At 37.7% G+C, this 72,089-nt stretch overlaps 4 protein-coding genes and 2 pseudogenes across 4 annotated transcripts; 5 read left to right on the forward strand and 1 right to left on the reverse strand.

The window, feature by feature from the left end:
- Positions 1-1,351: 1,351 nt before the first annotated feature.
- LOC138834126 (olfactory receptor 5B2-like) lies at positions 1,352-8,727 on the forward strand (annotated as a pseudogene).
- A 6,600-nt stretch (positions 8,728-15,327) lies between these two features.
- Positions 15,328-16,275, forward strand: LOC138833550 (olfactory receptor 5B17-like). The gene has a single exon (XM_070031828.1). It carries the CDS (start codon positions 15,331-15,333, stop codon positions 16,273-16,275), a length of 945 nt encoding a protein of 314 aa, XP_069887929.1. The 5' UTR covers positions 15,328-15,330.
- Positions 16,276-28,014: 11,739 nt separating this feature from the next.
- LOC138833551 (olfactory receptor 5B3-like) lies at positions 28,015-29,831 on the forward strand (annotated as a pseudogene).
- A 10,414-nt stretch (positions 29,832-40,245) lies between these two features.
- Positions 40,246-41,169, reverse strand: LOC138833552 (olfactory receptor 5B2-like). Its single transcript, XM_070031829.1, has one exon. The coding sequence runs from the start codon at positions 41,167-41,169 to the stop codon at positions 40,246-40,248; it is 924 nt and encodes a 307-aa protein (XP_069887930.1).
- A 7,852-nt stretch (positions 41,170-49,021) lies between these two features.
- LOC138834127 (olfactory receptor 5B12-like) lies at positions 49,022-49,960 on the forward strand. The gene has a single exon (XM_070032890.1). It carries the CDS (start codon positions 49,022-49,024, stop codon positions 49,958-49,960), a length of 939 nt encoding a protein of 312 aa, XP_069888991.1.
- Positions 49,961-62,392: 12,432 nt separating this feature from the next.
- Or10w1 (olfactory receptor family 10 subfamily W member 1) lies at positions 62,393-63,337 on the forward strand. Its single transcript, XM_070031831.1, has one exon. The coding sequence runs from the start codon at positions 62,393-62,395 to the stop codon at positions 63,335-63,337; it is 945 nt and encodes a 314-aa protein (XP_069887932.1).
- The last annotated feature ends 8,752 nt before the right edge of the window (positions 63,338-72,089 follow it).

The following is a 72,089-nucleotide window of genomic DNA, read 5'->3' on the forward strand; positions in this document are numbered from 1 at the left end:
TCTCTCTCTCTCTCTCTCTCTCTCTCTCTCTCTCTCTCTCTCTCTCTCTGTCTCCCACCTTCTTTCTCTCCCTCACTTCATCTTTATTTTCTCCTCTCCTTTAACTGGAAAAGCTGGAACATCTATCTCTTGGACATTAGGACTTCTAATCTATGCCTGATATCTTGGGCTTTGGTTCTTCAAAACAACACCAGACACATCTCATCTCCTCTTTCTCGGGATTTGAACTCAAACTAAATTTACACATCTTTACTGCTCTGCAGCAGCACAAGAAACATTCAAGGACTTCCCGACTGCCATAGCCCCATCAACCATCTTCCTACTAGATGTGACTCCACTTACTCTCTTGATTCCATTTGACTGAAGAACACTAACCAATTAAACTAGTAAAAGAAGTAAAAATAAATTAACAAAATAATCAGTAATGAAATGAAAGCAAATAATGAGTCAGTAAATTCAAAAAATAATAAAATGAATAAAACACCAACAAAAACCAATAAGAACTGATGGTTCTCCCTGTTTGTTATTACAAGAAATTACTGCCTGCATTTAGAATATGGATAATAATTTAGATTATCTCAGTGTCCATAATTTAATTACAATTGCAGTGTCATTGTCACATAGGGCAATATCTCAGGCACCAGATTTTATAATCTGATACTGTAGGACCATTATTTAACTGCCAATAGATTTGTGGAATAGACATAGAATTTTAATGAATGAGAGGTACAACGTTCCAGACAAAACCACTACAGTAGCTTTAACAATATGACAATATCTAACCTCAGAATAAGTCATAAGAAAAAATGCAATATACAATCCTGTGGTTAAGTGACAACATAGTCAAATAAAAGATTTCACACAAAAATGGAATGGACTAACAAATCTTTGAGCTAGTGACAGCTCAAAAGCTGGGCATTTTCCAGACTTGTTTCTGTGATTTGTCAACAGGAAACAGTATTTTATTGTAACAATGAGTCGTATAAGACACTATGTTGAAAATGAACTTTACAACTTTGGGGGGTGGGAGGGATGAATTGGGGAGGGAGGGAGGGAAGGGATGGTAGGGGGAAAACAAAGGAGGAGGTAACAATACTCAATAGGAAATGTACTCATTACCTTACTCATATAACTCTAATCCCTCTGTACAGTATCTTTGCAATAAAAAAGAATGAATTTAAGAAACAAGTGAACAAGTGAAAAGATGGGTTCCAAGGAAGAAATCTTGAGGAAGATGGCTCCCATGGAATAATGACTGCATCTTGAACTCACATTGTCCAATCCCAGCTCAAAATTTGTATCACTGTCCTTCTTTTCTTATGGCTACAGCAGTTAGAGACTCTCAAGGAACATGGATATGGAGGTAGGACAGGATAGAATTGGTTCAGTTCATGCTGCTGGAACTGACCAGTAATCCAGCCTGCAGGTCCCCCTCTTTAGAACCTTCTTGTTCTTCTACATCATCACCCTGTTTGGAAGCCTGTGGATGGTCTTACTAACTTGGACTTGTGTCTCCACATTCCCACGTGTATTTTCCTTCTTCACCTGTCTCTAGTGGATGTGTGTCACTCTTCAGCTGTCACTGCTGATCTCCTCACAGCAGTCAAGGACACTTTCTACAATGCTTGTACTGCTCAAATGTCCTTTCTGGCCTTCACTACTGTGGAAAGGTATCTGTTGGTTTCAGTGGGCTGTGAACACTATATTCCAGTGCGTAAGCCCCTTCCTTGGCATGACAGCCCACATGACAACTAGTGTGTGAGATAGTCTGACCATACGCTCCTATGCTTGTGCATTCTTAAATCCTCTGTTCATGTGAGGGACACATCGAGTCTCTCCTTCTATGAGTCCAAGGTGGCCTGTCACTGGTCTGTAATGCTCCAATAGCCATGTTGGTATGCTAGTTCTCATTTACATAATGAGCTTTAAAGTGGAGGGGGGTTGCCCTCTTAGTTATCTGGATAGCTTACATGTTTATTTTATAGCTTACATATTTATTTTATCATCATCTGCAAGATACCCTCAAGTGCTGGATTTTGGACAGCTGTGCCCACCTGGGCCTTCCACTTCACTGCAGTCTCTATTTTCTACAAGACTTGTTCTCCTGTACAGCATGGATAGTGATTAAATCTCCTCTGTGTTTTACCCAGCGGTTAAACCCATAAAGAGCCCTGTGGTCTACAGCCTGAGGGATAAGGAAGTCAAGAATACATTCACTAAGATTTTACTGGAGATAAGCAGACTTAACCATTTTAATTTTAATGAAGCAGGATTCACAAAACTTGGATTTATCCCTCTAATATCCCTTTTATGAACTATTCCCTTTTTAAAGGAAATTTACCTGTAATCCCATTAAAGTTGATCTATATAGTATTTCTCTTGCTTCTGCAAGTGTACTGCATACAATGAAAACACATTATATAGAGAATCATAAAACTGAAAGAGAAATAAGAATGACTAAGACATTTTGAGGTTAGCTTCACACTTAGGAAGGATATTGGCATGATGGTTTTAAAGGACATGATACTGGCCACTCTTGTTGTATCAGCAGTTTGTATAACTTAACTATTTTCAAAAATAGCTGTAATTGCACACATATATCTAAGTGTTTGGCCTCACTAGACATCTGACAAGAAGAAACTTCATAATCACTTGGATGTTATAACAAATTCTGAATGTTCTCAGGGTCACTTAATAACACTCTATTTATTTTGACGACAGCACTACTTCAGTACTGAATTGTACAGCTTGCTGTCTCTAGAAGGCAGTGGCTGAGGGAGCGTGTGTATGCTCTGTACTAAGAGTAACTTAATACATATCCTAAGGAGTTAGATTCAAATATGTTTTGTTAAATGGATAAATAAGATCCGGAGCTCAAACCCTGCTTTGTGTGTCTAGAATAGAGAAGTTTTTTTTTGTTTTTTTTTTTTTACAATGGAGTGACCATTGCTTCTACAGCTTGAGGGGAGCCAATAGTGAGGACTTTTCTTATTTAAGTACTGTGTTACTAGGGTTCTCTATGTGTTTATATTTAATTATCATAGCTCTGTGAAATAATACATATATAGAGAAATATATGTGGAAGATATATATATAGAGAGAGAGAGATGAAGTGTCTTAATGGAGCCCCTTACTTTGTGTTTTCTCTTTATGAAGTGAGAAAAAGGGAGTATATGTATATGTGTGTATATACATACATACATACATACATACATACATACATACATACGTACATACATACATATAGTATACTATACTATATGGAAATATGCTCTATAAGTTTACATAAGAAAATAGAGAAAATACAAGATATTCTGAATAAATGAATTAGGAGAGTTCAAATTCAAAAATTTTGTGAAAAAAATTTTGACAAGTTGTTTTGCAGCTTGGTATGATTCACCCAAACAAATATATAACATTAGAAAATAAATCTGGTTGCTAGAAATCTACTCTTATGAAATGAAATTTTATATCTACATGAAGCTCTTTATCCAATAGTTAGATCAGTCATATTCATAATCACTAAACACTAAAACTAACGTAAATATTTCAACCAAAGAAGAGCAAAAGAACCTAAAATGTGGATATAATAAAACACACGTAATTTTTGTTACCAATGTCACACAAGTGAGTATATATGTAGAACTCAAGTAAATGGTAAATGCCAGACCCGTCGACCATGTATCCTATAATATAGTTGAGGATACTGTAGCAACGTTCTTGGATTAAAAAAACCTATTTAAGCCTAGCACCGGGGGCTCATGCCTATAATCCTAGCTACTCAGGAGGCTGAATTCTGAGGATTGAGATTCAAAGCCAGCCCATGCAGGAAAGTCTGTGAGATTCTTATCTCCAATAAACCAACAGAAAACCAGAAGTGGTATTGTGGCTCAAGTGGTAGAGCACTAGCTTTGAGCTGAAGAGCTGAGGGACAGTGCCCAAACCCAGAGTTGTAGCCCCACGACTAACAAAAAAAATAAATCTATATGATGCCATGGTACTTTTTAGGAGAAAAAGTTATCAATGATAGGTTCAGATAAATTTGTTTAGTTAATTGTGCTCTTAGATGCATGACAACCTACTCAACAAAATTCTTAAAACTCTATGGTCAGCATTACAGTAAGACATATATGTATTAATTAGGAAAGTTTTAAAAACAAAAAATAACTAGAAATGCAATATGCTTGAATAGTAAAAATAACCAGTGTGACTTGCCCTCCCCCCACCATGGACCAGATAATTGTTGCTGCCCTAGGAATGTAAGATGAGTGCTGTGGATAGTCTCATGGGTTTTATCTCCAGAGATATTTGAGACTAATTATCTACAGATCTCAAAATGATTCGCTTAAATCACAGTATTATTCAATATCAATTGTTTTAAAAGGTGTCCATTACATTCATTGCTTTGCTGGATCTCATTTATTCATGGAATGATTGTAACTGTTGTTATATATAAGCCATCTTCTGACCTGAGGATTTGTTATGAACTTTCAATGGTCAGGAAAACACTTAAAGACAATAACTACATCGATTGACTTTTAATTAACAATCACTTGTGTTTTATCTAAAAAATAATGATTACAGACCTCACTCATTTGTTATTCACATATACAACCTGTGCTTGATAAGAAATATGGAACCTTACATTTATTTCACAAATGAAAAGTAGCAAAGTGAACCCATATGAAAAGAATTCATGGCAGATTTAAAAATGGATCAAATGCTAATGTTCTTTTCCTTTCCCTGCTTAAAGATTTTTTACCCTGGCCCAAGAGATCTCAGCCAAAACTTTTGAGCAACCCATGACTTTATGATCTCAGACTTACTGTTGTAAATTGACAACTTGTCAGTCTCATCTGAGAAACAGGTAAATTCCTATATTCCATAAACACTGTTTGTAAGAAACATATTGCATACTAAAACATGGGGGCAGCTCTACTTAACTGTGGGTTATTTCAAAAGAAAAACATGGTTTCAAAATTTGTATAAAGAACTGAAGTGAGACTGTTGTATGAATGCCAAAGCTTATAGAATATAGTGTTCAAGTATTCTAATGACACACTATGTACTTTTCAAAAAATAGAAACAAAAACAAGCCACTCAGGTTAGCTGGAGATTTTCTCATTTCTCTTTATTAGAAGCAAAGAAATAAGCAAGCAAATGACCCTTCTTAAAATATACATAGATGCTACCTAAATGAACCCACCATTCATTTAAACCTTTTCCACACAATCTCATATGGACTGTTAAGAATATAGCTGTTGTTGTTATTATTATCATTTTTGCATCTATACACATGGACAATGAGAGAACTAGAGGCATACTATTACTGAAGATAGCTCTAATTTTTTGGTTTTTTATTATAGCTATAAAGATTTAGAGGATTGGATGAGTTCTTAATCTTCAATTATCTTGAGATAAAGTAATGATGGTAATTAGTAATAATAAAAGACCTTACACACAACATGCTCATATACACATAAATTCATATTCATATGTAGATACCTTTCTGAAGGACAAAAATATTAAATAGGTCCTATCAGGGACTGGGTTATTACTGAGAAGGGTAGACAAATGAGGAGGGGGAAGGAGAGTGAATATGGCCAAAATAATTCATGTCTATACTTCATGTATTTTGTGTGAGAAAAAAATAGAACAATGAGGATTGTTGAGTAGTTTGAGAAGTGGGTTAAAGGGGATGAGGGAAAGTGAGGGAGAAGGTGAGCTGATCAAGGTACATTGTGTGCAAAAATGGATGTGCACAGTGACAATAAAATCTCCTTATATACATGATATATAAATATATATGTTAGGAAATGTTTTAAAGACCATATAATTAGTTGTGGAACACAGTGCTTATTAAAAGTAGTCATGTGTGCTAATAGTTGACAAACACAATGTCCTTTTGGAAGGCTCATGAACAAAATTACCAAAGATCCAGTAGAAAGACTGACAGGAAATAGAAATTCATTTCATGTGAATATCTTTCCATATGCAACCTATCATCTTTTTCAGATTCAAACCAATAAACTGAGCAAAGTGTGATGGTACATTCATGTAGTTCTGTCTACTGGAGGTTAAGGCAAGAGTATTGTTTTAGACTAGAAACTCTGTCATAACCAAAACAAAGCTAGGAAATTCCTGTTGCTGCATGACAACATACTCAAAATATTCCACAAAATGGAATGTGCCAACCAAACAAATCTGTGAGCCAGCAACATCCCATAAGCTGGGGGCTTGCAGCTTTGTTTTCTGTCATTTGGCAACAGAGAGACAATAATGCAAGAATTAGTTTAAGCAAAACAAACTCTTTCACCCAAATGAAAATATGAATTTTTAAGGAAGAAATTTGGAGAAAGAACGGCACAAAAGAAATTCCAGGAACAGCCACAAAGCTTGGAGCAAGAATATAGAGAAAGACTTCAGGGCACAAAGACTCTTTGTGATCCCAGAGTTAAGTGAAATGCAAATAGATGAGGGAAGCTTCTAAAAATCAAATGTAGCTGAAATGGCTACCATACAGGTCAGCATTCACCTGAACAAAACATGATAGACAGTGCTCCTGAGATTGTGTTTAACACCCAGGATTTTATCTCTATTATTTCATTTAAACCTCCCAATAAGGGCTGGGAAGGTGGCTCAGTGGTAGAGTGTTTGCCTCTCACGCATGAGGCTCAGGGTTCAATTCCTCAGTACCACATAAACAGAAAAAGCCAGAAGTGGTGCTATGGCTCAAGTGAAGAGCCCTAGCCTTGAGCTGAAGAGCTGAGGGACAGTGACCAGGCCCAGAGTTCAAGACCCACAACCGACAAAAACAAAAACAAAAAACTTCACAATAATATTTCATTCCAGGTCTCATTACTTGTTTATATTGCAGATAGAAATATAATGGGAAGGGAGAACTCCTAGATGGTAATTGATGAGCACAAGCTACGCTATGCATCTCTTCCGTTCATGAGGTGCTTGCTCTCAGAACTACGTCTGCAGGTTAAATTTGCTTCCACCACAATACTTGTCTAGCCTACTTCAAGGCATCATAAAAATGTTTCATTCTGATTTCTCAGTTGAAGTTATCTTTATCCAAATGAAAATTTCATGACTTTCTCCATACTATTGTCAAGTTTAAATGTGCTCATCTGTGGAGAGACCTTAAAATGTAGCTCAGAGCTTATTAATTCATTCGGGAACTTTTTCTACTAGAAAGGGTCATGCACTCTTCTACTTTTTGTTTTCTGGATGTTATCTCTAATGGAAGATAAATACACAGTAAAAAGGGTGATATTACCATACAATGAATCACTTACATACTTCCCAAAGAGATCATCCTCAGTTTAAACTTAAGGAAGACAAGAAGTAGTTCCAGCATGTAATGAATTTTAGATTAGACTCTCAGATTAAATGTTTTATGGATCCATTACCAACTAGTAAGTAATATGGATAAATTGCTCTACTCTTTGTGCTTCATAATTTACGTGAGTATAACAACAATTATTAAAGGAGACAATAAATGTGCATGTAAATTTTCTACACCCACTCCTGGCTGGTAAGCAATATTTAACTAATTTAATTTTAATGAGTTCAGGAGAAGTCAATTGATAGACTTGTTCACATAAGTTATTTTCATGGTATCACCTTCTTCATCGTCTATATCATCACATAAGTTATTTTCATGGTATCACCTTCTTCATCATCTATATCATCACGCTGGTTGGGAACCTGGGGATGGTCCTCCTGATTCTCTTGGACTCTCGTCTCCACACCCCCATGTACTTCTTCCTTGGTAATCTCTCTCTGGTGGACTTTTGCTACTCTTCCGCTGTCACTCCTAAGGTCATGGCTGGGCTCCTCATGGGAGACAAGTTGATCTCCAATGCTTGTGCTGCTCAGATGTTTTGCTTTGCTGCCTTTCCTGGTGTGCAGAATTACCTGTTGGCCATAATGGCTTATGATTGCTACGCAGCAGTGTGTAAGCCCCTCTATTATACCACCACTATGACAACCAGTGTGTGTGCGTATCTGGTCATAGGATCTTATGTGACTGGTTTCTTGAATGCCTCCATCTACGTGGCGGACACATTCAGTCTGTCCTTCTGTAAGTCCAATGTGGTCCATCACTTTTTCTGTGATATCCTGGCAGTCATGGTTCTCTCTTGCTCTCATAGGAATGTTAATGAGCTGGTTCTTATGTATCTAGGGACCTTCTATATCTCTTTTTCCCTCCTGGTTAACTGGATATCCTATATATTCATTTTTATCACCATCTTAAAGATGCACTCGGGCATCAGAAAGCTGTATCTACTTGCACTTCTCACTTCACGGTGGTCTTCATTTTCTATGGGACTGCTATCTTCATGTACTTACAGCCCAGTGCCAGTCATTCCATGGACACTGACAAAATCACATCTGTGTTTTTTGTTTTTTGTTTTGGTCCGGTCATGGGGCCTGAACTCTGGGCCTGGGCACTGTCCCTCAGCTCTTCAGCTCAAGGCTTGTGCTCTACCACTTGAGCCACAGAGCCACTTCCGGCTTTTACTTTTTGCTTATGTGGTGCTGAGGAATTGAACCCAGGGCCTCAGATATGCAAGGCAAACGCTCTACCACTGAGCCACCTTCCCAGCCCCCACATCTGTGTTTTACAGTGTGGTCATCCCCATGCTGAACCCTGTGGTCTACAACCTGAGAAACAAGGAGGTCAAGAATGTACTCAAAAAGATCTATTTAGCCTAAGAATGACCTTAAAGGCTTTTCTTTCAATGATGTAGGAATCTTATCTCATTTCTCTCAGACTTTTTTATGACCAGAGTCACAGTTTTAGACTGAGATTTAAATAATTGTTCATAAGGGGTTCTCCAAATTTTGTGAATATGAAGCGATATGTTTGGAATCATAAGACCTGAAGAGGATATGTGGAGTATTCTTGTCATAGCATTGATGAATGATACTGATGTGATGGTTTTAATAGTTATGTCATTAACCATTCTAGTAAAAGCAGTTTGTATAAATTATTTTGAAAAATAGCTACAATCTGTGTGTGCGTGAAGAACTTCATAATCACCTGAATCATCTATATTCTGAATACTTCCTATTGCTGGCAGCATTAGTAAATGGGTAGGAACTCTAGGTAGAACTTTCTGTCACTATCTGCATACAAATAAAGAAAGGTGTTTGATTTCCAGAAATGAAAAGAGCTGGAATTTAGTACGCTTTGATGAAAAGAATGAACTAGGTTGTGATATTTAACGCTGTCCTTGTTAATCATTTCTTCATTCTGAATACTTAGATAGAGCCGATTTACTATCAAAATACCATTTAGGTCTAAAGCTCAAGGGAAGCAAATGCCATGGACACTTCTTGTTTCAGGCATTGCAGTAGTAGATTCCATATATGTTCAAATTTACTTTTCACAGCGCTGTGAAATAAGTACTCTGGGTATTGGATGGTTACAAAGCATGACACTGGATTCAAAAAATGGCAATCATGTTTTTTATTGGATATTCAGTCTGTTAATCAGTTCCTAATCTATACAATCTAGGTAAATTACTGAATAACTTCTACTTGTAATGCAGCATAAATGATCTTCAGTAATATACTTCTAAATGCTAACATTGTTTCTATCCATAATTAATCTGTCTTCTGATTCTTCTTAACTTTCATTTAACCCTCCCACTCTCTCTCACACACAATCCTATATCCCACATCCTTGTATATAACTTTGTGATTGCAATTTATACTGATTTGTATCATATGAATACAAATGTCAGTACGCAGGTTTTTTCCATTTTCATACTTTTACCTGTATAAAGCTCCTATATTAATAGCAGGTAGTATAATGATAATGGCAATAGTAGCGATGGTAGTAGAATTTGATATTAATCAGTACTTGCTATGAAATTGAGATTGCCCTAGGCATTCAAAATGATTGTATGTATTATCTGTTCCACTTAAATAGATAAAATGTTATTAACAAAATCATACAGATAAAGTGACACACAGAAAAATTATTTTGAGCTATAGTGTCTGGAATGGTGCAGTAAGATTATGTATCTTATGCTATTCTTCATTCAGGACTAGAAACAGTGCTGAAATAAAGTATCTTTTGGTATGGTTATTTCATTTGTTTGACTGTATCTATCTGATCATGGGATAATTTGATCATATTATAGCTCTGTCTTTAATTTTTAAGAGATCACCGCATTGTCCATAATGGCTGTGCTAACATATCTTTACCAATAGTGTGCAAACTTTTCTCCAAAGTCTCACCAGCATTTGTTAACTTTAGTCTTTTTCATAATAATCATTCTTACTGGGATGAGATGATATCTCACTGTGGATTCAATGAGCATCTCCTCGACAATTAATGATGTTGAACAAAGTTCAGATGTCTCTTGGTCATTTATATTTCTTCCTTTAAAGAGGTGTCTATTCAGGTCTTTCCCATGTTTTAACTGGATTATTTTATTTTTGCCATTGGGTTGTTTAAATTTCTTGTGCATTCTAGAGAATAACCACATTGTCAGGTGCATAGTAGGTGAATAATTTTCCCATTTTGTAAGTTGTCTCTTTTTGGCATCAAATTAAAATTTTACTAACATAAAGTAAATTAAAGATGTCTTATATAGTCAAATATAGCCTAATGCATTATAAGAATATGTCACAAGGTGATTTCATCATTGAGTAGTCATGGTGTGTGTGTAAATGTGTGTGTATGTGTGTATGTATGTATATATATATATATATATATATAGGATAACAATTCAAGCTATAATCAATATAATTAATAATTATAATAATTATAATTATTCATAATATAATTCATATAATTAATATGAAGGCTATAATTAATATTTTACTTGGGATTTTGGCTGACAGTAAATTTTAGGTGAACATATATACAAGAGACTATGTATATGTCCATTTGCTTGACTGTACCATCTCTCATGCACACACATGCACACACACACATGCACACACACACACATACACACACACATATGGTCATGATTATCTTGATATCAGAAGCAGAATATTTCTGCTTGAAATTAGAAATTTGTAAGTCAATATCTATGAAGAAGAAGTTGCAAAAAATCCTTTGTAAAATACTAATAAATTAAATTCAACATCCATTACAAGGATCATTCACCAAATGAGATTCATCTCAGGAAGAATCCAAGGATGGTTTAATGAACTCAAATTAATAATATAATAACGCATTAACAAAGTGAAGGGTGAAATCTCTAGATTAGTCATTTCAACAGATGCAGAAGAATCATTTGACAAAATATTCCTTAAGAACAACTCAACATATTTGCATTGAAGATTCTATAAGTATATATAAAGCCCATATATAAAAAGACATCATAGAAAATATCAAACTAAGTGGTCAGGAATTAAAAGCTTTCCTTTTAAGAGTAGACATAAGACTAGAGAGAAGATAATACCTAATTTTTAAAGAGATAATTTAGACATTAACATAAAAGAAGGGATTCCAAATATTAAAGGATAAGCATTCAATCTTGATTGCTGGAGGGTAATTTATAAGAGAAAGAAAACCCACTTGCCTACAGATATCAGAAAATTTCTAAGTTGCAGGCACAGACACAATTCTATGATGTACATCACTCCATTTTATCATTTCTCAATCAAAGGTAAGGAAACTGAGCTCAGCAAGTGGATTTAAAATTCCCATGTCCCTGAATCATATATGCCCATCTGTTGTAAACTGAGGAAATGAAAACAGAGAGATTATCATACTTCTAAACTTCATATTGGCCTTATATTTAATTGTAACACCTTAAAGAATAAATACAATAAAGTGAAAATTTAATAGTGATGGTAGATAGAAAGCAAAGTAAGTTTAGAATCTATTTTAATATCAACAGTCAAAATAAATGTAAATAATTATATGCCCAGCTTATGCAAATTGCATAAAGCTAAAGCTGAGAGGAATAAAACAATGGCAATGATTACTGCAAATGCACAGGTATTCTTGAGCCATCAGTCCACTGTTCCTGCACACAGTTTAGCATCCTTTCCCCGAGGTAAGTAGGAGGTGAATAGAGTAGGTGGAAGGAGCAGATAAATGGACCTCAGAGGGAGACTCCCCTGAGAGCTTTGTAGTTGTGTAATGTTCACCTACTTTCCCAATCATTAAATTCTGAAATCCCACAGTGACTCCACATGACAGCATTTTAAAGGGGCCAGTGTGTGAACACAGTATACAGTCATCATTTACTGAAATGGATGGTTTTATTGTAGAGCAATTCTTTCTCCAAACATGATTTGCAGTGTGGCTGCAACCCCTGGGAGAGAAAAATGCTATAAGATCAAAATTGTATTGGATCACACCAGAAGAATAATCTTTACTAAAACCTTGTGCACTACTCTTACTTGCTAGCACAAACACAATTCTATGATAGATGTGGGGCAATCCGTTTTATGATTTCTCAACCACAAATAAGGATACTAAGCTCAGCAGATGCTCAATAACTTTTCTATGAACATGGTTCCATGCATGATAGGCATGATATGTTATGTGTTAGAGATTCAGGGTCCTTTTGACTTATTCTTCAATGATGAATCTGACTTCATATAGAAGTACAACTCAAGATTTCCTTTCCCTTCTTTTCAAGATGCAAGGTAAGGTTCTATATTTAATAAACTTATTAGTGAAAGGTAAATTAGTGATCAATGATGAAAAATGGACCACCTATATCTTCTGTTCATATTGGGCTGAATTCTTTTTCTCAAACTTTGACGAAGTTCTGGGATCCAAATTCTTTGAAGTATTTTATTTTACTCAGTAGACAGCACAATGATGTGAAATTACATGCAGGAGTAGCAAAAGCTAGGATATCTGATGCTGTCATTAAGCAGATGGTAATTATCTCATTTAAGTATGTTGTGCCATCATTGAAAAGACAGCTCAGCCAGAGTCAAATGACACTTTATTAGCGTCTACAAATTCATTCTGAAACCACCAAAGTACCCACTTTTTTCCACCTTAACTTCCAAAAGTCTCACCCTTTTGTTACATTTTCATACAGAAAATATGTCACACAGTGATTAAAAGCACATTCACAAGAACCAATTAAATGTTAATTTGCATCTTGAATATCTTATACGAGGCATAGAGTTTTAGGAAGGCATCTAAACTCTCCTGCTTCCATTTTGTTTAATGGTCAGTGAGATTGTATTCATACATGTAGGAGTATGTGTGCATACACACTCCACCTCTTCCCCCAGGGCTATCTACATTAACTTTTAGATGGCATTCATCTAAAACATTCTTTGCACACAAACCGGTCTTATTTTCAATGTCGCTATTTCTAGCTAGAAATAGAAATTTCATGTGCAGCCAGTTTATTGTTACTAAACTGGTGAGTTTTGTTTTGGAAGAATTTATTTTATGTACACGAACTGGGCCATGCTTATGACTCTTTCTTCATCTCTTTTGCAAATAAGCCATTTGCAAATTAGAAATGTGATCTCTAAAGATGCTTTCATTTCAACAACCCCTTATGCTAAGATAACTTACTCTGAGATTTTATGTTCACTGCAGTAGCTCATCTAATGGCTAATGATTAAAAATAATGCTGCACTTGCTAGAACTTATAATATGTCACCTCACATTGTAAAAGAGAATGTGTATATGTGATTGAGTTAAAGGTATTGAGATGTTAAGCTTCTTTAGATTATACAAATGGAGTGAAAGCAGAAGTCCCTCAGTTTAAGACTCAGTACTGTAATACCAGCATCAACAAAAGAAAAAGATATCTTACAAATGGTAAGCACTAAATACTACCTATTGCTATTGCTATCACATAGGCCTGAGAATGATAAACTTTTCTCTACACAGTCTGGGCTGGAAGGTGGCTCAGTGGTAGAGTGCTTACCTTGCATTCATGAAGCTCTGGCTTTGATTCTTCAGCACCACATAAGCAGTAAAAGCCAGAAGTGACGCTGTGGCTCAAATGGTAGAGCACTAGTCTTGAGTTGAAGAGCTGAAGGACAGCACCCAGGCCCAGAGATCAGGCCCCACGACCAAAAATAAATAAATAAATAACAATAGTAAAATCAGTTTACTATAAAGAAATGATGATGCTTCCTGTGCCCTGTCTTTTACTTGACCCTTCTTTGGGTTGTTGTGAGTTTTCCTAGATACTTTCTACATTTAATTCTTGTTGTATATATGATTGGCATTTACATATTTGAGTTGCTATGCTATACATTTCCATGACACTTTGTTTTCTCTATTTTTTGTATATATTTGACTGTTTGAAGAACAGACATGCTTATTTTAATTTGAATGTTTTATACTGTATACATGCATGGAAATGGCATACTTACTCATTAATATTTAAAACCTTTCTATGGCTTTATGTGTCAGCTGAAAGAAAATTAAATGTAAAAAGTTCAAATTTATTAAGAGTATTTGATTTAGAAATCACCTTGTTTGGGTCTAAGTTTTGGATTTGTCGTATAATATCTATAAATAATCATTTAATCTTAAATAATTACAGAACCTATCTGTTCCCAAGTCACTTTATATAAAAGGGGCATAATAACAAACATAGAAAGTCACTTCATATAAAAGAGACATAATAACAAATTAACCCATCAGGCTTGTAAAGAATATTAAGTGAAGACACAGAAATGTAAGCAATTAGTCACAAAAAGTCTTAGAAAATAGAAATACTCTTATGTATGGGATCTTGGGAAACATACTAGCATTCCTGCAAGTTAGTTGATGTCTATAAAAAATTAAGAAGTTGGGCTGGGATGTAGCTCAGTGGCAAAGCACTTGCCTAAGCAAGTGCAACATCCTGGGTTCGATCCCCAGTACCAAAAAAGAAAAGACAAAAAAATACAGTTAAAAAATTAAGAAGTCGAGGGCTGGGAAGGTGGCTCAGTGGTAGAGCACTTGCCTTGCATGCCTGAGGCCCTGGGTTCAATTCCTCAGCACCACATAAGCAAAAAGAAAAAAGCCAGAAGTGGCGCTGTGGCTCAAGTGGTAGAGCGCTAGCCTTGAGCTGAAGAGCCGAGGGACAGCGCCCAGGCCCAGAGTTCAGGCCCCACGACCGGACCCAAAAAAAAAAAAAAAAAAATTAAGAAGTCGAAAATGATGTATGTAAACACTGTTTCTTCAAAAGTCTAACATTGCATAGGTAAGTTGTTCACTAAATTTATACTATCATCAGACACTTTAGATAAAAAAACTTTAAAAATGAATTATTATTATAATGGAATAGTGCTTTCACAGTTCAATAGGTACACAATTGTGTTCTCTACTTATCTTTGCTACAGAAGACCTTTGATTCTGAAATTCTGCCTATGGAGAATGGGACGGAGGTGCGTGAATTCATCCTCTTAGGACTAACCAGTGACCCAACACTACAGGTTCCTCTCTTCATCATCTTTACACTCATCTACCTCATCACCATGATTGGAAATCTAGGAATGATCACGGTCATCCTGCTGGACTCCCGTCTCCATACCCCCATGTACTTTTTCCTCACTAACCTATCTCTGGTTGACTTTTGCTACTCTTCAACAGTCACTCCCAAGGTCATGGCTGGGCTCTTGCTAGGAGACAAGGTCATGTCCTACAATGCCTGTGCTGCTCAGATGTTCTTCTTTGCAGCCTTTGCCACAATGGAATGCTACTTCTTGACCTCCATGGCCTATGACCGCTACACAGCAGTGTGTAAACCCCTCCATTATACCACCATCATGACCAAACATGCCTGCACTCGTCTGGCCATAGGCTGCTATGTCATTGGTGTTCTGAATGCTTCTATACAAACTGGGGACATCTTCTGCCTCTCTTTCTGTATGTCCAACGTGGTCCATCACTTCTTCTGTGACCTTCCAGCGGTCATGACTCTGACGTGTTCTGAGAAATACACCAGTGATCTGGTTCTTATACTTGTGACAAGCTTTAATGTCATTTTTGCCCTTATGGTTATCTTGATTTCCTATGTGTTCATCTTTATAACAATTTTAAAGATGCGCTCAAGTGACGGATACCAGAAGGCTTTATCTACCTGTGCTTCACACCTTGTTGCAGTCTCCATCTTCTATGGAACTGTTATCATCATGTACATACAGCCCAGCTCCAGTCATTCTATGGACACTGACAAAATTGTATCTGTGTTCTACACCATGGTGATTCCCATGTTGAACCCCCTGGTCTATAGCCTGAGGAACAAGGAAGTGAAGGGTGCATTCAAGAAGATTGTTGAGAAGGCAAAACACTCTTTAGGCTTAATCTTTTAGCTATGTAGAATTCATAATAAGCTATATCAGCCTGCTTAGATTCTTCTCAATGGAAGACATCTAGTGCCTCACTTTAGTATTAATAGTCTAGTTAAGAAATTATTCTAAATATGCAAAAATAAAGAAAAGTATGACAATAATTATACATGTCAGATTTTTATTGACTTGTGTTGTTCAAATAATTATAGTAATTTAATAAATCAATGTCTAAATTGTCATGGAGGAATTTGGCTCTGAGAGTGTGGTTCTATTTACAATACAAGGTAATATTAGAATAAGCATGGAACAAATTTCTATTTTTGTGTATGTGTATTCTAGTTCTAGAGCTTGAACTCAGGTCCTGGGCTCAGTCACTGAGCATTTTTTTGCTAAAGGCTAACACTTTACCCCTTGAGCCACAGCTCCACTTTGGACTTTTTGGTGATTTATTGGAGAGAAGTGTCTCCAAAGTTTCCTGATTAGGTTGCCTTTGAACTGCAATCATCAGATCGTGGTCTCCTGAGTAGCTAGAGTTACAGGTTTGAGCCACTGGGACCAGTTTACATTTTGGTTTTTAATCTACTATTGCTTTGCTTTCTTGCTCACACCTGATTCTTTATGATTTCAGACATGCTTGTGTTCCAGTATTTTGATAGTTCATTGAAGATCTAGTCTCCTAGACTTCTCTGTCCTAAACGATCCTTCAGATCTCAACTTCTTGAGTAGCTAGGTTTACATGAGTCATCAGTGCTCAGTGAAGTTGTCAGTCTGAAATTTTTTTTCCACTCAACATGGCACAAGCTTTCCACTTTGAAAGTCTGCAGACTTTCATTCCACCCTGATAGCTAAAAACTGTTGCAAGTAACTGTAGCTGATACATGTAACCAATCAATCTCTCCCAATCCCAAAAGACCAATTTTAATTTACTAAGTAACTGCAGTCTTCTGTGCTGACTTAATATATTCATTTTGCTCAATAAATTTTCTCTATTGTCTCATATCCAAAAACTCTTCATTTAGTGAAAGAAATAGAGTATGATTTCTTTTGCTTTACGTTTATGAATGCATCACCTTTCTTAATTTTGCATTTGGTAGTTTTGCATCGCATATATTTCAAGAGTGGTAGTGGAGAAAATGGATAAGAAAAAAAGTTTTTTCAAAACATTGGACAAGAGTCCTAGGAAAACAATTTGAAATGGAATTTTCTCCAGAGACCAAACAAACAAACAAACCCACAATTAGTGTCTTAAGAAGAGCTGTTTCCTACTCTCCAGAATTAATTGGCTTCATAATGCAGCTAGCAATATTTCAACATGACTAGTGTTGGATAATGTTTATTATTGTCTTCTATAAATAGGAAGGGTTTTTAAAAAAAATTCTCTTTAGTCTGGCTGGTCTAACGTTATATATTGGGTATGTGTGAATGTAACAATATAAGAATAAGTTTTGCTTAACTGTAGAGGAGATAAGCCGCCATACCTAGACAAGTATATCATCTAACCTCTTTGACAGTATGGACATTGAGCTTCTGTAGTCATTATTTGTAGATAGGCTACATAAACAAGAACCTTCTCATTAACACATGTATCAGAGTAGGAAAGAGCGGTTCTCTATGTGGAAAGAAGTTACTATGTGTGGGAATTGTTATTTTTATTCTAGACATAGGTCGTTCTTGCTAAGGTGAGGCAAAAATCTCAATATTGTTTTGATTTGGATCTCCTTTATGGCCAAAGTTGTTGAGCATTTCTTCGTGTGTCTTTTGGACAATTTAATTCTTCTGAGAATTTTCTGTTTAGCTTTCTTGCTCATGTATTAATTGATATGTCAATCCTTTGGGTGGTTAATTTTTGAGATCCTTGTATATTCTGGATAGTAGGTCTTTGTTCGATGTGTAGCAAAAATCTTCTCACATTTTGTAGGCTGTCTGTTTAACCTAGTGACTCTGTCATTTGCTATGCAGAAACTTTTTAGCTTGATGATGAAATCTCATTTGTCAATAATCTTTCCTATTTGCTGGGTCTCTGGAATTCTACTCTGAAATTTGCCTCCTCTGCCAATAAGTTCTAGTATTTTACCTACTCTTGCCTGCAGTAGTTTCAAGGTTTCAGGTATTAAATTGGAATCTTTGATCCATTTTGAAGTGATTTTAGTACATGGTGACAGATTAGGATCCAATTTTAGTGTTCTCCATATGGACATCCGGTTTTCCCAACATCATTTGTTGAAGAGACTATCTTTATTCCGAGATATATTTTTGAGTCCCTTGTCCAATATCAGATGGCTGTGGCTGTAGATATATGGGTTTATTTCTGAGTTTTAGAGTCTGTTCCATTGGTCTCCAGCCCTATTTTTGTGCCAGCACCAAGCTGGTTTTGTCACTATAGCTCTGTAGGAAAGTTTAAAGTCTAGAATTCTGATACCTGCAACATTGCTTTCTTCACTTCCCTTCGCCTCGCCCACTGCCCCAATATTGCTTTGGTGATTCAAGGCCTTTTGTGATTCCATGTGAATTTCTGGATTGTTTTCTCTCTGTGTGAAGAATTGGGATTTTGATGGGTATTGCATTGAATTTAGCTAGCCTTTGGTAGTACAGCCATTTTCACAATATCATTCAATCAATCTGAGAACATTAGAGGCTTTCCCATTTCTTGATGTCTTCAATTTCTTCAGAGGTTTGTGGTTTTCATTTTACAAGTTCTTCACTTCTTTGATTATGTTTATTCCTAGGAATTTTTTTTTCATTTGAGACCATTGCAAACAGAATTGTTTTTCTGATTTTTCTATCTGTTCATTATTGGCATACAGAAAAGCTACTGATTTTTGTGAGTTGATTTCGTATCATACTACCTTGCCAAAGTTATATATGAACTCTAAGAGCTTGGAATTGAGTCTCTATGATCCTTTAGATAGAAGCTCACATCATCTGCCAATGGTAATAGCTTGATTTCTTCCTCTCCAATTTAGATCACTTTTATATCTGCTTTTACCTTATTGCTCAGGCTAGAATCCTAGTACTTCACTAAAAAGAAGCACAAAGAGTGGATATCTTTGTCTCATTCCTAAAGAATAAATATTTTTAGTTTTACGTCATTTAGTGTGATGTTGGCTGTAGGTTTGTCATCGATAGCCTTTAATTCCTAGCATCTTCAGAACTTTTATCATAAAAGGATTTTGGATTATATCAAAGACTTTTTCTGCATGTATTGAGATGATCATGTGATTCTTGCCGTTGATTTTGTTAATGTGTTATATTTACTGACTTACATATATTGAACTAGCCTTTCATCCCTAGGATGAAAACAATTTGATTTAGTATATGATTTTCTTTTGATTAGTTGTTAAATTTGGTAAGCGAGTATTTTGTTAAGAAGTTTTGCATCTATATTCATTAAAGAGATTGGAATATAATCCTTTCTTTTAGTTTTTATGAATATGTATATATATTGGCCACCATATGGACAATGTGTGCCATGGGAAGTGGATAGACCACCAACACCAACAGGATGGAAAAGAAGCTCATCTTCTTACAGATCTGAATGAAATGTTTGAACAGAACTATCAGTGACAGACTATATTCTAATGTCCACATCTTTGACATACCTCATATTTTTAGTTGACCATAAGGACCATCATGAATATTATTAATCAGTCTCATAAATTTTTAGGAACCCTGAGGTAAGTTATAACACAAAGCAAGATGCAAAGGAGCGAATAAGATCATGATGGAAACCAAAACAAATACTGAACCTATACTGCAAATATTAGTAACATAGCAGATGTTAATGAATTGAACACACTATTAATGTGTGTAACAACTTAATCAAATTCATGTGTTATGATTTAATAAAATTATACAATTACACATATTTTTATCTGTGCCAATTCTTTTTAATACTTTTTATTTTAAAAATACTGTACAGAGGGGTTACAGTTACATGAGCAAGGTAATGAATATATTTCCTATCAAGCATTGTTGCCTCCTCCTTTGTGTTTTCCCTACCATCCCTTCCCTCCCACCTCAACAACAACACTCCTCCCCACCCCCCCCACCTAAATTTTTCAACATAGTGTCTTGTACATCTCATTGTTACAGTGGGTCAACCTGTATCCCTATTTAAGCATTTTATTTTTTCCCTCCCCCTTCCCAAATTAGAGAAGTGTATATAGAAGATGCAGGGCACCAACATCAAATACAATGAAAGCAGGGGTTATACCCTGAGGGAGGAACATAAGAAGGAACAAAAAAATCACATGGTTCATTATAAATACATTAGAAACAATAGCAAGGGAGAAAAACAACTTGTGTCCCCATCTTGGTGTTCATTTCACTTAACATCATCTTATCTGACCTTTTCTGCTTGCCCCAGACATATACTAGTTATTGCAAATAAGGGAAACCATGGGACCTATGTTTCTTTGGGCCTGGCTTACTTCACTTGATATAATTTTTTCCAAGTCTTTCCATTTCCTGACAAATAGGGCAATGTCATTCTTTCTGATGGAGTATGCCATGTAAGGGAAACTGTTACCCAAGAGTGTTCCATGTTTATAAAATCTGGTTTCCAGTCAGTGAGCTCTGAAATTATATCATAACTTTAACTTCACATGTCATTGTTTGAAATAGATAAAGCTCTATCCACAGCACCTTTGCTCACCATTTATCAAAGTGAGTGCCAATAGTTTTAGCGCACACACTTGCTTTCACTTGATGGAGGGTTTCTAGTATCACACTCACTGCACAGAAAATGCAATGAGATAAGCAGTAAACTGTTTTCTGAAGAAGACAACATTTTACTGAGATCTCTAAAGGCACGTCCTCATTTGCTCTCCATAGAGACAATTCTGTGAAGCCGCAGTACAGATACCTCTATCATTTCTCATTTCACAAGTGAAGAACCTGAGCTCAAGTAAGGTAAATTACTTTCAAGTACACAGAACCCTGTGCAGTACATAAAAGACCTAAGTCCAGCCTCCCAAGCTCTGCGTTCATCCTCCTTCTCTCCTGCTCGAGATCTCAACGAATGTGGGACAGATAAGTGCATGAGGATTTCTCTGGTGATGAATTTCTGCTTTCAGACACTCGCAATTTTAAGAGTGAGTTTCCCTTCTTTTCAAAGATCGAGGTAAGCTTTTTATAGTCAATGTTCTCTTTGGGTAAAGAGCTATAGTTGAAATCATGAGGAAATTGCATTTTTCTATGCATTTCTGCAGTCTTAATCACTTTGACTATTTTCTCTGAAACATTGGCATGAGGAGTGGCACAGTGGTTGCTTACCATGAGTAAAACCCTGAGCTTGGCTGGCTTAATGTTGATCCCCCCCAAATATCCACATTCTAGTCCCTGATACCTAAGATTATGTTGCATTACATGGTAAAATGAACTGTGCACAGTGATTAAATTGGGTATTTTGAGATGATATTATCTGGGCCAATCCCACATGGGCAATACGGTGTTCGTAAAACATAACAACTGCTAAAAATAAAATAAATTAATTAAAGCAGATCCTGTCCAGAGCGGGTAAACTTTTGGCAAGCACAATTCATTGGAAGCCCTGTTATGTCAGCTAATACATGGAAGGGCCTAGAGAAGATAACAACCATTACAGTAAGAATGAGTCTAAATAAGGTAAAAGACACAAGTTAAAATGTGCTTTGCCAGATAGAAATTAAGCCAGAGAAATCCCTGGGTTCAAAGCAGAGCATCTGGCAACACCATTAACAGGAGATTTAAAAAAAAGAGTGAGAACAAACATAGAATGTAAGAACACAGAAATAATAAAGCTACAAAAAAGCTAGAAATAATAAAGCTACAAAATGTCTCACCTTGAAACCAGCGGATTACTGCCTACCTTCTCTACATTCCATCCTGATAATCGCTACCATTTCCAGGTTTATATGTATTGAAGATATGCAATGTGGCTTAAACAATAGCCCATTGTTTAATTAATGCTTTTCATAGTCCTTACATAACTCTTCCTGATTTCATGATGCTAAGATGTATTAGACATAATACGTCTAAGTCTGTTTCACAAATAAATAAACTGTGGTTAGCAGAAGGTAATAGACAATTTCAAGGAAACACTTTTGCCTGTATTTAAGAAATAGCTCTCCTGTAGAATTTACTCATTCTTCTACAGCAAAGGTTTCAGATATATGGTGCAGAATTCAAGAATCTCAGTAGTTCTTTGCAAGGAATAAAGTAATCTTCATACCACGTACATTTCTAGCTGGAATCATTGTGCATGTAGATACAGAAAGAAAGCTGCATCTGCCACAAACTAGATAATCTCAGAAGAGGAATATTTTTCTGAAAGAATTAGACTAGAGTCCTAACAACAGGATCTGACCAGATGCCTAGGAAACCTTTGATCCAGGAAAGCAGCTATGTTTCCTATTAAGGAGGGAAGTATAGAGTAAGATAAATTTTATTTGCCATCACCAAAAATAGAACTAGCATAAATTTCCCTAACACAGAAATGGAAATTACTTCTCAATTAGAAGATTTCACTACTGAAATAGGAAGCAAAACTGATGGATGGCAGATATGTTATGATAAAATGAGTGTCAGGACAAAAGACTACGTATTCTGTGTGAGTGGATGCAATCATTACATTCAATGTATGCGTATGGAAATGGAACTAGGAAAATGGAGGGGATGCGTGGGGTTGTGAGAGATGGAGGGAAATGTGGAGAAGGATGACACTGATCAAGATGTGTTGTACTCCCAAACTGACGTGTTGAATTTAAACCCCTTTGTACAACTTTTAAGAGATAATAAATATTTTTAAAAGGTTACACATTCTGGGATTCTAGTCTAGGACATTATTGCAAAAGGCAAAAATATGTGAAAATAAATTTGTAATGTTTTCCAGGAGCTGTAAGAGTGATTAAGTTGGCCATAAAGATTGAGTAAATATATTGTGATGGGCTGTATTAGTTAATGAATTCACATTTGGCCAAATATTAGAGCTGCACACTAAAAAGTATCCGTAGCACATTTCGTCATTTACATTTAAGCTGAAGATTAAAAATCATAAATAACAAGCAGTTCAAAGTTATGTGCACACAAATTTAAAATACACTCAGCTGACTCCCATAGGAAGTGCAATTGCTTCTTCTCTCGCAAAGTGGGATGAAGTACGCTGTCTCTTATTCAGAATTCCCTGCTGGTTTGCATGCATTGGTCTCTGAAGTCCAGCTTCATGCCAGTAACTTTATTTTAGAGGGAGCAGATGTTCCCGCTAAACACATGGAGCTGTGTGCTCCTGATACATTTATCTGAATGTCAAGCTCTATTATTACATGCAAGTCTTGTTCCAGCTTGAAGATACACTACGAGTCATGGTGAAGAAAAATACTCACAGGGTTAAAATTATATTAAGTGATTTTATAATAGTAGCAGTAGTAGTAGTAGTAACAATAAGTCACCCGGCATGCTGTTTTGTAGATTTTGCTTTATTTGCTATTTACAAACACAATTCCATGGGTGTGTTTGAGGGAACATCTTTTTCATCTTATTTTAAAACGGGATGCGGTGAGTCTTCCAAGTACATAGGATTCATGATAGATTCAGGACTTAAATGAGATGTGAGACACGTTTTCTTTACATTTCCCTGTCTCAACGAGCTTAGACCCCTTTGCCATAACCTTCAATAGAGCTACTCCAACAACACATTATTCTGTGGGAGAACTTACTGGTTTCAAATTCATTGCACAGGACTAGCATTTGTTTCCAGGGAACAAGGTAAGCTTCTATTCAAGGTACCAATTACAGTGGGAACTGCAATCCATACAAATGAGTATAGTATATGCATCTCTCTCAACTCCTTCTATGAGCTTAGGACAGGAATTGAAGTGCTGAACATGATTCTAAAACACCAAGGTGAGCCTAAAGTATAGAAATGCTTAAGTTCTGAGAGCAAACCATTTGGTGATACTACTAAAACATTATATTGATGAGTTTTTTTAATATAAGCCAAAAATATTGGTGATACACTGGTTAAATAGGTGACAATTTTAGTTTGTTCCCTGGGTATTTCTTATTGGAGATAAAACAAAAAGAATGAAATAAAAACAGAGTAGCATGGTCCTTCTTTGTTGTTGTTTTGCTTTATACATTATTTTTTTTGCAGAGAGGGGGGTCCAGTCATGGTGCCTGAATTCTGGGCCTGGGCACTGTCCCTCAGCTCTTCAGCTCAAGGCTAGCGCTCTACCACTTGAGCCACAGCACCACTTCCGGCTTTTTTCTTTTTGCTTATGTAGTGCTGAGGAATTGAACCCAGGGCCTCATGCATGCAAGGCAAGTGCTCTACCACTGAGCCACCTTTCCAGCGCCTTCTTTATAATTTTAATTTAATAAATATTCTTTATTGTAAAGATACTGTACAGAGGGGTTACAGTTACATGAGTAAGGTAATGAGTACATTTCCTATTGAGCATTGTTACCCCCACTTTAGTTTTCCCCCAGAATCCCGTCCCTCCCTACCTCCCAATTCCTCCCTTCCCCCACCCAGTTATAAAGTTCATTTTTAACATAGTGTCTTGTACATCTCATTGTTACAATGAGTCAACCTGTATCCTTGTTTCAGCATTTTATGTTTTATTCTTATTGTAGAGGTGAGGTTATAGTTACATGTCATGTAATGAGTACATTTTTTTTGAACCATGTTTGTTTTTGAGGTAAGTTCTATGAAGCTTAGGTTAGCCTTCAAATTCACAATTTTCCTACCTCTACCTTCCAAGTGCTTTGATTATTTGTGTGCACCTGGCTAATGATTCTTCTTTATACTACGTGGACCTAATGAATCATCAGAATCTGACCTGAATTTAAACACTCTCCCCCTTCATCCCTTGATCTCATAAGTATTGTTCATCTACAAATACAATCATGTGGCTACATGGACAAGCTTTTACTTAGGATTAAGTTGCATTTAAATATTGACTCTTCCTAAATGTACCCATAGAATTGTAAAATATTACTTAGCTTCAAAATTATCAGTTCCCTTAATAGCAATAAGAAAAAATGAAAATAGTGCCAAACTACATACATCTAGGCAATAAATGCACCCATACACAGTAACATGTGCATTTATACATAAAGCTCTTATCATGTGTTTTGGAGCAGAATCTATGATGAAAATGGATACACATAAAGACCTGGTGGATTAGACTTATATCGTGGAGTTGTAAAAGGAAAATGAATAAAACAATATGGAGTATTAGTTACTAGGTACTAGATAGACTTCCAAAGCAACTTCAAACAAAAAGATTTTAGCATCTTGGTCCTACCTTGCCATAGATTCAACTTTAGAATCTTCTGAACTTTAGAGCCTTCTGCTTTTGTCCACAAAAGCAGAGCTATAAGCTAAACAAACTGGAAACTCCCAACCCCTACTAACTTTGACTCAGCCATGGAATGATAGCAAATGAGAAAAAGAACACTCGTTCAACTGGAGCTAAATGTGGGGATGAAGCACAGGACCGGCTCCTGGGGGTTGTCCAGAGCATCAGTCACATGTGGAGAGCATGGACACGGTGTAAATTATTGGGTGATGGAGTGGAGAGAGGACAAATAAAGTCTCTGTAGATTTGGGCAGTTTAGGAACAGTGTAAATCATGGGAGAAGGGGAAGAAACACAGAAAATCTCGGTGCACATAGTGTCTGTCCACTAGCAAAGGAAAAAGAATGGAAGGAAGGACTTGAAACTCATCCACACTTGAAGCCCTACATGTTGGTACTTCCTTTCCCAGACACTCACAAGCCATCAGCGAGCAATTGTCTGGATGAACCGAACATGCAGCACTTTATTCGTGATCAGTATAGTATCTTATTTCATTCTGACAAAAATACCTCACTACCATCTGAATTCTACACATGGAGAAAATGTTACATTAGAATGAGGAGGCTGTCGTTGTACAGGTAAGGCTGAAATGAGTCCTTCCCAGTACCCAAGCTCTGTACCTAAAGTCAGAGCTGTCTCTGCTGGTTACAGCAGTTCCTCCTGCTCCAGCCATCTCACCACATCTTCTATTTAGTATCCCTCATTTAATTCATGGAAAACCTCAAATACTGACTTTAGAATAATGGAGAACGTTAGTAAGTATAAATTGAGTTAAGTTCAATTGAACTCAGTTCTACTACAAATTGATTTAAATTCATTGAATGTAGTAGTTAACCACTCCACCTGGGACCAAAGCTGGACTGCTAACTTGTATTTCTGAGTGGCTACAATTATATTACAACCCTCACAATTCAATTCATACAGAAGTAATAACTATTCAGCTTGATAAACTGATAGAAAAGGGCCTAGAACAGTTCCTGGCACATTAGCAACCAGGAATTCACCATGCTAAGAAAAGATTGAATGATTGACAGATTAATCTCACTGCCTTCATCTAGAATATTTTGTTAAGATTTTGATATATTTTTTCCAAGTCTTTCCATTTCCTAACAAATGGGGTAGTTTCATTCTTTTTCATAGAGGCATAGAATTCCTGTATGTGTGTGTGTGTGTGTGTGTGTGTGTGTGTGTGTGTGTGTGTGTGTGTGTATCACATTTTCTTGATCCATTCATCTACTGAGGGGCACCTGGGTTGCTTCCATATCTTAGCGATGGTAAATAATGCTGCAATAAACATAGTTGTGCTGGTAGATTTAGTATGGTCTTGTTTGTGATCATTTGGGTAAATGCCCAAAAGTAGGATTGCGGGTCATAGGGGAGCTCTATGTGGAGTCTTTTGAGGAACCTCCATACTACTTTCCAAATTGGTTGAACAACTTTACACTCCCACCAACAATGCAGTAGGGTTCCATTCTGTCCACATCCCCTCCAGCATCTGTTGTTATTAGAGTTCTTGATTATAGCCATTCTAACTGGGTTGAGGAGGAATCTCAATGTTGTTTTTAAAAAATTATATTAAGTGAAGTAAGCCAGGCCCAAAGAAACATAGGTCCCATGGTTTCCCTTATTTGCAATAACTAGTATATGTTTGGGACAAGCAGAAAAGGCCAGATAAGATTATCTTAAGCAAAATGAACCTCAAGATAGGTATACAAATGGTGTTTTCTTTCTTGCTATTGTTTCTATGTATTTATAAGGTACCATGTGATTTTTTTGTTGCTTTTTATGTCCCTCCCCCATGGCATAACCCCTGTTTTCACTGTATTTGATGTCAGTATCATTTGGGGAGGGGAAGGGAAAAACAAATTGTTTAAATAGGGATACAGGTGGACCCATTACAACAATGAGATATACAAGACATTATGTTGAAGACGAACTTTACAATTTAGTGGGGGGGTGTAGTTGTGGAGGTGGGAGGGAAGGGATAGTAGGGGGAAAACAAAGGAGGAAGCAACAATGCTTAATAAGAAATGTACTCATTATCTTGCTCATGTAACTAACACCTCTGTACAGCATTTTCACAATAAAAAACTTATTTAAAAAAGGGAGGAACCGTAAACTAAAATTTTTCCAAGTACCGAAATAGCATTTTTAAAAATAAAATATATAACCCTAAGAAAAGATTTTGAAATCTCAATTTAAGCTAGATAAATGTTTTTTAAATGCAGATGTGATCCAGAAAGATTCTCTCACTAGACAGTCTGAGGTTCTAGAGATGATTAGTGCACAGTTTTGCTGATGTTCATGCTTTGTTTCGGAAGAATATTGAAACACACGGTATGACCACAATAAAATGATGCCTATTTCTATCCAAATATTTCCATGTCATTGCAGTCATTGAAGCCACAGCCTAAGTAACACTGATGGAGAACAGAACAGAGGTGACAGAGTTCATCCTGCTGGGGCTAACCAATGTCCCAGAACTACTAGTCCCTCTCTTCATCATGATCACCCTCATCTACCTCATCAATGTCGTTGGGAACCTGGGGATGGTCCTGCTGATTCTCTTGGACTCTCGTCTCCACACCCCCATGTACTTCTTCCTGGGTAATCTTTCTCTGGCAGACTTTTGCTATTCCTCAGCTGTCACTCCCACAGCCATGGCTGGACTCCTTACAGGAAGCAAAGTCATTTCCTATCATGCTTGTGCTGCTCAGACATTCTTCTTCGGAAGCTTCGCCAGTGTGGAAAATTTACTCTTGGCGGTAATGGCTTATGACCGCTATTCAGCTGTTTGCAAACCCCTGCATTACACCACCACCATGACATCAACTGTGTGCATATGTCTGGCTGTAGGTTGCTATGTCAGAGGTTTCCTGAATGCTTCCTTTCACACTGGGGAAACCTTCAGTCTCTCCTTCTGTGAGACCAATGTGGTCCATCACTTTTTCTGTGATATCCCAGCCGTCATGGCTCTGTCTTGCTCCGACAGACATGTGAATGAGCTGGTTCGTGTTTATGTAGCCAGTTTCAATATCTTTTTTTGCCCTTCTGGTTATCCTGGTATCCTACCTACTCATATTCATCAATCTTCTAAAGATGAGTTCCTCCGTGGGATACCAGAAAGCCTTGTCCACCTGTGCCTCCCACTTCGCTGCAGTTTCCATTTTTCTATGGGACAATCATCTTCATGTACATACCACCCAGCTCCAGTCACTCTATGGACACTGACAAAATCGCATCCGTGTTTTACACAATGGTCATCCCCATGCTGAACCCTGTGGTCTACAGCCTGAGGAACAAGGAGGTCAAAAGTGCATTCAAAAAAGTGGTTGCTGGGAAGGTGGCTCAGTGGTGGAGTGTTTGCTTCACATGCATGAGGCCCTGGGTTCGATTCTTCAGCAGCACATAAGCAGAAAAAAGCCAGAGGTGGTGCTGTGGCTCAAATGGTAGGGCACTAACCTTGAGTTGAGCTGAAGAGCTGAGGGACAGCGCCCAGGCCCAGCGTTCAGCCCCCACGACCGACAAAAAAAAAGTTGTTGGTTGCACCATTTATTGAAGTGACGTTTTTTTTCAGTGTCTGTTCTCTGCACCTTTGTCAAAAATCTATTGCCTGCATGCATGCATTCATTCTCAGGTTATCTTCCCTACCACTGGTCTGTGTGTTGATTTTTAGGTTTGTTCTATGGATTGTTGTATATTTTAAAGTCAAATGCGACGGTGCCTTCAACTTTCATGTTTCTTTTCTACCCTCAGGGTTGCGTTTCCTATTCTGGTCTCTGGTTTGATTACTATTGTGATAGAGAGTGTGTATACATAAGACAGAAGATTGGGTTAATTTAAATAATTCACTGGGGAATTATAATGTAAACTTAAAATTGTCACTTTCTTCAGTTGAGTAACTGTTCTAAGAGATATAACTTGAGAATACAGTCTTAGAAAAATTCACATTTTAAAAGAAAGCACATGTTCCCATTGTTGTACATTTTATGGAGAGAGACAGAGATAAAATATCTAGAATAAATTATTTACCTCATATTTACACAATGGAATTCTATGCTTCTATTAGAAAGAATGCTATTGCACCATTTGTAAGGAAATGGACAGACTTGGAAAAAATATATCTAGCAAAGTAAGCCAGACCCAAGGAAACATAAGTTACATGGTTTCCTTCATGTGGTAATTTGAACGTGCCTATAAATCTGAAAGTACACAATAGATAGTAAAAGACAAATAATTATACTTGGACATAATAAATTAGACAGGACTCTACACATTCACACAGTGAGACCAAAGGAGGATATTCTTATGAGAAGATGACAAAGTTTCAATAGCTATGTGCCTATATTCATATAAAATGATGTTATCAAAATGAACTCCACGAAATTGAAGTAAGAGGATTTTGTTATTTTGCTTCTCTTCTCTCATTCTCTCTCTCTTCCTTCTCTGTGGCTGATTTTGTTTCTGGACATCTTGCCTTGTATGTAAGTTTATCTGTTTTGGTGAGGGTAAAGTGAGACACAGAAATGGTGGTACAAAGGTGAACAAATGTATCAGTGATACTCACTAGACATTATATTGAAAGTGAACTATACAACTTGTGGAGGAGGGGTCAGGAGGGAAAATTTGGGAGAAAATGAGGGAAGAGGTGATGCTTCTCAAAGAGAAATATACTCATTACCTGAGTTATATAACCATAACCCCACTGTATATCACCTTTACAATTAAATAAATACATAAATTATATACCTTGACTAATTCATTTGGTAGAATCTGTGTGTTCATTTTACTCTTTTCGGGAGGGACAAAATAGTCACAGTAAAATTTAAAAAAAATGAAAAGCAAAATAAGCTTAAAACTTGTCAGCGTACTAGTCACACTCTTAAAGAAAAAAAATCTAAGATGTAATGTTCCCTATTTTTCATTCTAAAATGCTTGAAACGCTTAAAGTTGTTCATTGATTCTTTGTTTTTACATTTTGATTGGCATTGATTAGTTGTACAAGGGGGAGTTATTTCATTTTGACCCATCCCATATCTGCATCTAAGATGCCTTGATCAGACTCACCCCTTCCATCATCCTCCCTAATACCTCCTCCCCCTACTCCCCAAGCTAATCTCAACACGCTTCAGTGTTCCATTTCACACACATTGATAGGATTTTGTCCTTACTCAGCCTCCTTCTCCTCTCGGTTCAGCCCCACCACTCCTACTTGTATTCACGCCCCAGACAAGACTTGTTTTATATGACTTATCCCTTTTTCGTATGTGTGCTATTCATTAAATCATCTTGCCTCTGCTTCTAAGCCTTTCATTCTACTTTTTTTTCATCCTAATGTCCTTGACATTTCTTCCTGATTCTACCTGCAGACCCTGCCTCCCCAGTCCCTCTGTGTGATATTCCCTCACTCCATTCAGGTCTCTGCCTAATGAGATGTTATCCTCTCTTGACAGACATGGCCACTGCTATTAAATGGCCTCTCTCCCCTCCCAATTCACCCAGTCTCTTCATTCTGTCCTGGTCCTCCTAGATCCTACCACCATTCCCTACCATATAACTCATCCACTTGTTTATCATCCTCAACCAGCACTGAAACGTCACAGCAACAGTAATTTTATGTGTTTTATTTACACAGTCCTGCTCGACACCTAAATAGATGTGTGTTTCTTTGAGGATTCTTGATGATTATTTGTTAAAAATGAATGGATAAAATTAAGCTATAAATCCAGCGATGTTGCTAGGAGTCTCTGATTGACTGAGAGTCATAATGACTCATCCATACATAAATCTTCCAGTCATGGAGTGCATTTCAAGGACTGCGATTCATTTTCTGATTTGCAAAATAATTTTTATCTATATTCTCACTCGAAGTGCATACTCTCCACTTTCAAGCACTGAATTCCTGGAAATCCCCATCATCATGTAATCACCTCATAATTTCTACTTTGAAATGATGTCTCATTAAGTGGCAAGACACAAGTTAAATAAATACTGCTTAGTAAATCATGTAAAGCAACTAAGTATGAGATTATATAAATGTTTAATGTATAATCCTATTTGGAAAATTACTGCTTATGTGTGAATTACATAATGAATTGAAATGATTCTAAATGCCAATATAAAATATAAACATTGTAATATCTGTTGGTAATAAATACACCCTCAATATGCTTATACAGTGTGTAATATTTATGGCTTTAATTTTTATCCACAGGAAGCTCTATAACATGAAGAAACTACCCACAGGGTGTGTTGACCATATCTTCTTTTTCTGTATACAATTAGATGCCATACATCTATTTTTTTTTTACAATAACAATTTGAATGTGGTAGGGTGTCTTTGAGCAGTGCTGAGTATAAAACAAATTTTCACTTTATCTTTTTGGAAATGTTTTCCCTCTTATGACATTTCTAGTTCTCATTAAAATCATGGCCTTTATCTTATGATTATCATAGATTTAGGGAACGTTTTCAAACACAGTGCAGAAAGTTCCCATCTAATACTGTGTCCATCTGAATAATTACCCTACCCAAAGATCCAAGTCCTAATTCCAAGAAGTTGTAAATATTTCCTTATGTGGAATGAAAGGGAAAAGGGCAATCTGAATAAGATCAGTACTTAAACACTGAGATATTATCATGGCTTATCTTTGACCCCTGTTACTACAAAGCCAACATCTAAGGGGGAAAAATGGTACATTTCCAATAAAGGAACTGTTTTTAATCTTTCAGAAGTTAAAGGAGTTGCCATTTAACAAAACAGTTTATGGATACAATATATCTTGATCATGGTCACCCAATAAAGGAACTTTGTAGATTTTGGGATAAAACAACAGCAAAGATGTTGGCACAAGATGGCCTGGGCTGTGTCCAGAGTAGAAAGGAAAGATTAATGTTTCACTGGGACAAAGGAAGCTGTACACAATGTTGTGTGCTTATTCATGTCAATGGTTACTTATTGATGTCAAGGTAAGAGCCATGAGCTTCAAGAGTCATGATCACAGCCAGATGTTTTATTGAATTGGGTTCATGATACACAGTCAGGCAAGTGTTCCTTGTACTAATCTGCATCCTTGCACTTGTGGGAGCCCTTTTCTCATTGCTTTCCCTGGCTCCATTTGCAAGGTTTTGACAAGGTGACATTGCTTGACTATGACTAGCTTCCTGTTTTCTCATAGCTGATCAAGAACTGTCTCTGAAAGCACTACTGGTTATTCTGTGCTTCGGAATTGATGACCCCTGGGTGCTGGGTTGCACCTGTCCTGCTTGGCTTGGTGACTGGTGGAAATGATTGATGCAAGGACCCTGTGACTGGGTGTGTCAAAACCTTTTATCTATGTTTGAGTATTGGGACAGGGTGGATGGGAGGAGCATTTCTTAGGCAAAAATCACTGGGAGCCTGTCAGCTCCACGGGTGTTGGTTATCATTCTGAAATTCTAGGCCAGTGATATTAGACTGGGTATTGCTTCTGTGGAAGCTGGACATGGGTTTAAAGAAAATAGTTTATTTTGAACGTGGGGTTTCTTGATAGTTAGGCAGGCACCTCTACACTTTGTGCCATGCCTCTGGTACTTTTTGTTTGTTATTTGTAGAAAGGGTATCCAGGCTAACCTCAGAACATGATCCTCTTATGTATCCAACATAGCTGGGATATACAGGTGAATACATGCCATCATGCCCTGCTTATTTGTTGAGATTAAATCTTACTAATGTTTTGCCCACGCTGGCCTCAAACTGTGATCCTTACAATCTCTGTCTCCTGTAGAGTTGGGATTGTAGGTATGAGACATTGTGCTCAACTGATACAACATTCAAAGAAAATAATCTGATAGAGAAGTAATAGGAGCATAATACAATTTACACAGTGGCTGTGACTTAAGAACCCAAGTCTAAGAGCAACCATAAAAAGACCATGGGGAAAATGAAAGAATTTATAGGTCTTACCTTTAAATGGACAAGTCCTGTGTCATTAGCCTTACCAAGTAAACAGAGCAGCACAGAAAGAAACAAGACTTTCTCACTATTGAAAAGTATGACAAAGATTAAATGAAAAAATCTTTTTTTTAAAAAAAGAACACTGTACACTTTTTTTTTTTTGGTCATTACTAGGATTTGAACACGGGGCCTTGAGTTTACCACTGAGTCATGCTCCCAATTCTATTTTGTACTGGTTATTTTTGACAAAGTATCCGAATTCCTGCTTGGGCATGATCCTGGACCTTGAGCCATCTATTTGATGCTTCTTCTCAGTATAGCTAATAAGGATATACCAACATGCCCAGCCTCCTCCAGACAGATGGAGTCTCTCGAATATTTCTGTCTGCTCTGACCTGCAACTGTGATGCTACCAATCTCAGCTTCCCACATGACATGACTACACCTATCATGCTCCCAGGCTGGCTTCAAACTATGATTCTTCCGATCTCACACGCCTAGGTAGCTAGGATGACCAATCTGAGCTATTGGCACCCAGCTTTAAAACGGGTGAGATAGAGCCTCAAAAGTTGTTTTGATACTTAATCATTTGTGTGATTAACAGAAATAAATCTTGTAATACTGCCCAAATGATCCTAATTTATGTTCAATTTTAACAATGAAACCCTGCACCATTTTTAAAGTATCTATTTTACTTGAGACTTGACATGTCACAAAGAAAAATTCATTTACTTACTTTTCAGTTTGAAGAAACCATTATTTAAAGCTGTAACTAAGCTGATGGATTTGGCTTATTCCTCTTCTCCCATTATTATTCTGTATATTATTCTTCTATATCATTATTTACAATAATAATATAGTATCATAGGTACTTTATATTGTATGTTATCCCCTAGTTGCTGACCTGTTAAAATTTTTCACTCATTCTCTACAGAAGAAAATAAGTTTAATGACCTCTTCATGAATTCACATCTTACATATTAGTATTATATGGTTGTACATCTGTAATCTCAGCACTTGGGAAGCTGCAGAAGGATAATCTTAAGTTCTAAGTCAGCCTAGGTAACATGGTGAGAACTTGTCTTTAAAAAATGTGGTTGACCTGCTTTCACTGTATTTGATGTTGGTATAATTTGTGGAGGAGAAGGGGAAAAACAAGTCGTTTAAATAGGGATACAGGTGGACCCATTGCAACAATGAGATGTACATGTCGTTATGTTGAAAAATGAACTTTACAACTTTGGTGGGGGGGTAGCAGGGAGGATTGGGTGGGGGGAGGCGGGCAGAGGATGGGAAGGGATGGGAAGGGGAAACAAAGGAGGAGGCTACAATGCTTGATAAGAAATGTACTCATTATCTTGCCCATGTAATTGTAACCCCTCTGTACAGTATTTTCACAATAAAAAAATAAAAATAAAAATAAAAAAATGTGGTTGACATCAATAAATGGGCAAAGGAGTATAAAGAAGACTTCTCAGAAGAAATAAGATGACAGATAAACACATGAGGAAATGCTTGCATCCTTGGCCGTAAAGGAAATGCAACTCAAAACAACTTTTGCGGTTCTGTCTCACCCGTTTTAAAGCTGGGTACCAATAGCTCAGATACATCACATATTTCCTTTTGCCAATCATGAATGTGAAATAGCTTTCCACTGGCTTGTGTCTTCCTTCATTGGGTCCAGAAATGTTTTCTAGTTTCCAAATTATGTCTTTTGTTCCCTTGGCTAAAGTTACCCTCAGTGTTTTGTTTTTGTTTTTGCTATAGTACTATAAATGAGAATGTTACCATAATTCCTTATTTGAATCATTCCTCATTAACCTGTAGAAGCACAAGAGGGTTTTGTACGTTCATTATGGTATCCTGCAACTTTACTGAGTTTATTGGTTCTAACAGATTTCCCCATGTAGATGTTTTTAGTATTTTCTATATATAAGATGATGCCATCTGTGAACAGAGAAGCTTTTACTTCCTTTCTGATTTGGATATATCTTATTTTTGTCATCTAATTGCTTTGACTAGGACTTCTTGAATTATGTTAAAGAGAGGGTAAGTATGAGTTTCCTGGCCTTGTTGCTGACCTTAGAGGAAAAGCTTTCAGTTTTGTTTTTATTATAGATACATTAGCTATGAGCTTCTCCTACCTGGCCTTTATCCAATCTCATTTTTTAATGTGGCTGACCACTTGTCCTGGCACCATTTGTTGAAGGGACTTTTCTTTCCTATCAAATGGGCTTGGCAGTGATCATCCAAAATCAATTGGCCATGGAAAGTGGTTTTTATTTCTAGACTCCGAATAATACTCCACTGATCTAGATCAGTATCCATAAGCCAATTCCAATACTGTTGGGACTTGAGATTTTTTTTTAAGTGAATTCTATTTTGTCTTTTTCTTTCAAGGTTATTTACTAAGAAGGATCTCCAATAACTCCAAATGAATTGCAGGGGTAGTTTTGCCATTTCTGCAAGTTGAACTTTGAAATAAGGATTGTTTATATATATGTATACATATATATTGTTTATATATGTATATATAGTTTTGAAATATAGCACACCTTTTTAGTAATGTTAAGGCTTTCAATCATAAAGGTTGTGCATTAATTCACTTAGGTGTTATGATATAACCCTCCTCTAAATGCCATGTGTTGAAAATTAATTCCTATCACAGTAACCTGCAGAGGTAGGACCCTTGGAAAGGGATTGAGTTATAAAAGCTCTACCCTCATATTAGTGATTCATACAATAGCCAAAGGGAACTAGCTAAGGCCTTTGTTTTCATTTTTGCTTTGTTTGAACTCAGAGACCCATGCTTGTTAGACAAGTGCTCTACCACTTGAACCATGCCCCTTGTCCTTTCTGCTTAAGTTGTTTGTCAACTTGTGTTTTTGTCTACACTATCCTTGGACCATGATCCTCCTATCTACACCTCCCGCAAAGCTTGGATTGCAGATGTGAACCACAATAGAGAGCTAGTTTGTTAAGATGGGGACTCACTAACTTTTTAAACAGAGCATCCACAGAGCATACCTGAATAAATTCACCCTTTCTACCATACTCTCATTTACTTCCTCTCTTCTCCTTCCTTTTTCATGGGTTTTAGTATCTGTGTTAGTATGTGTCTAATCTCCTCTGTCCTCATTATCCCTCAGTATTCCAACCTTTTGCTCTCTAACCTTCCACCAATCTCCTCCTAGATAGTCCTAAACATTTTTTTTATCTGAGCTGGACTTCAACTATGACCCTCCCAATCTCTTCTTCCTGACACCTGGGTTCATGGGTGGTTTCATTTGTGTTTCTTGCTTGCATTTCCTTTCTACTGCCACATAAGGATATGACTATAGTACCAATTTGAGTAATACACCATCACCAGAGACCAAACGTTCTGGCATCTTGATCATGAATTTGCCACCCTCCAAAGCTGTGAGAAGTCAATTCATATTCTTTTTAAACTACCCAGTGTTAGATACTTTATATTAGCATTATGAATGCCCTAAGACATTAGATCTCCTTGACAATATATTGTAATTTAAGTGTGCACGTCTTGCATCGATTCAGTTCAATTTATCCTGGAGTGTCTTATCCATCTGTATGTTGTTGTTTGCTTTTGTCTGTTGCTCTTACCCTATAACTTTGATAGCTTAGTTTATGATCTCTAACAGTTTTTGTGTACATACTGCCATAATAAGTGTAGCTCTATTTCTTCCTTTTCATTTTGAATGGCTTTCATCTCTTTTCACTGCCTAATGCTCTCCATAGAATTTCAGTTTAAAAAAAAGTTCAGTTGAAGAACAGAAAGTGACAGCCTCTTTGTGTCACTGAAACCTTCAGATAAGATCTTAGTTCAGACCCAAGGAGATTCCTAGAAACCATAATCTCAAACTAGGGCTCTGAGTTTGTGATACAGGGTACTACTGTTTGGTGGCACCCATGATGACTAAGTTTGTGATATCAAGGGGAATGAAGGAAAGTCTGGTTAAATGTGATGTTTCTAGGTTTCCTTTAGCAGAGAAGAAGAAGTAATCAGAGCACGTCCTTGTATACTGGATATGTTTTTACAATAATAAGTTTGTGATTACCAGAGACCAAAAAAAATCCTTAATTAACCTTGGTGATACACATTTGAGAATCTACTGGGTGTTTTTCCCTAGGTAGTTATTTAGTGCAGGAAACTCTATCAGTAGAAGCTATGATATTTATTTTTCTTTAACAGTTTCCTTCGGAGTTGAAGGATGTGTTTTATCAGATGTTTGTGCTAAAATGTTTATCTAGGGCCTGCTTATCCACAACTCTGAGCCAGTCATTAGTACAAGGATCAGAGTGTAGCTAGATGCTATAGCCTAATAAAGAGTGAGATACTTCCAGTTACCTATTAATAGTGTTTGTTTTTAGTTCCTGGCTCTTAAGTCCCATACCTTAATGTCCTTAACTAAGCCTCATTCATGTAGGCTTGTCTTGAGAGCAAATATTTCAAAGTGTACCTTAATTAAAAAGTATTGAGAAGAAAAGAGTTGAAGTTGAATCATTTCTTTGTAGCATGTACAAATATTAACTCAAAATATAGTCCCAAATGCAAAAGTTACATCCATCGACTCTTAGGAGACTATTTCAGTACATGTACAAACAGTAAATATCTAAATGACAACTAAGCACATGAAGTCACAACATGTGTTAGTCGCTAGGGAAATGCAAATTCAAGCCTACATTTCACATCATTTCAGCCACAAAAGGAAGGCTAACATGCAAAAGAAAGATAATAACGAATGTTAGATGACAGCAATATATAGAAATAAGAACCCTATTAATTTGTTAGCAATCTAAACTAAGGAAAACAATATGCAAGCACATCAAGAATTTTGAGTGTAGAGTTTACTCTGTTAGTCCATTTAGGCTACTATAACAAGACACTGCACACTAAGTCGTTCATTTAAACACACACACACACACACACACACACACACACACACACACACACACACATGCACTTCTCTGGTCATGGAGGTACCACACTGCCTTCCAGAGTGGTAGCCTGGACTTCCCTTGTGTCTGCTTGAGAAACAGATAGGGAGGAAGAAAAATACAGCCCTGGATGGGCTAATCGAATCCCATATTCTGCCCTCAAGGCTTGGGTACTTGTGATGGGAAAGACATTCTGGAAGATCCCTGACATGTCCTCAGGGTCATTTTGCCATTGTGTTAGTGAATAGACTGTCTCTCTGTGTGTTATCAAAGGTTTTCTAGGACATGGTCTTGGCACTGCCCACACTGCAACAAGTGGTAGGGTAGGAAGTGAAGCTAGGCCACGTGAGTCACACTGATAACAGCTATATTTAATTTCATTGATTAAAAAAAAACAACAAAGATTTCGCTGGATGCCAGTGGCTCAGGCCTGTAATCCTAGCTAGTCAGGAGGCTGAGATCTGAGGATCATGGTTTGAAGCCAGCCCTAGCAGAAAAATCTGTGAGACTCTTATCTCCAATAAACTACTCAGAAAAAAGCCAGAAGTGGTGCTATGGCTTAAGTGGTAGAGCACAAGCTTTGAGCACAAAGAAGCTCAGGGACAGAGCCTAGACCCTGAGTTCAAGATTCATGATCAGCAAAAAAAAAAAAAAAAAAAAGGATATTTCTACCCTTTGGGGTCTGAGATGACTATACTGTAAAAAAAATAGATATATTCTGTTAACACTTTGAAAATAAGAATGATCTCATTGCTTCTACCTAACTTAAAACTTCACACAATGGGCTGGTTAGGTCTAAAAGTAAGGAGTTGTATATTTAATTTTTTGAAAGTTTCAGCAAGGATTTATTTTAGCATAATAGGGTAAAGGAAGAAAGAGAGAGACATTTCTTTTTCCCTATGGAGCAAAAGGAAATTCAAGGCAAGCTATATGTCTGAAATAACTAGAACACTTTTAATGTTACCAGAAAGGAAAAAATTATACAATCATCAATAGACAATATAAACATTTATCAAAACACACCTCCTGCTACAGAAATGTATATTATTTTACATGCTAATAAATTTTTTAAAGAAGTGAGAGTTTTTCCAGATCAAATCAGCTCTCATTAAACTGGAGAAAAGATTGTCTCTTCCACAAATGGTACTGCAAAGAGTGGATACCCACGCACAGAATAAAATAAATTCGTCTGTCTTAACCTTTCTCATCTCTAATAAATATTCAAAATGTATCGAGGATCTTTTTTATTGTGAAAATACCATACAGAGGGGTTACAATTACATGGGCAAGGTAATGAGTACATTTCTTATCAAGCATTGTTGCCTCCTCCTTTGTTTCCCCTTCCCCTGCCTGCCAAGGTTGTAAAGTTCCTTTTTCGACATAATGATTTGTAGATCTCATTGTTGCAATGGGTTCAGGATCTTAAATAAGATTTGAAACATGGAAACTACTACAGAAAAGACTAGAGGAAAACACTAGAAGGTATCGGCATATGCAATGAAATGATTGAATATACTGATACAGTTAATACGGTGTTTTGAATGTAGACTCAAAGTTTATAGTTATTCTTCCTTGGGTATTGATTTTCTGAACAGGAAGTTAATTTCATTTTCAAACCGGTGACTGTTTGAGAGGTGACTACATATAACTTCATGATCTGGAATTCACTGTGTCTCCAAATATGACTGGGTACAAAATGATCTAGGAATTAGTAATTAAGACCTGGTGCCTCCTCCCAACATCAGATATATTGTACAAATTATTTTACCTTGAAAAATATCTTTGTAAATGCGTATTTTACTTCCTTATTCCTCAGACTATAGACCACGGGGTTCAGCATGGGGATGATCATAGTATAAAAGACAGACGAGATTTTGTCAGTGTCCATGGAATGATTGGAACTGGGCTGCAGGTACATGAAGATAATCGTCCCGTAGAAAATGGAGACTGCAGTGAAGTGGGAGGCACAGGTGGACACAGCCTTCCGATGTCCTGCAGCTGAGTGCATCTTTAAGATAGTAGCAAAAATGACTATATAGGATATTAAAATTATCACTAGTGCAAAAAAGATATTGAAACTGGCCACATAAAGAAGAACCAAATCGTTGACATGTCTATCTGAGCAGGACACAAACATGACAGCTGGAATATCACAGAAAAAGTGGTGTACCACATTGGATTGACAGTAGGAGAGAAGAAAAGTGTTGCCAGTGTACACTCCAGCACTCAAGAAACCACCGACATAGCAGCTTATAACCAGACATGCACACACATTACCTGTCATGGTAGTGGTATAATGGAGGGGCTTACACACTGCTACATAGCGATCATAGGCCATGGAGGCCAAGAGGAAATTTTCCACAGTTGCAAAGGCTGTGAAGAAAAACATCTGGGTGGCACAAAGATTGTAAGTCATGATTTTGTCTCCTCTAAGTAACCCGGCCATGACCTTAGGAGTGACAGCTGAAGAGTAACAAAAATCCACCAGAGAGAGATTACCGAGAAAAATGTACATGGGGGTGTGGAGACGAAAGTCCAAGAGAATCAGGAGGATCATTCCCAGGTTCCCAACCAGCGTGATGATGTAGATCAAGAGGAAAGTTACGAAGAGTGGGATCTGCAGGGCTGGGTCGCTGGTCAGGCCCAGCAGGATGAAATGCGTCACACCTGTGCGGTTCTCCATCCACCTGCCCGGGGAACCTCTATGTGCCCCATATCCACGGGGGGGGGGGGGGGGAGAAACAGGATGATACGTAAATGGAATCAAAATTGGAAAGTATGCATACAGTGTGCTTTAGTGACATTTTGTAGTTCGAAATTCCCTAAGAAACCTAGGGGCTTCAAAACAATTTTGTTGCCTTGATTATTCACCAGGTCACAAACTGTTGAATATTCAGACTCTTAATGGATTATCTACCCAATTGAGAAATATGCATTTGTGAAGTAAGACATACACAATTTTGCTTCTTCATGCTATTTACTTGAATCTATTTTCCAGTTCATTTCTCCAGGGCTCAGAAAAAGCTAACAAATCCAGCAGCATAAGATGCTATGTAGGGCTGGGAAGGTGGCTTAGTGGTAGAGCGCTTGCCTTGCATGCTCAAGGCCCTGGGTTCGATTCCTCAGCACCACATAAGCAAAAAAGAAAAAGAAAAAAGCCGGAAGTGGCGCTGTGGCTCAAGTGGTAGAGCGCTAGCCTTGAGCTGAAGAGCTGAGGGACAGTGCCCAGGCCCAGAGTTCAGGGCCCCCGACCAGACCCCCCCCCAAAAAAAAGATGCTATGTAAATTTTAAATGTATATTCATTTTCTTCTCAATATTAGGAGTTTGGTAGGTTGTTACTTTTACATAAATTAAAAAGCACAAGAGAAAGAATAATTAATCCACATTTATACAATATAATTATAAGTCATAGTTCTGGATTCATGCTGATTCCTAAAATCTAATGTCCTAAAAGGAATTCAAGTGAAACTCAATTTGAAACTGTTTACAAACTTTTCTTGACTGCTTTGGTTCAATCTCAGTCATGATGAACTCTGTTCAATATATGTTTATTTAATTAGAGCTAAAACAAACCATCAAACAAAAACTTCACACTGTGAAATGGCCCTCTTACAAATGTAAAAACTAATGAAAGTATAAAAAAGCTCTGGATTGCACACTGGCCTCTTCAGTCATGAGCCTGTTTCTGGAGAGCATTACACTAGCCAACTTTAACAAAAGACGTCAGTGTAGAATGTATGTGGTCAACAGAAAGGGATCCATATATAAATGTGTGTGTGTGTGTGTGTGTGTGTGTGTGTGTGTGTGTGTGTGTGTGTGTGTGTGTGTGTGTAAAATGTGGAGATTTTTAAATTCTTACTCTATCAATAAGGAAATTGAAGATTCAAGAAGCTAGTGATGCTATAAATAAAATTTTTAGGAAATATGAGAGACAAGATTCAAGAGTTAAAGCCACCTCCAAGAATAAACAGGAAATGATGGGAATGGGTTAAAATGTAATTTGGAGAATGTTAATTCATTTAAGGTCATTTTTCAGTTTGGAGAATAATCATTACATTTTTCTAAGTTTTTATTTGCTTATATTTATTAATTAGGACTGTAACACAACATATAATGTATATAATAACTAGTTAGTCAGAGCATAATCTATAAACCTATTCAACATGTGGTCATGGTTTGGGTAAGCAGCAAGATCACAGAAGTCCACACGATAGGTTTTGGAGATTCATTCCTCAGGTTCAGTTCTCTTTTGTATGAAAATTTCCTAAACTATATGCCCCTTGATGTGCTATAAAAGCACAACAGAATTTTACTCATCCATTAGAAAGAATGATATTGTACCGTTTGTAAAGAATTGAAGGATTTGGAAACAATTATATTAAATGAAGTAAGTCAGGCCCAGAGAGACAAAAGTTGCATTTTCCCTCATATGTGGAAGGTAAAATTGGACTGTAGACCTATAAGTAAATACATTGGGTGGTATGCAAGTGGTTACAGATGTATGAACTGAATTGTAAGAGATTCAAGGGAGTTCTCAAATATTATAATTCCTTAGAAAGACAAAGGCAACAAAATAAACACTAGGAAATGGGTACTTGCAAGAGTGGGGCAGGTAAAGCCAAGAGGAGAGGGGATCCGGAATGAAGAGGAGAAGGAAGGGGACTGCAGTCAAGAATTCAATGTATATACTACAAAATTAAGAAAACGAAGGAAAGAATGGGTTGGGAGAGGTGGGTAAGGATTGTGAAGGAGGTGACACTGATCAAAACACATTGTAACCATAAACTGCTTTTTTTAATGGCAACTTCTTTGTACAACCAATTAAAGATAATTTTAAAAAATAAGTAAAATGTAAATAAAGAAATTTTAAAAACTACTCATTACATTTTCCAAAATGTTGTAACAAGTGTATGTAGCCCACCTCTTTAGAATTAAGTTTCTTCCTAAAGTGTTCGTGAAATATAAAAGTTGACCAGTTTCTCTGTTGAGAAAATACATTCAATCTATCATGATCAGTCTAAAATAATAAAAATCAGTTATGTTTTTTTCTGTACAAGTCCTATTAGAGGAGAGCCCGTACCTGTAGTGGTCAAAAAGTTCCAATTTCAGTAAGGCTGAAAATAGAGGAAATGACATCAATGTGCATGCAGTGCACAGTATGAATCACTTATATTAAGAGCCACTTACTTCTTTGTCATCAATAAGAAAAAACAATGGTAAGATTATTTCTCCCATATAACCACAGAGTGTGACTGTTACTGATAAATCAGAACAACCAATGAGTTTCTCAGGAACATACTTTTAAAGTGAAGCAATGTGATATTTTTATTGGAATATCTTACCCTAAACCCGGTTGAAGTGTCATAGCAATCATTAGTTCAGAAGGTCGTCATTGAGATAATAAAGGATCTCAATATGACATGCACTGGGCTTCTTCTAAAGCTGGCACATTCTTGAGTCATATTGGAATTCATGATGATCTTATGGTGTCTTCGAGACCTCTGGAGATTTCTCCCATGAGAGTAAAGCTCCCATCCCGCTTTCGTACGGAGGAAGCAATTAGTCTGCCTGCAGAAATCAAGATGGTTACTACTTTTTAAAAGTTATGTTATTTCTAACTCATAAAGAAATACATGAAAGTCATGTGTATTAGCCAGTGATCATGAGTTCCTGGCACATACACATTGTGTAATGTTCTAATCAAATTTAGCATATGAATCTCCTACCATGTCCTTTCATTACTTGTTTTTCAAGTCTAATTATTATTTTTAAGGGTTTCTGGTCAAAATGCCAGTTGATGAGTACAGTGCATCTTGAGTAATATCCTTTTTTATGGCAAAAACTTTCAAAATCCATTTTTTGAAGCTTCATCTGTCCTATTTAGAGTCAATTCAATAGAAGTGTTTTATTCCTATCTAACTATAATTAGTGTCCATTCCTAGTTAGTGGCTCTGTGGCTCAAGTGGTAGGGCATTAATTTTGAGCAAAAAGCTAAGGATAGCACCTAGGCTCTGAGTTCAAGTCATAGCTTTAGCACAAACATAAAAGCTTATTGGGGAGCTGAGAAGGTGGCTCAGTGGTAGAGCACTTGCCTTGCATGCCTGAGGCCCTGGGTTTGATTCCTCAGCACCACATAAACAAAAAGAAAAAAGCCAGAAGTGGTGCTGTGGCTCAAGTGGTAGAGTGCTAGCTTTGAGCTGAAGAGCTGAGGGACAGTGCCCAGGCCCAGAATTCAGGCCCCATGACCGGACCCCCCCCCCCCAAAAAAAAAAAGCTTATTGGATTTACCTACATTTCCTATGATCTTGTCATGTTTTTATTCTACATGGAAATTTAGAGTTAATCTAGTGATATTTATTAAATTACATTCTAATAATTTAAATTAACAATTTTTATGAATTATTACCTAGTATTATTTGATGTATCTCTGATCACTTAGTGACATTTCACTAGGAAAATTATTAGGGAATTTGAAATGATTTAATCTACAATGGATTTTTCCAGGAAAATTTTTTATCCTATAAAGTGAACATTGAGTGAACATGTGGGAAACTAAGTTTTAACTGAGCAGAAAGTTAGTGGTGAGTCTTGAAATGTACTGAAGATAGATCTAGATACTGTCTATGATTCATCAAACTAACCAGTAGTTGAAGCAATTGACATGTTCAATTAAATTCAAAAGTCAATCAACTGCTTCATCATTTAATAAATATTCATTCAGAAAAATATATTCTTGTGTGAAGGTATCATATAGTAAATGATTATAGGTAAAATAATGTTTTGCATATTTTAAATATGTGCAAAAGAATATTTTGAATAATATTACAACAAGAAAATATAACTATTTAAGATGAGAGATGTACTGGTTTCCCTGATTTACACAAAGGTCATTACTTAATATAAACATATAGAAAAGAGTTTCATTATACTATTTAAAATATATAATAATTATATATTAATAAAATACTGAATATAAAAGAAAGGGAAATATTTTGAAACTATCTCCATAGTGGAGAGATAAATGGGAATTCTGTTTATAAGACTGAAGAAAAACTGGGAAAAATGTATTGAGAGATCTCTAGGCCTTTGAGAAGGAAAAAAAATTACATATGAAAAAGTTTGTGTAAGGCTCTCATATGATCTACATGAGATATTTCAGGGAGGATTTTGTGTTTCCTCTCCTAGCCTGACAGCTGGCTTGATCATGGGAGGCTCTTTCCCCTACCTTTATTCCCCCATGTCTTCAAAAGCACCCTCAACCAACACACAGTGTTGTCTCCCAGGACATGGACCTTGTCCCTGTCAAGGTCAGGATGGAGCCACTGTGTCCTGAAGCACCTCAGGGACAGCCACTCACACAGCCCGGCTTCCCCTGAGACTTGCATGCAAAGACTGCTACCTCTGCCTTGATATTTGCAAGACACAGGCCCAGGCTCTGTCCAGAACATGCAACTCCACAGGTACAAAAGCTCTTCTGCACAGGAGGCTTTCCAGGCTGTGGACCTCCAACCAATGGTCTGGACATAACGGGTTTCCTTGCCTCCTCCTTTGCACCTGCACTTTGCTGCTCCTGGGTCAAAAGTGAGTATTACAGAAATGTGCAAGTACTGCCATATTTTACATTTGAGAATGAAAGCAATAGAAAAGTAAAACCAAGACAGCTATACCAACTACAGCAAGACACATTGCCAAAATATATCTTCCTACTCTTGGTACTCTTTACACACTCTGTGCTACTCTACCATCTCCAGAAATCCCTACTTACTACCTTCAGATGCCTGATATAAATGGCTTAAAAGTGAGACCATAGCTGGTGGCTTATACCTGTAATCCTAGCTACTCAAGAGGCTGAGACCTGAGGCTCACCATTGGAAGCCAGCCCTGGCCTAGAAGTCCATGAGACTTATCTCTAACTATCAAAAGGCCAAAAGTGGAGCTGTGGCTCAAGTAGTAGAGTTGCTAACCTTAAACAGAAAGGCTCAGGGACAGTGCTGGGGCCTTGAGTTCAAGCCTAGCACACACACACACACACACACACACACACACACACACTCTCTCTCTCTCTCTCTCTCTCTCTCTCTCTCTCTCACATGCACATACACATATATTAGGGCTAAATTTCTTATTTTCTTATATTTACAATAACAGTTAAAGGATTATAAGTCCTTTTTAGAATGTCAGGTATTATAGTACTTACTGTACATCTCAAATGTTACACTAGTTTGTTTTTCTCACATTTTTATTAATTAGCATCCATCGGTTTTGCAAAGGTGTTTCATTTTTACATGCTAATATATGCATACAATGTACCTTGATTGGACTCAATTTCTCTATCACCTTCTCCCCCTTCCAAAACAATCCCTAAGAGAGCTTCACTACTGAATATTCACACATGCACATAAAATATTCCGATGATATTCACTCTTTTCCACCCTCTATTTTCCCTATCCTCCTTTCCACTAGCACCCACACCCAGGAGAGGATCTGTTTTACGTTCCTGCTGCCAGTTTTAGTAAAACGCTAATTGTTTTAGTGTTTGCTAATTCGAAGGAGTTTCACCATGGTATTGCACAATGAAATGCATGTGTCGTATATAATCAGATTGACTTCCTTGCTTGCTCTCACTTTCCTCATCCCTTCCTCCCTCCCTCACTCCCACGAGTTTTCTCTTGCCCTCTTCACTTGCAGATGGGAAAGATTTCGGTATTGCTCTCATCTAACATTCTTTTCTTCCCCACAATCTTCCCAATCAATCCCACATCACAAGCATGTATAAGGGAATGTGTGTGCTGCATGTTTGTGTGTATGTGCTGCATGTGTGTGTGTATAATTCTGGGTGTACATGTCTGTATTTAGATCTAACATTGACATGTGACTTTTCTCTTTCTGAACCTTGCTACTTTGCTTCACATGATAATCTCCAGTTCCACCCATTTCCCTGCCAAGGACACAGTTCGTTCCTCTTACAGATATATTTAAGAATATTAAAATCTGGGTATTTAATATTGTTCAGAGAATGTATGTAAGTGAACCTGAGGAGATGAGGCAGCCTATGAAATGTAATTACTCTAAATGCTGGATTTAATTATTTTAATACATTTTTTGGCTCTCACAGAAGTGTGTTTCATTCATTATCACATAAGGAAGGGCAGGATATTGTGTAAAGAAGAGGAAGAAAGATTTTTCCATTTTTGGAATAACTTCTCTATTTATTTCTAAGAATTCCATCCATGAAAAAGATTATTTCTATTTACCCATAATGGACATAATAAAACAATTTTGGTGTCACTTGATTTTGTCGAATAGGTTTTCAAAAATAAATTAATACTACCATTTTAGAAATTTTATAACATTTTTCTAGTCTTTCCTAGGTTCTCACTGATGTTTAATTTTTTATTGCTGTCTTTAAATAGTTATACAAAGACAAAGAGAGTGTCATTGAACAAAGCAGTATATAATACAATGCATCTTGATCTATGTCACACCCTTCAACAATATCGTCCCCCTTGGACTCACCCCATCCCGTACATTTCTTAACTTTGTCGTATATACAGTGAATGCTTGTCTATCTTTAAAGCAAATGCTATGCCATTCAGTCCTTGAATATGAACATTTTTTTAGACAAGAAGAAATGAATATTGTTCGCAATTCCAGATTCAGCTGTCACCTGAGCCACGCTGGAGGTAAGTGCACCCAGATTGCTCATTCAGTACTGCTCAGTTGAAGGCAGTCTCTAGTCCAGGGAACAATAAGATAATACTTTTTTAGTCCCCTGTTCTCCCTACCAAAAATCTGAAGACCTGGATGCTGGTACAAAACAGAACACAGCCTCTCTGCAAAACAGAGTTCGTTTGCAACAAGAAGAGAAAAGAGCTAAAGCTTTGATTCAATCATTTGAATAAAGTCTTCCTTTATGTTTGGGGAAGTGAATGAATTCATGTCACCAAGAAGAACATCTCCTGTATGTCATGAAATTTCTGACCACAGCATCTCATTAGGGACCCTCATACCATTAGAGGGAGAATCCTGAGTGTCCTAGAGCTGGAATCATTGAACACCTACAGCTAGAATGGTGAAGGTCTGTCACAGGTGGGCAATGCTTGGGACAAGATTTGTCACCACCATTTACAAAAGTGTCACCACACTTTCTTGCACTGTGCTTTCTGATCCTTAGCTCTCTAGGCATATGTTAGATCTGGGTGCTTGTATGCTATTGCAAAGACTGGAAGAGAATGCTGTGTGATTTCATGTAATAGAGATTAGCATATACCAGGCCAACTGAACTGAGCCCCAGAGTCATACTATGCCTGGCATGTAGCAGCTGTGGGCAGCAAAGATGCTCCGGTGATCATGTGTACCACTTCCAGGTGCAGGACCTCACTCAAGCTGTGCCTCCCACAGCACCCAGGCCAGCTCCTTCCACAGACTCCCGCACAGGGCAGGAAGCTGACACAAGAGCAAGAGACCTTGGCCACACCTCACTGCTCCTGGTGCTGTTCAGGAAGCCTGTCCTGGTAATTCCCAAAGGACTGGGATGGAGAACACGTCAGAGGTGACTGGCTTCATTCTTGTGGGCTTAACCGATGCCCTAGAGCTGCAGGTCCCTTTATTTATCATCTTCACCCTCATTTACTTCATCACTCTGGCTGGCAACCTCGGGATGATCGCGCTGATTCTGTTGGACGCTCGCCTCCACACCCCCATGTACTTTTTCCTCAGCAACCTCTCCCTGGTGGACTGTGTGTATGCCTCGGCCGTCACTCCCAAGGTGATGGAAGGGTTTCTCACCAGAGAGAAGATCATCTCCTACAATGCCTGTGCCACCCAGATGTTCTTCTTTGTAGCCTTTGCCATTATTGAAAGTTTCCTCCTGGCCTCGATGGCCTTTGACCGCCACGCAGCCGTGTGTAAACCCCTGCACTACAGCAGCACCATGACCAGCGCCGTGTGTGTCCTCCTTGTGACCCTTTCCTACGTCAATGGGCTCTTGCAGTCTTCCACCCACGTAGCCCTCACTTTCCGCCTCTCTTTCTGTCGTTCCAACGTGATCCATCACTTTTTCTGTGACATTCCCTCCCTGCTGGTTCTTTCTTGCTCCGAAATCCACACAAATGAGCTTGTGCTCTTTGTGCTGGTGACATTCAATGTCTTTTTCTCTCTTGCGGTCATCTTGAGCTCTTACCTGCTTATTTTTGTTGCCATCTTGAGGATGCGTTCAGCTGAGGGAAAGAAGAAAGCTATATCCACCTGCGCATCCCACCTCACCACTGTGTCCATCTTCTATGGGACAATCATCTTCATGTACCTGCAGCCAGGCTCCAGTCATTCCATGGACACGGACAAAATTGCTTCTGTGTTCTACACGATGGTCATCCCCATGCTGAACCCCCTGGTCTACAGCCTGAGGAACAAGGAGGTCAAGAATGCATTCAAGAAGGCCATTGGCAAAGTGATCATTGAGCATAATCAGTGATCTATACATTGGTTGACAACCTTATGAAACGTTCTATCTTCATCAACTGAGAATATTAATAATTATTTTAATTACTTCTTATGTTTAATTTCTCTGAACAATTCCTTCATATGCAAAACCTGTTCTAACCAGATATGTGGCTGTGTTGCAGAAATGTAAGTTAATAGAGACTATGACTAGAAAGGATTCTAGGTATCTCCTACTAGAAGAAGGATGCTATATCAATTTTAAGATCAAGATTATAATTCTAAATATTGTATGATTCCAGACTACATTGCATTATTGATGTGAAGTGTCTTATCGATAAATCTTCTATGTGTAATGATAATAGAATTATATTTTCAATTTTTGGAATTCAAAATAATCCCCATATTCTTGAATATGGTATGGAGCCAGAATTTTCTCTTTTTTAAAATTTTATTTATTTTTTATTGTGAAAATACTGTACAGAGGGGTTACAATTACATGGGCAAGATAATGAGTACATTTCTTATCAAGCATTGTAGCCTCCTCCTTTGTTTCCTCTTCCCATCCCTTCCCATCCTCCCCCTGCCCCCCACCCAATCCTTCCCGCCCCCCACACCAAAATTGTAAAGTTCGTTTTTGACATAACAACTTGTACTTCTCATTGTTTCAACAGGTCCACCTGTATCCTTATTTAAATGACTTGTTTTTCCCCTTCCCCTCCACAAATTATACCGACATCAAATACAGTGAAAGCAGGGGTTATACTGTGGGGGAGGGACATACAAAGCAACAAAGAAATAATCTTATAAACAATCTTATAAATAATAAATCTTATAAATAATCTTAGAAACAATCACATGAAAGAAAAAAACATTTGAATACATATCTTAGGGTTCATTTCCCTAACATCACCTTATCTGACCTTTTCTGCTTGACTCAGACATATACTAGATATTGCAAATAAGGGAAACCATGGGACCTATGTTTCTTTGGGCTTGGCTTACTTCACTTAATATAATTTTTTCCAAGCCTTTCCATTTCCTAACAAATGGGGCAATGAGAAATGTAACTCACTAAACTAAATCTCACCTTGAGAGAATGCACCATCCCAGAACTTCATCTGAATAATCTTATGTTACATATTTGTGGTCAGTATGAAAATAGATCCAATGATGAGTTAAGATTTCGAGAATATAATACATAATTCCTTTCCTAAATTTCAGATTACTTTTTTTTTTTTGTCGGTTATGGGGCCTGAACTCCGGGCCCAGGCTCTGTCCCTCAGCTCTTCAACTCAAAGCTAGCACTCTACCACTTGAGCCAGAGTGCCACTTTTGGCTTTTTCTGTTTATGTGGCACTGAGAAATCAAACCCAGGACCTCTTGCATGTAAGGCAAGCACTCTACCACTGAACCACCTTCCCAGCCCCTTAAGTTTCAGATTCTAAAGATAGGTTCACTAGCTGGTCATGATGGCTCATATGTGTAATCTCAGCACTTAGTATACAAGTAAAGTGAGAAGATTACAAATTTAAACTCAGCCTGGACTCTATAGCAAGACTCTGTTTCAATTAAAACTCCAGTGCTCTGACAAGGACTCAACCAAAAAATTATCTATAAATTTTTCTTACCTGAGTTCTAGATAGTAGCTTAGGCACACTTAACACCTGTGTCAGGAAGCATCGTGACCTGACAAAAAGCTTCAGCAGCTTCACTTGACTATTTTTTGCTTGTTGTTCAATGATTTAGAATGCTTGGGGGAAACACATGAATATTCAAATGTCCACACTCTGTTCACAAGCCCACTTAAAGTTTGTCTTGCTGGGTCATTAGATTACTTGTACATGGAAGTAATTTGAACATGTCAGGCCCATAATCCCAGCACTTGGGAGGCAGAAGAGTACTGTGAGTATAAGAACAGTCTGATCTACCTTTTTAAGACCTTGTCTGGAAAAATAAGCCAGGCCTGTAATCCTAGCTACTTAGGAGCCTGAGATCTGAGGATCACAGTTTGAAGTCAACCCCAGGCAGGAAACTTGATGACACTGTTATCTCCAACTACTCAAAACAAAAACAAAAACTAGAAGTGACTCTTTGGCCACTTCCAAAGTGTTCACCTTGAGCAAAAGAAGCTTCGGGACAGCACCCAGACTCAGAATTCAAGCCCCATGATTAGCAACAAATAAATAAATAAGAAATAAGAATTAGAACTCCAGCCCATTCTCATGTTAGCAATATGCACTGTTAGCCTTTATGAGCCTGACTGAGGACTAGAGACCCAGATACAGGTTCTCAGCTCAGGAAATGACAAAGCATCTGAGGAGCTTTAAGCCTTACAGCAACGGTTTGTGTTTTTATCAGAAAATTGTAGGGAAAAGGCTTTTTAAACTTAGTAGAAACTCAGCAGAGATATTACTGCTTCAAAATGTGTGGTTGTACTCTGAGCACTAGAAATAGATGGTTTCCAGTTGCAGCAATGAGATGTACATTATGTCAAAAAACAAACTTTACAACTTTGGGGGGGGGGATGGGTGAGGGGGGGAGGGGATGGGGTGGAAAGGGGAAGGAATGGTAAGGGGAAACAAAAGAAGAGGCAACAATGCTTGATAACAAATGTACTAGCTCGCCCATGTAATTTCAACCTCTCTGTATGGTATTTTCACAATTAAAAAAAAAAAGAAAGAACATAATATCAAAAAAAAAAAAGAATTTTCATGGTATACAAAGTAAGTCAGGTTTAAAGGCAAAAATTACGTTTTCTCTCATATGTGGAGTCTAGCCTAAATAATAACAGATGATAGGTAATAGATATGCAATATATAGATAGATATGTAATTTATACTGATATGACGATATGCAGCTATATAGATAGATATGACTGTAGATGGGCAGATATAGATATAGATATATGACTGTAATCAAAGGACTGCTGTAGGGACGAAGGGAGAGGAGTATTTATGTGTCAAGATAGCATAAGGAAATTCACTGAAAACTCAGGGGAGAACAGATGGTATTAACCAATTTTCTGAAATAGGGCAATGGATGTGGAGTAAAGCACACAAACTAAAGAGGAATTAGTAGACCAGAGTAATAAGTCTCTCCTTAGTAATTATTTTTTCGTGAGATGGCCATGAACCTATGCCAATCTGCCTCAGAAGACAGATTTGACACATTTTCCAAGCCGCCAATCTGCAACTACCATTGTCTGTACCATAATCCCACCCCCTACTGACTGCTCTCCCCTACCGACTGCTCTCAGCTAATGGCTAGTGTATAGAGACAGGAAATCCCACCCTTTCCTGAAAGATCCAGCTTTCTGGGCCTGGAGACTTGGTGAAGACACCTTGCCACCCCCCACTGCAACTCTTTTAAAATTAGGTTGTGCTCAGAGATCCTATGTATCCTGCTGTCCAGCTTGCCTCCTCCCTAAGGGACAGATCCTTATTGCAGTCCCTCAGTCTCTTTGTCATAGTCTCTACCCAGATGTTTCTTCTAACTCTAATCCTGTCCTGGCATCTACTCTTCAAAATACCCTTCTATGTACTTAATCATAAAGAATGGAAGTTCCTATCCAACCTTGTAATTGGTAATATTTTTTGCAATAGGCAGGAGGTAACTTCCCCACATATGTAAGGTGTGATTTCAATACTTACCAGGTAGACATTTATATTAAACAAAATTAGTTGATATGTAACTTCTCCAACCATGTCCTTGCACACTCATATATACACACACATATACACAAACCCTTCCATATAGATGGAAATACATTGAGATACAGATATGATGGTCTTCATAAATATTGGCTTCAGAACTGATGTAGAAACATAGCTATAAGTCTTTACACAGAGAGGAGGGAAAAGAGCTAAAGTTTGGGCCTTCGAGATGACCCAAAATTATCAGCAGAAAATTTTATGGAAGGTCAACTTAATAAACACAACTAATGTAGGTATGTACATGATTCATTTCAGCATTGTCACTGTTCTTATTATTAATTTACCCAATATTACGTATTAATTTTCCTTTAGCATGAATACATAGATGGATGTGTTCAGGAAGTATCAGGAAAGTACTCTTTGAAGCAGCTGCCTTGAATTCCTGTAAGATGCTTCAAGGATTTAGGCCATGAGAAAGCTCCATGGAGTGGCCTAATGCAAAAAAAATAAGGTGAACAAACACAAGCTCTAGTATAAACCTGAACCCACAAAACAAAATGTCTGGAAGGTTGTCAGTTGATTTCTGGTATTTCGGAATCACTGGCAGTATTGGGGAAAACGCTGCCAATTCCACTCGGGCCCACCCTATGGGAGCCCCTGCAAAGAAGTCAGAAATATCCATTTGAAAGAGACATCCACTAACTTTAATTCTACATAAATCAAAGTTTACCCATCAAGCATTTGTGAACCAGAACTTCTTTGTACATTGGCCCACATTAAGATACCAAAGCTTATTAATCTTCCTTTTTACTGATCTTCCTGGAATGTTGTTGATAATCCAGCGGCTTAGGCCACATCCCCAGTGACCCTCGACAAAGCCTCTCTCTATGAAATTCTTGTTTTTGTTTTGGAAAATTCCTGAGATGATGGCGTTTACAGGAACTCCTGCAGGAGGCTGTCTGCCCTGATCATTTTTCACCCCACTCACATCTCTCAACTTACTCATTTTTTTGTTGTTTTTTTAAGTTTGATCTCTTAAAATGCCAGCTTTCTGAAAGAAAAGTACCTCAGTAGGCTCAATTTTTTGCACCCAAATTCCCTTTGGGATTAATTAAATACATTCCCTGGTAAATAAGCAAGAAAAGTAGAAATACTGTAGCAACAAATTGTTCATTCCTTAAAATGCTTAGTCCATTGCTATGGTAATTCTCAGTAGTTGATTTATACAATTTGGGAGACAAGGAAGACATTGTTGGTAGATTGGATGTCTCAACTTGTTTCATCTACTCATCCAAGTGTTTCTCCCCTTGAAAGATATGACTAGAAACATGGATATATTTGTGAGATTGGGAGCAATGGTTCTAATAACACACCCATGCAGCTACAGGTGGCAACTGTATTAACCAGAATGCATACCCAGAACAAGGTCATCTCAAAGCTTCATTGCGTTCTATTGTACTATAGTCTGGTATTTTGCATGTGTATATATGTTTGAGTGAATGTGTAAATTGTGCATGTCTGTGTGAGTATTTCTACAGAAATACTTGTGGATAGATGAGTGGCTTGATGAAGAGCTGAAGTGGAGTCTTCTTAGTGTAACATATTTTATTCTGTTAGGAGCTACATTGTGCTCCTCAAAAATTTTACATATGGAAATCCAACCCCTCAGAACTTCAGAATGTGACTATGTTTGGAGATCATTATTGAGGAGATATTTAAGCTACAATGAGAAAGTGGAGTTGTGGCACAAGTGGTAGAGAGCTAGCCTTGAGCACAATCAATCTCAGAAATGGTGCCCAGGTCCTGAGTTCAAGCCCTTGGATCATAACCAAAAAAAGAAAAAAGAAAGTAAGTAAAAAGAAAGAAAAAGGAAAACCAGATCCTGGTGACTCACACCTGCAATCCTAGCTACTTGGGAGGCTGAGATCTGAGGATTGTGGTTCAAAGCCAGCCCTAGCAGGAAAGTCTATGAGATTCTTAACTCAAATCAATCACCAAAAAACTGTAAGTAGTGCTGTGGTTAGAGTGCTAGCCTTGAGCTAAAAAAAAGTTCAGGGACAGCACAAGCCCTGAGTTCCAAAGCCAGCCCTAGCAAGAAAGTCTATGAGATTCTTTTTTTTTTGGGGGGGGGGGGTCCAGTCGTGGGGCCTGAACTCTGGGCCTGGGCGCTGTCCCTCAGCTCTTCAGCTCAAGGCTAGCTCTCTACCACTTGAGCTACAGCGCCACTTCCGGCTTTTTTTCTTTTTGCATATGTGGTGCTGAGGAATCGAACCCAGGGCCTCAGGCATGCAAGGCAAGCGCTCTACCACTGAGCCACCTTCCCAGCCCCTCTATGAGATTCTTAACTCAAATCAATCACCAAAAAACTGGAAGTAGTGCTGTGGCTAGAGTGCTAGCCTTGAGCTAAAAAAAAGTTCAGGGACAGCACAAGCCCTGAGTTCAAGCCCTATGACAGGCAAAAAAAAGAAAAAAGAAAAACCTAAGCTACAATGAGATTATTAGTGTAAAGATCACTAGTGTAAATCCAGGATGACTGACAGCCTTCAAAAAACACCAAAAAGCAATACAGCCATTTCTATGCTAAGGAGAAAGGCCTACGAAAAATCAACCCTGCCAATACTTCACTTCAACCTCATACGGTGACACTCTAGTTGTGATAACACACATTTCTATTATATAAGTAATCCAGTCTGTGGTACTGGATTACCAGTTTGTAAACTCATATACAAACTCATATACATAGCTACCAAACAAAATCTTTTAGTATCACCTCTCACTAATATAATTTAAAGAAAAAAATATTTGGAGTGGAGGCATGGGTCAAGTCATAGAGTGCCAGCCTTAAGCAAAAACCTACGCAGGAGTGTGAGGCCCTGAGTTCAAACCCCACTAGCAACACACACACACACACACACACACACACACACACACACACACACACACACACACAATATTTCTTTCATTCAGCATATAGAGACATTGAGTATGCTGTATTTTTCACATACACACATAGAGGAACAAAATTCTTTTCAAATCACCCTCTGGTGATTGACATTTTTCATTTATGCTGTACAATTTCCTATTGAACAATAAATTCACTAGGCTCTTCCTTCAAGTCAGGAAATAGAATGAAGAGATTTAACATCATGATTTCTGTATGTCATACTTTACTTATAGAAGTATCAGACCAGGGCTGGGAAGGTGGCCCAGTGGTAGAGTGCTTGCCTTGCCCACATGAGGCCCTGGGTTTGATTCCTCAGCACCACATAAGCAGAAAAATCCAGAAGTGGCGCGGTGGCTCAAGTGGTAGAGTGCTAGCCTTGAGCTGAAGAGCTGAGGAACAGCACCCAGGCCCAAAGGTCAGGCCCCATGATGAACAGAACAAAAAAATGTTAATCAAATGACGTATAAATTCATGGAAGATCATAGCTGCAATGGTTGCAATAAAGGAAAATATATATCATATCTCAAGAGGAACATTCCAAAAATATGTTTGATTGACCAAGTCATGGAAATCTTCCAAGGGACTGTTATAGATAAAGAAAAAAAGGAAGAAGGAATGAGTATTCCCTTCAGTGAACAGCAAAAGCTGATAGTGGGATGAAGCATGGTGGGAAGAAGGAAACTGAAACAAAAAAAGGAAATCTCATTGAAGAAAAGAATAAGAAGTAGGCTAGAAATTTGGAAGAATTAAACCCTATATGGCCTTTTAAGCCATTTTATGGTTCATCTTCATAATACATGCTAGATTTTACTGTCACTAAAAAGTAACTGAGAGCAATAGTATTGGATAAAGATTGCTGTATGGGCTGGGAAGGTGGCTCAGTGGTAGAGCGCTTGCCTTGCAAGCCAGAGGCCCTGGGTTCGATTCCTCAGCACCATATAAGCAAAAAGAAAAAAACCGGAAGTGGCGCTGTGGCTCAAGTGGTAGAGTGCTAGCCTTGAGCTGAAGAGCTGAGGGACAGCGCCCAGGCCCAGAGTTCAGGCCCCAGGACCGGAAAAGAAAAAAAAATTAAAAAAAAAAAAAAAAGATTGCTGTAGAAGACAGAGAACCTGATGATTTAAGATGAAGAAAACTTCATGTAAGCTACTTGCTGCATCTATTCTTGGATCAATTACTCAAATTCTACACATTCTTAACTTTTAAATACTACTTATACAATAAGAATAGCACTCACTTTTGGGAGCTCATTGGGGCTTAAATGATATAATGTATAAATGAGGTACCAGTTGTACCTTCTTAGCATTATGAGGATAAAATGAATTCCATGTACCATAAAATGTAATGAGTACAGTAACAAGATGAACTATTGTAGTTGAGAAGATATATTTAGCTCCCTATGTTCTCTATTTTCTCTCTCCTCCTTGGTTGGCACTAGAGATAACCACTGAATACTCCAGGAACAGCACAGCCTGCTGTTCAGATGTGACCTTCCTTCCCTTGTGTGTGTGTGCGCGCGCGCGCACACACACACACACACACACACACACACATGCGTTCAAAAGAATAATATAATACAGATCACTCTAAGTCTATGAAGACTTGGCTTTAATTAAATTATATACGTAGGTGTACTTTTTTTTAGTTTCTCACTACATAGACCAAGCTGGTCTTGAACTCTGTCTTCTTGTCTCTGTATCCTGAGTGCAAGGAATTTATCACATTGACTGACACAAATATTTTACATGCACCTGACCATTAATTCAAATGAATTAAGCTAATTAGCTAAGACCTACTGGAGTATCTCTATTCATAAATAAATAAATATGACATGGAAAAGGTCATGCATTTGATCTATATTAGTCACGATTAATAATATAGTGCTATGGTAGTCTCTTTGGGACAGAGGAAACCTATAAGATATTATTGTAATTCTCCAGGTGATAATAGATTGGGACTCAGAATAAACCCAGCTATGATCATCTTCTAGGCATAATCTCATCATTTTTAGACCATTTAAGGAGGCTTAAGTGATCTTGACTGAGACTTGGCATTTCTCAAGAAATTATATCAGGCACTAAAAATACTACTGAAGAACTTGCAGCTAGTTTTTATGTCTGTGGGCTGGAAGGACCCAGACAGAAGAACAATTTACTCTGACTAATTATCTGGCAACAGGGGAGGAGACTGGCAATCACTAAATCACCTTCTGGGGAATAGAACTTATGAGGCAAGGTTTGGGTAGCAAAGCAATTGACTCTTTCCATGGCTTTTGTTGGGGAGATACATAAGGTTCCAGCCACTGAGGAGTCTCTCCAGACCACTGCCTTCCTTTCTTGATTGAATGGAACAGTCAGTCATCCCGTTCAAGGGCTGGTATTTTAGGGCTATACTGGAGGGCCTGCCTCAGCAGATCCCTCTCTACTCAAACATTGAAGGTAAGAGAAACTCTTTGTCTCTCCCTCCTAAATTCACATGGTCCTGATTTGCAGTTTGGTGTTCTTAGGTGGCTTTACAGATAAAAGCTACAGGATTTTGGAACTAGTTCAGCTCATGAATCAAGGATCTATCTGAATTTAGTTGATAGCACAATTATTCTGAGTACATTGTTAATAACTCATCTCCAAGAAAATTTTAGGAAGACAATAATGTAAATTTGGATGGGGTTAAATGTTAATAGAAACCCTGTCTTTATATGGTATTTGATATAATCCTCTACCACAAAATATGTCTGTATAGATAATATCATCCTTGTACAGATTCAAAGAAAAGAGAGAGAAAATAAACATCTATTATGCAACTTAATGTACTTCATACATCAACTAAGGGTTCTAAACAGCTAATCCCATTCAACATCATCACAGCCCCATTCAGCACCTATCATCTTTTTTATATCTTTTAAATACAAGGAAATGTATGTGAAGTGATCTGCCTCCAGGGATTACTACTCAGTCTAGTACTACTAGACTTGAGTGTAATAGCTCAGGTCTGTTTAGTACAAAATCCACTATCTCTCTTTCATATGAAATACCTACTAGACGCTCAGAGCTGCACTAGCCTATGCTTATCTGAATTTCCATAGGGCAAGTAGAAAATCTTTCTCACGACTTTGCTCATGTGCCTGAGCTTCCTAGCGAGGTGAGAAGAAAGAGGGGGCTGATATGAAACTTGGCCAGGATGTCCTGAGATCTGGTGGTGGGGGAGGGGAGGATTTCTGGGGTTGATGCTGAAGGGTTCATATCTTACTTCAGTCCTAGGTATCATTTTCAGGAATGTGGGAAATCGCAAGTGGACAAGGTGCTGATACTGTTCTCACTCTCTTAGAATTGCACCGCTTCGTGAGTCTAAATTTTTCAGACTTGTAACTTAGCCTGTGATCTAGAATATATTTAAAATGAGAACAGTTCCAAAGCACAGTTTATGACAGACATCAAAACCATCTGATGTGAGACATAACAAAAGGAAATTGTAAAGAAACCCTGAGAATGAAGGAGAGCGTCTGTTTAACAACTGATGTATTTCATGGAGAAATGACCATATTGTTGAGAACAGAATGAATATGTAGAAGTTAGACAAAATCAAGTTTCAGTTTGTCACAGGAAAGAATTTTCAGGGACTCATTTGTTCTAATACTGAAGCATTGAGCCAAGAGATATTGAGACTCCCTGGGTATTAAAGCCCTCCTGATTTCTAGACACTGTCTAATATGGGACTGAGCTAGACAACCTCTGAGGTCTCTTCCAGCACTAAGAATTCATATCACATGACAATTCCAAGGGAAATATTTCATTAGACAACAGAGAGCCCCATTAAGATCATGATTTTGCCAAGCTCCAATGGCTCATGCCTGCAATCCTAGCTACTCAGGAGGTTGAGATTTAGAGGGCTACAGTTTACAGCCAGCCCAATCAGATACTATCTTGGAGGCGCAGCTCCAAAATAACTGGATGAAAGCAGGGCTGGAGGAGTGGATCACGTGGTAGAGCACTATCTGAGTAAGTAAGCTTGCACAAATGTGAGGCACTGAGTACCACCAAATTTTAAAAGATTATATGATTTCTAGGGCTCTTTAATAAAATTCTCATCCATGTGTGGGTGGTAAGCTAACCTTTACATGTTGTTTGTTGTGGGCACCAAAATGCTGAATGAGAACAGAGTAATAGTACTTTTTCCACAGGGCAGAAAATATTGAATGCATGTTGCTTTCTATGAAGACCACAAAGCAAGTAATTTTGATATGAAATAATCCCTTAAAAGTGGAAATATAAAATGAATTGTCATTGTCTGTCCATCATGTAATTACTGAGTGCCTAAAATTTATGTAACATTTGGCTTAGTGAAATGGAAAAATAAAAATGTAAGGGAGATAGAAGATCACCCTTGAACTTGCATAATGATGGTTATATTTTATTAGGTTACTACTGCTATTGATTAGTCAGGGTGATAGATACTTTATATCACTATCACACTTAAACTCACAATATCTCTTTGAGTCATGCGTAATTTTTAATCACCATTTGTCAGGTGAAGCAATGGTCTTAGAGAGTTTATATTGCCTAGCATCACAGAGAAAGAGATGAATTATTCGAACTGTGTCATATAACAATCAAGTTGATTTCATACTGACATGCTGCCCTCCTCAACATCTTACAGCAAAACGTGCAATAAGCTAAGGACTATCATAATAATTTAAAACTTGATTGATGCTCAGAAGAGGAAAGGAAAATGAATGACATGGAGACCACAAGTTAAGTCCAGAGAGAGCCATTCATATCCCAAATGCTTTTAACATCCAATCCAATTTGCCCACATGCTGTGATACTAAGTAGGTTTATGAGAGCAATTTTTACTGGAAATGATATTTCTGGATAGAGGTTTTTCTTAAAAGATCATATTGCATTACAGGAAGTCCTGAAATTTGGAAAGCCGAAAGAAGGTAGTATGCTAGCTTTTTGTTTTCTGCTTTCTTGAATTTGTATTAGTTTGTGAAAAGAATTAGAATGATATGTTTGAGGTGTTATGTCTGTTCATTAAAAGGTTCAAATGGAAGTCAAACGGCTCCCTCCTAGATCTTATATTAGCTCCTGATAAGGAAAAAGAGAGGTGGAAGACGGACTTTCCCATTTATACCCAAACTCATAGAAAGGGTTCTTGGATGTCCAATAGTCTTCAATCACGTTTTCTCTTACTTTCAACAACCTGGATTAACCTATGCTAAATTATCATAGCTTTCTATTTCCATACCTCTGGTTGGATAAGGTTAGAGAAAGCAAGTGTAGGAAGAAATCTGTTTCCTTGAGCTTATTTCTGGCACAGTCAAGTTCTGATAGAGTTTTTCCCTCTCCCCACCTCCCCGACCACTGTTGTTCCTTTTCTCATGTCCTGAGCTTTTGAGTGTTGCATTCCTATTCTACTCTAAGCACTGTAGGAGACATTAAAATATATAAATGAATAAGTAGAATACACAAATAAATATATGAATTAGTGGATGAATGTTCTCCTTTACTCCACAAATTCCTCACCCTTTCTTGTGAGTTTTGCTGAATTTAATTTCCATTCAACTCCTTATTAAAATGGTTCTTAATTTCCACCCACTTCCTCTACCACGGTCTCTGAAGTTTCCCACAGTATCTGTCCCAACTATTGGCACTTAGAAATTGAGTTATAGACACATCTGCCAAATGACTTCATAAACAAACAACAAAAAACTGTATTCCAAATTCTTGTTTCTAATTCCAACCTTGATGAACGAACTTAGACTCTTGGCCCAGGGTAGAAATAAATATATCACCAAGCTGGTAACGTTTCACCAGTCTGAAATTGTTCCTTCTGTGCTTTTAACTCTCGAAATAGAAGATCTGGTAGCTCAATGAGCTGGGAGAATCGCTCCGTGTGGATGGAGTTTGCCTTTCTGGCCTATCCCTCTTGCGCAGAGCTGCGCGCCCTGTGCTTTCTTGGAACCAGCCTGGTTTATGTATTTATCATCACTGGAAATGTCCTCATTGTGGTGTCCATCCAGACAGAAGCTCGCCTGCACACGCCCATGTACTATTTCCTGGGCAGCCTCTCCGGGGTAGAAATATGCTATACTGCCGTGGTGGTCCCCCATATGTTGGCCAACACCCTCCAATCGGAGAAGACCATCACACTCCTGGGCTGTGCTGCTCAGATGGCTTTCTTCATCGGACTCGGCAGTGCTGATTGCTTCCTCTTGGCCGCCATGGCCTATGACCGATACGTTGCCATTTGTCACCCTTTGCAGTACCCGCTCATCATGACTTTGACCCTTTGCGTCCGCCTGGTGGTGGCTTCCGTGCTCACTGGCTTGTTTCTAGCCTTCCAACTGGTGGCCTTCATCTTTTCTCTGCCTTTCTGCCAGGCTCGGGGTATCCAGCACTTCTTTTGTGATGTGCCACCGGTCCTGCGCCTCGTGTGTGCCAAGAGCCACATCCATGAGCAGTCAGTGCTGGTGGCAGCCACTCTAGCCATTGCCGTGCCTTTCTTCCTCATCGCCACCTCCTACGTCTTCATAGTGGACGCTGTCCTGCAGGTCCGCTCTGCAGCGGGCCGCCGCCGGGCCTTCTCCACCTGCTCCTCGCACCTCACCGTGGTGCTGCTGCAGTACGGCTGCTGTGCCTTCATGTACCTGCGCCCCAGTTCCAGCTACCGGCCCGAGCAAGATCAGCTCATCTCACTGGTGTACACACTGGGGACCCCGGTGCTGAACCCCCTCATCTATACACTTAGGAACAGTGAGATGAAAGAAGTCATAGGGAAAGTCGTGACCAGGAATTGTCTCTCCCAGAACACCTAGCGCAGGAGAGCGCCACGCAGCGTTTGATTCCTGAGCCACACCGTTCCGCTGATGTCCGAATAGATCGTCTAAAAAAATAAAATTATATACACATTGTTTACTTCTGCGCACCAAAGACTTTTTAACTGGGTCTGCCCTTTGACTGAGTAATTGCTGTTAGGAGAGGAATAGGAAAGTGACTGAACATAAGCTTACTAAGTGACAGGTAGAAGATAGTGTGTATACTTACCATCTGCAGAGCGATGGTTCATTGAGCAGACTTTCGCTCAAAATGTAATAAAGCATTTATCTACAGCCGTTGCACAGTAACAGTAGCAGAAAGCCATTTTCTCTTTTATCTTGAAAAGAGAAAATGAGGCAGAATATTTTTTCAGAACCCAAGAAGAGCTTGATATCTGGTGGGGTGAATCAATAGTAGATTGGGAAAAACAAGTAGTGAGCAACAGAACTACCGTCCCTACTTCTGAAATTGAGCAGGGAGATAGCAAAGAGAGGGAAGGTAAACTCCATCACCTCTTTCCAATCAAAATCGCTATTTCTTGCCCTATCTGCCATTGGCCAAACCCACGCAGGAGCAAGAAGGGCCAGGGACACACGTGGATCTGTCTACAAAAGCCTTTTTCTGGGAGTATAAAGTATGGAAGAAAAGCACCTTGAGAGTCAAGGACAAACAGAAAGTAACCAGACCAAAATGTTTACTGTGGTATTATCTGTAACCATGAAGAAAGTAACAGTCCAATTTCCACATGATAAAGCATTGGCTAAACAATTGATGTAGATTTAAAACGTGATTGGGCTTTACATTTGCTTTTCAATATTAGTTATTGCAATTATTAACATTAATAACTGCTTGCTCTATACCAGATATATAAACATTAGACAGAGAGACTATATATAACATATACATGTTTATAAACATACATGTTTTTCTGGTTAATATAGTTTTGCCAGAAAAACACCTAGTCAGTAATAGATGCATACAAACGTATTTTCAATCAAGATTCAAAAATCCTATGTTTTCTTATAGAAATGGAAGCGTTTCTAAGATGACAAACTAAGAGTGGAGTCAGTATGAGCAGATAATCATGGATTACAAAATAAATCCTAGAGAACATAATTGGGCTGAAATAAAAATAAAGAAGTGCTCTCCATTGCCAGTTCAGAGATTGCTGGCAATGTGCCCAGGTAGATAGATTCACAATTGTTCTGGACTAATGGCTGCAATGTGCTTCTACTTCTTTGCCTTTTGGGTGAAACTTTTATGATCTACACAGAGGCTGGTGCTAATTATAAGATCCTGGATTTTGAGCCTGGATTGTAGTTTTTATTACCAACATTTGGTTCATAATGTAGCGTGTGTTTTACTATAATGTTCCCTTGTGCCTTCAGAAAGAATGTGAACCCTATATATGACAAGGGAAGTCAATAAGGGTAACTGTACAAAGAGTATGAGTTTAATATTCAATATCTTTGCATATTTTTCCCTGTATGTGTTATCAATTACTCATGGAAGAGGGTTAAAATCCATAAATATAGTGCTAGATTTGTCCATCTCTCATGTTTGTCTTGACTATATTTCCTGTATTTTAGAGCTCTGCCATTAGATGTAAAAATGATTGGCACGGTTATATATTACTGATTAATCAATTTTGTCACTCGGCAACACTCTTTTCCAATGCTGGCAATATCTTTGACCCAAAATTCTTGTCCGAGCTTGATACCGTATTGTCTCTTCTATGATTGGTATTTTCATGGTACATATTTTTCCTGCAATTTCTTCCTGGTTCCTCATATGTAAGGTGTGCCTCTTGTAAAGAAAATAGAACTTACTCTTTCCCTTTTTTAATCCAGCCTGAGTTAAAATATATTTATACCTTTCCCATTTGTTATTTATTTAACTCTCATCGTTTCTGTTGTATGATTCCACTTTTCAAATTGCTTTTTCAATTTCTAAAGCATTGTTAACCCTTTTATTGGTTTTCAAGTCTTTTTTATCTGTTTTTTATTGTAAACATGTACAGAGGGATCATGAGTAAGGTAGTGAATACATTTCCTATCGAGCATTGTTACCTCCTCCTTTGTTTTTCCCCTACCATCCCTTCCCTCCCCACCTCCCCAACTCCTCCCAACCCACCTTCACGTTGTTTTTTTCTTGCTTGCTATTGTTTTTAATGTATTTACAATATACTATGTGATTTTTTTTGTTTCTCTTGTATGTTCTTCCCCCATGGTATAGCCCCTGTTTTCACTATTTGATGTCGGTGCCCTGTATCTTGTATATACACTTCTCTAATTTGGGGAGGGGAAGGGAAAAAACAAAATGCTTAAATGAGGATACAGGTGGACCCATTGTAACAGTGAGATATACCAACACACTATGTTTTAAGTCTTTTGAATTGTATTTTGTGGCTGGAATTTTATCATCTATCATACATTATTGTGAGTCAACTACAGCAAATACAGACAGAGCTTTTAAGGTTGTAATCTTACTTACAGTCCTTCCATATTTGGGAATCTTATTCTCAAAGGAATGGGCCATCCATGCATTTCATCAGAGATGGTGATTTTTTTAAACAACAAACTTTTTAAAAAATTTAAAATATTTTTCACTTGAAGAATACTTTTCTAAAATTCTAGAAATGCTTTTCCTTCCTTTAGTCTTTTAAGAATGTTGTTCCATTATCCTTAGCTTACAAATCAGGTCAAGGTGTGTATCTAAGAAATGCCTAGGTCATGATGCTTCTCCATTTGAGAACCTGAGAAACAAGACAGAGAATAGATCTGTTCCCAAAATATCATGGTGGATCAAGTGTAGAATAGTGGTTACGGCGTTACTACTAAAATAATACAGTTTTTCTAAACAGAGCAAGTGAGAGATACAGAGAGAGCAAGAGAGAGAGAGAGAGAGAGAGAGAGAGAGAGAGAGAGAGAGAGAGATGAGACAGAGACAGAGACAAGACAGATAAAGAAAACTATTAGTTATCAAGACTTAAGCTATGGCCTCTATAGAGCATATTTTCACACCCTGAGGCCATGGCTTTGCTTTCTGAGACCAAAATTCTGCCAACATAAGCATAGAAAATTTGCATGACTCCATCTTAATGAAAAAGTCAGGTGTGGTAGCACATATCCATTATCCAAGATACAATGAACAGACTAAAATAGGTAGATCGTGGTCCCAGCATACGCCCAGGTAAGAAATGAGACCGTACAATAAAGTGGGCTGGGGCATGGTTCACATGGGACTACCATGTATGAGACCCTAGGCTCAATCCTCCAGTACACACACACACACACACACACACACACACACACACACACACATCATTGCTGCAGGCCCATGGCTTTGCCTCCGGAGTTATTCTTCCCTTTACATGAAAGACAGAAAATATATTCATCTGAGTAGTTTTATCAGACTATGTTCTGTTTGTACAACTTTTGGGGGAGTCGAAAAGCCTTCTTTCATTTGTTTTTCTTGGTTTCTCTCAGTACATGCTCTCAAAGCTTCTATCAACTACATTCTCCAAAACCTCACAGGTTTTCCATATACAGCATAGGAATGACTCCATTGACTAACAAGGTCCTATACAAATCTCTCCTGGATAATCCCATTTCTAATCTTAGCTTCCCATGGAGAAGGCTCAGCAGACCCATGGCTCACACATCTTAATTTTTCCAAGAAGCCTTCGATGTAAATGAACGTTCTGGCCATTTGATTTTTCCAAAGCACTATCAAAATATTATGTAGCCACATGCTTGACTTTCTCTTCAGTGTGCAATTTCCTGCCAGTAACTCTCATTAAGGATCCTTTCCCGAACATAACACTGGTGAGTCCCTTTTGAGTATAGGAAAGTTATGAGGCTACTTGTCTAGAATCTGCAAGCAAGAACTTTCTATAGTGACCAAACAGAAGAGTTATCCTTTACCCCTTGTCTTAGCTGAGGGTTTTTGTTCAAATATTTTCTCTTCTTTGATTTTGTTAAATGAGATCTTCTGGGAACATTCCTCCTCTTTAGGGACCCATTAATTTTAAGGATATTTCTTGAAGGATAGTAAATAACCTGGCTAGACCAAGTAAGACTGGACTCTAGGTAAATGTAACAGAATCTGTTTTTGAATACTGAGGAGAATTCAGATCTTTCTTTGCCATGACTTCAATTTGGATTGTTCCATTCTAATGCTATTCCTACAGATATCCATTTCCCTCTACCTCAGTCACAAACTGCTAGGAATTGTCTCTCCTGAGTGTCAACATTGAAAGGACATTATCTCTCTGTGACCTGGTATTATTGAAGACATATACTATTAGTTAACCCTGGGCAATGGTATACAACGGGAAGCTCATGGACATTCATTCTCCTTTACCCTATGAGAAGAAGATAGATCAGGTCTCCCTGAGTGGGTTCCCTCCATCATGGCAGGAACTCTGAATACTTCAGCAGAAATGTGAATTTGCTCTTTAGTGCATTTTCTTAGATGGCTAATGGAAAGAAGTAAATTTCAAATTGGTAAGAGCACATCTTAAGATCCTTTATCTCTTTCATTTGATTTCTATTTTCTTCTCAGAATAGTTATAGGCGACTAATTTCCATAATGCTTTGCAGTAAGAAGAAGTAGTCTTAAATGTCAATATTGAGTTGTATTGTAGGCAAGAAATGAATTGTTAATGTATTACTATCCATTTCTGCACACGCAGGAGAGGAAGATCTGATAAATAGTTGAATTGCCCAGCACCTCATTAGTAGATGGCCTGGAGGAAATTAAAATCTTCTGCCCTTCTTTCAATATTCTTTCTATAGGAATATCCTGGAAAAGAGGTTTTACTTTTTAAAGTAGCTTGTTAAAACAGAATTGATTCTATTGCCATGTATGTATGACATATATGTAATGTGTGTTTATGTATATGGGAGCCACTCTGCCAACTTATCTCATAGGCTGTAGAATCTGGTTTCAGGTATTCCAAATATCTACCAAATACCTTTGGATAAGGTTTTATCGCTGGGACCTCAGTTTTTGTATGTCAAGTAGGAAAAGACAAGAGTAGATGTCTCTTGTATCCCTTAAACTTTCCCCAATGTAAAGATTCAGTTACAGGAGCACACATTTGAATAAGCTTGTCTATGGTTCCATGATTCCCAGACATTTTCAAGAGCGTGTTGTTTTTGTTGTTGTTGTTGTTGTTTGGGGGTGTGGGCTGGTCCTGTCACCTGAATTTAGGACCTTACTTTTTCATTTAGCTTTTGTGTCCAAGGCTGCTGCTCCACAACTCAAGCTATCCCTCCACTTCTATGTGTTGCTTTTCATGTGCAGTGATTATACATTAGCACTAGGCATACATCATGTGTTGCCATACTGCAATCTGTATGTCTTACTTTCCTCAGAGACTTGTTCAGAGGAACCACTACAGTGTTCCCACCCTTACCAGGTTCTGCAAGTAATCAAGAGTAACAAAGAGTAATCTACATCTACTTAATTGAAGTTCTTATTTAGTCTTTATGGCAAACAAATATATACAAACAACCATTGGACACAGGAAAGCCCCAATCTATGTGGAGCCAAAGTAATTATCACATAACTGGTCAGTAGAAGGAGATACTGAATGTATATCTTGAAAAAAAAGTTTAAAGGACATGAAATTGAACCAGAAATTAATTCCATTCAGTTCAAATGGGGATAGGGGAGTGAACATGACAATTACTCTTGACCTTGGTGCACTTAAATATTAACATGATTGAAATGGTGATTAAACCAGCATTTCCAGGAGGTGAGTGTTTTATTCATCAGCTCTCCATGCAAACAATATGGTCACCCAGAAATCAAGTGTCTTCAGTGCATAAAGACTATGGCAGGGTTGGGAAGGATGCTGAGAGCAAGTTAATGGAGTGCAGTAGAATAGTGAGAAGAATAAATGGAGCCTATAGAATTTTTGTGGGATGTTAGGTGATTGAGAAATTAAGTATTGAGTGCATCTTCTTTTGGATCAGCAGATCCAGAATAGAAAATAATTTGAATCAAGTTTTTGAAGACAGGAAATAAAGTGTCTATATCCCTCTATTAAGAACATTCAATCAACCTCCTGCCCTTTGGCCAGACAGGGTGGAATGGTTAGAAATTCCACTTGTGCCAATGGATAGAATACTTTAAAATGAATGCCCAAATGGGTTGAATGAGAGAATATGAATGAGCGAACCAACTGTTACAGTTCAGAAATTTTCAAAAAAAAATTGTACCCCACAGGTGCATCTTGAATAATAAACCCAATACAAATGATGATATGTATTCCTACATTTCTCTAAAACCAGGGGAACTGTATGTTCGCTCCAACTACACAACAATTAACCTCACCAGCTCCTATTTTGACTAAATGCTGTAGTGAACTAATATAACCCTATGGTTCATTCAGTGTGTTTCCTCTCACTATGTTTCAAATTATTTTCTATTAAGAAAAGAGGTTAAAATATTATCCCATTGTGAATATGTGCCATAACTTATGTACTAAAAAAAGAATTCCAAGGAGAAATGACTTTAGAGAAGAAAATCATTAGAGCAAGTCAAATAAATAGAAAGGCTCTCAAAGTTGACAGCTTTAAAGGAAAATGCTAATTTGAAAATATAAATCCTAATTATGAGCAGTTTCTTTTTTAGGACTATATCCTTATCCTGAAGATAAGTGTTATTTCTTTCCTTAAGAATTACCCGTAATTATTTGGCCTGACAGACATCTGGCCCCCACCACCATGTCTTGCTTGATCCACATAGTTAGAACCAATTTTTTTTATTGTGAAAATACCATACAGAGGGGTTACAATTACATGGGCAAGGTAATGACTACATTTCTTATAAAGCACTGTTGCCTCCTTCTTTGTTTCCCCTTCCCATCCCTTCCCCTCTTCCCCCTACCCCCACAACCCCACCATCACCACCACCACCCCCTCCCCGGCCAAAGTTGTAAAGTTAGTTTTTCGACATAACAACTTGTACATCTCATTGTTGCAATGGGTCCACCTGTATCCCTATTTAAACAATATGTTTTTCTTTTCCCCTCCACAAATTATACCAACATCAAATACAGTGAAAGCAGAGGTTATACCATGGGGGGAGGGATATACAAAGCAACAAAGAAATCATCTTATAAATATGTTAGAAACAATTGCAAGAAAGAAAAAAGATTTGAATCCTTATCTTGGATAGAACCAATTTTGTAACCATATTTTGCTGGTTCTCTGTAGATACAGTATTGTTCCTTTGGTGTTCATATCTTAAGTAGACAAAAATCATTCTTTTAAATTTATTTTTATTGTTATTGTAGAGTTGATGTACAGAGGGGTTACACTTACATGAATCAGGTAATGAGTACAATTCTTTTTAAACAATGCTCTCTCTCTCTCCCAGATTTTCCCTCCTGTCCCCATCCACAAAATATACAGTTCATTTCCCACATAGTATTGGTGAATACCACTGTTTATTCACCCTTTGTTCTACCTTTTCTGTGCTCCCCCTTACCCTCCCAAAATCAAACAAACTAAAGAAAAGACAACGGGAACAGAAAACAAAAACAACAACAGCAGCAACTAAACAATTCCTCTTGATTCCATTTCTTGGAGTTCATTTCATGCAATATTATCTCATATGATCATATGCACATAACTCTGGAGCCTTTGTCAACCACTTCTATGCATATCCTCCTTTGCCTCGGTGTGTGAAACAGAATCATTTCTAAAGAGGCTTCTCAGAGGCATGTTATAGCATGTCTGGTTTTGATGTTTTGTGATTATACTTATTTTACTTGGCTCTCTTCTGTTTTGCTTTATCCTGCTTGCTTCTCACTTACCTTATTTTTTTTATCCTGCAAGGTTTAGCAGATCCACTGCATGCTCTGGTAGAATGCAGCTCTAGAGAGAGAAACCTCCCTCTCCACTCCAAGAAAAAGACAACAGCTGAAAAGTGAGTAACCAAGGGCAATGCACTATCTCGATAAAAAGCAGCTGGGCACGTAAGCACACCTTTCGTTAAGCACACCTGTGGTAGGCTCGGGAGCATTATTAATTACAAACATTTGATCTTTATTAACTCCTTATACAACACCATCCCCAATCACACATGATGTCAAGTAACATAATCGTTGGGATAATTAAATTAGCAAAATCCATGTAATCAATACTGTATTATCCTTGCCTCCTGTTGTTTTACTGAAATATCAAACAGTACAGGGACATTAGTGATTGTACAACTGCACATTTTTGTATGTTCATTGTAAAAAATGTATATACAGATAAATAAGCCACAAACAGAAAGGTACATAATCCCACCAATCTAATAATACCCATTGTTCATTTCTCTAGGTGTGTTCTTTTATTTGTATGAATGTATATTATCATTTTTAATGCATTTATAATATGATACTGTCCTGCAATCTGCTTTTTCATGAGCCTTCTGCAGAGCCTTCTACTTTCTATGGTGCCATTGCTTTTAAAGATTTCACAGCATCATTTCACAGGGACAGGCCACAATTTATTTATAAGCATTCTCCTACCATGAGATACTGTGTATCTCTTTCATTGATACAATCTTCCACCACTACATTACAAACTGGTACACACATTTCTGTCAGCCATTTTGTTCACATTGTTCATCAATATTGTTGAATCAAGCTGCAGGCATATTCCATTAGCAAATTGCTATAGCAATTTTACAGCAATTTATACTTCCACTAGAATACTTGGAACATTAATGCCCTTGCAGCATTAACAG

This window comes from Dipodomys merriami, unplaced genomic scaffold, assembly GCF_024711535.1.
Source record: "Dipodomys merriami isolate MVZ:Mamm:240054 unplaced genomic scaffold, mDipMer1.0.p SCAF_21, whole genome shotgun sequence".
Taxonomy (NCBI): Eukaryota; Metazoa; Chordata; class Mammalia; order Rodentia; family Heteromyidae; genus Dipodomys; species Dipodomys merriami.

Coding starts and splice junctions, on each gene's coding strand:
- Or10w1 (XM_070031831.1), top strand. CDS start 62,393: ATGAGCTGGGAGAATCGCTCCGTGTGGATGGAGTTTGCCTTTCTGGCC.
- LOC138833552 (XM_070031829.1), bottom strand. CDS start 41,169: ATGGAGAACCGCACAGGTGTGACGCATTTCATCCTGCTGGGCCTGACC.
- LOC138834127 (XM_070032890.1), top strand. CDS start 49,022: ATGGAGAACACGTCAGAGGTGACTGGCTTCATTCTTGTGGGCTTAACC.
- LOC138833550 (XM_070031828.1), top strand. CDS start 15,331: ATGGAGAATGGGACGGAGGTGCGTGAATTCATCCTCTTAGGACTAACC.